The following is a 72,089-nucleotide window of genomic DNA, read 5'->3' on the forward strand; positions in this document are numbered from 1 at the left end:
TCTAAGGTCTGTAGAGTAGTTATCCCAAGAATTCTTTGTTCAGGAATTATAGGCACCGGTTCCGGGTTCGAATATGCTTCTCCCATCCCAATTCGGGATAAAGCGTCTGCCTTACCATTCTTACAACCTGGTCGATAAGTAATCACGAAATTGAATTCGGCAAGGAATAAGGCCCATCGAAGTTGACGCGATGATTGGGCCTTGGCTGTTTTTAAATACTGCAAGTTCCTGTGATCGGTGATTGCAGTAATGGTATGCCTGGCACCGAGAAGATAATGCCGCCAAGCCTTGAAGGCGGATTTGATAGCTAACAACTCTTTATCTGTAACCGCATAGTTTAATTCGGGGGCCGAGAATTTTCTGGACCAAAATGCTACTGGATGAAGTTGCCCGGTTTCCGGATCCTTCTGGGACAGGACAGCCTCCATGGCTAAACTGGATGCATCGGTTTCAACTATGTATGGGAGGTCGGGCATGGATGCTTTAAGACAGGTGCCGACGTGAATTTCAATTTCAGTTCTTGGAAGGCTTTTTCAGCCTCTTCGGTCCACAAGAAGTGTTTGTTTTTTCGCAAAAGTGCTGTGATGGGGTGTACAACATATGAGAAGTCAGGAATAATTCTGCGGTAGAAATTAGCAAATCCAAGCATGCTTTGCACCCCTTTAACTGAACTGGGTGATGGCCACTTGAGAATTGCGTCCACCTTTCGAGAGTCCATTCGGACTCCTTTTGGAGTCAGGATAAATCCAAGGAATTCAACTTCTGTAGCATGAAAAACACATTTTTCCAATTTTGCATATAACTTGTGGTGGCGTAGTTTCTCAAGGACTGCACGAACGTGCTTAACATGGTTTGATTCTGAGGAGGAGTACACTAGAATATCGTCTATGTATACGACAACACAGACGTCAATGAGTTCACAAAGGACATTGTTCATAAAATACTGGAAGGCTGCTGGTGCATTGCACAACCCGAAGGGCATCACTTGATATTCAAATAATCCGTACTTGGTGCAAAAAGCGGTCTTCCATTCGTCGCCCTTCTTTAGACGTACCAGAAGATATGCCCCTCGAAGATCTAATTTAGTGTAGATGCAAGCATCCTTTACTTGGTCTAGTAGTTAGGGGATCAGAGGCAATGGATATCGGTTCTTCACCGTGATCTGGTTTAATGTGCGGTAGTCTATGCACGTTCTGAGGTCACCTTCCTTTTTGGGCACGAAGAATAAAGCTGAAGATGCGGGGGACTTAGATGGACGAATGAAGCCATTAGCAAGGTATTGATCCAAGTATTGTCGTAGGTGACGGTTTTTGGGTTCCGTTAGGGCGTAGATCCTACTGCATGGAGGTTGTGCACCGGGTATGAGGTCGATTTGACAATCGTATGATCTATGAGGTGGTAAGGTTGCCTGTTCTTTTTGGAAAATATCCTGGAATTCTTGATATTCCTGAGGCAACTGCATGACTGGATTAGAGACTGTGGCCAGGCTTTTGTTCAAGGTTTTTTCCGGGTAACAGGTGTGTGCACACTCCGGGAAGGTTACTCTCTTCTCTCGCCAATCAATACAAGGATTATGTGCTTCCAACCAAGGTATCCCCGGTATTATTTGGAACTGCAGGTCTTTGATTAAGTCAAACACAATAGTCTATCGATGCCCATCTTGACCCAACAGTGTCATCTCTGTGGTGGAATGAGTTACAGGCCCAGAGGCAATTTCAATTCCATCGACTGTGGTGATAACATCCAAAGTGGTCTTTTTGCAGAGAGGTAGATTCATCCTAGAAGCCAATTCGTGGTCCACATAGTTTGCTACGGCCCCGCTATCAATGTATGCCCTAACTGCGTGCATACGTGATGGCTGCCTTGGATCAATAAGGACCATTGGTATGATTAGGTGCGAGGTCTGAGTGTCCTTCTTTAAGCTTGGCCAGCAGACCTCTACACTTGTCTGGCATGGTCGTTTCCCGAGTCAGCCTCTGTTTGATTCCTATCAGCAACTCCGACTACTTTCTTGAATGGTTTTATAGGGCAATCCCGTAGAAAATGCCCTGAGGCCCCACAGTACAGACACAACTGCATCTGTCGTCTCCTTTCTCTTTCTTTTTGAGTTAAGGGTCCCTTAACCCCCCCGATCTGCATTGGTTCTGATGCATCTGTTCCTTTGGGAGTAACATTGGGTTTAACCAATACCCGATTCTCGAATTTAGCTTGATGAGCTTTTCTATTCTGAAGTCGGTGGTCTAGCTGGACCACTAAGTCTATATATTCTGCGCAATCCTGAGGTGGGTTCACAACTTGGGCCAAAACATCTTTGAGTTCACCCCGAAGTACACGATGAAATAATGTAATTCGCTTTACCTCTGGCCATCCGGTTTCCACCACCAACCTATTGAAGGTTGTGATATAAGTTAGCAGGTCCTGGTTTCCTTGTCGTAGGGATAGAAGTTTGTTATCCAGGGCCTGTCCCTGTGAATGTCTGGCGAATAGTCTTTCCATGCTCAATTGAAAACCCTGAAAATCCCAAAGAAGAGAGTCATCCTGGTTGACTAATGGAATTGACCAATCCGCTGCGCTGCCACTAAGGTATGACAGTACAAAGGCTACTTTGGCTTGGTCGTTTGGAAAAGCTACTGGTCTGCATAAAAAGTGCAAGCGGCATTGGTTCATAAATACGGCAAACCTTTTCGGGTCCCCAGCAAAGCGTTCGGGTGGAGCTAAAGGAATGCTCCCTGGTAGAACCACTTGCACAGGGGTGCTCGATGAAACGGGGGTTGAATTCCCCCCAAGTCCAGGTAGTGGTGTTTGCCCGGCTTGGTTTTGCAGCAGTCCTCTGGCAAGATCATCAGTGCGCTCCTTTGACACAATCAGTTCTCTGCTGAGGGCATTAGTTTCTTGGCGCGCGGAGTGCACTTCTGCCCTAAGTTCTCCTAACAATTGGGCTAGTTGGTCGGTTTCTGAGGTCTCCATTACACCCGGGTGGGGATTTGTAGATAGGCTTTGTGTTCTGTTACGCTCACGTGGTTCCCACAGGGGCGTCGATCGGACCCGGACAGCTGTGGTCTCCACCAACTTCATGCGTAGTGAAGAGATGACAGTCTGGACTGGCCCGCCTAATCTTGTCTGCTGGACTCGTAGAAGTATTCTCCTGCAAGTGGAGAAAGGGATTTAGCCACCCGTGGACTTTATTGATGGCCCCCCCAACTGTTCTCGTTCTCCCCACTAATCACCTCCGATATCCCCTCTTGGTAACCTCACCTTATGTTTTTAAATGATGAGCTCTCCATCCTGCATGGCATGCAGGAGAGCGTAGATACCAATTACTTCACTGGTTTGAAGGTACTGGAGGAGCTCCGGAGGAATATTGACTCCAGTGTCTATAAAGTTCAAAGAGTTCAATATGTCCGATGTTCACTCTTGTTCCATTCCCTCGTTAGGTTGCAGCTGGGTCCAAAACAATATTGCCTGGAGGCAGCTGATGGCGTTCATGTAAGAGTCTGTATTACCAAACACTGTCTGGTAAAAGTTACATGAGTTTAACTTGCTGTTTTCTCTCCCTTCATAGGTGCGCCATAGAAAGATGCAGCGAATTAAAGGATAATACCTCCGGTGGTAAAGCAGGTAAGCCTATGGTGGAAAAGAGATTGTCTTTGTCGGTTTTCTCGACTCACCTTGTTATTCCTTTTGTTTTCCCCCAGGTGCTGGGTTTCGATGAAGAAAATGATGGAGGGAGCGCCGAGTTGAAAGATGCGGTGGACTGATGAGTATAACGCTGCGCTGCTGCTGGCGAAGCAACGCGTGCTGAAATAATGTCCTTTCCAGGCTCGGAGATGTGCTGGGTCCGGAATCAGGTAAAGAATCAAATAATGTCCATGATCTAACCTCTTCTCCTTTCTTTTCCTTTTGTCTAGGAGCTCCGGATTCGAGGCGGGCATGGCAGAAGACTGGATGCTGACTTGCAGACACGGTGAGCGTTACGCTGCTGGATGCAGAATAACACGAAGCATGAGCTGCTGTTCGGGCATGGTTTAAATAGCCTGCAAAGTAGTCCCAGGTAAGAAGATCCCCAGAACCACACCCGAGTAAAAAATAGTCCCTGTAATAAAATAGTCCCATTAAGGCCTCACGTTGGCTTGGACTCATTTGCAGCATGGTCTGCATAAGATAAGTAAAGTCTATGAGCCTGGCGCCTATGGCGCCAGGACTGATTTCTATGATGAGCCTGGCGCCTAAGGCGCCAGGGCTGAATCCAAACAGCCCCAAGCCGGGGCTGTTGGGGTTTTAATGAGTATCTGGATGCCTGCTCCCAGGGCTGATGGACTCGATCCGGATGCCCGGGGGTAGGCATCATGACACTATCCACTTCATTTGACATACTAAGATAGTACTTGCAGCCAATGCACAAACTTTTTAATGCATGCCCTCTCCACCCAATACTCGACTAACTACCCAAAACCACTCCATCAGAGCATAATAAAATACCCAATAGTGCGGTCAGTGGCTGGTATGTCCGCGGACAACTGCAGTGACCTCGGACACCGCAATCACATCACGGCCTTCTTCCACCTAAACAAATGCAGTATTTGACCCATCTCTTACTCCCCCACTCTCTCCAGCCACGCTTACACACCAACACACTCCCCAAAATTAGATTTCCGCTCTGTTCCACTCTGCGCTGTCTGTGGATATCCGCGGATCCAACATGGCGGGGGCATCGGGAAAATGCGACGCACCTCATGCTTCACTACAACCAATCAGCAGACTCGTTGCTTGTCCGTGGACATGACGTAAGCCCATTGACCAATCGGTGTCCTGTCCGCAGAGCGAACAGGGAAGTGTGTCCGCGGAGCGGACCCAGATATCGCTAATTGTTTTACACCTACTTTTTGGTCATTTTAAAAAAAACTACTGGACGGATTTACACCAAATGTACAAAAGCACACTTTCGAGATCAAGCCGCCACTCCTGCTGCAAATTTGGTGAAAATCTGTCCCGCGGTTTCAGCTGTAGGCATGAGCAAAGTTTTCTCCATTCAGTGTATGGGAAAATAAAAAAAATTGGGACCTTCCCTATAACTTTGCACCCCTAAACCAAACCTCACCAGACTTTGCAAAAAGAATTCTGAGCGGGCCATATACTTTTTCTGCAAAGTTTGGTGAGGATTCGTCCAGGGCAAGCAAAGCTATAAGCCGGCCAAAAAGTGATCTTCCTATGAGATGAGCAACTTAACCATAACTACACGGCCTCTATTGTGGGCCGTGTAATATAGTCTGCATATGTTATGTAAATGAGGCAGACTGATTAACAGGCCATGGTGATTAGCATTCATTGCAGTAACACGCGTGTCTTTCACAGCATTTGAAGTGTGAACTCTGGCTGCCATCCTTCCCGGTTCAATGCCCTTTAACTTCGCATGGCAGCTTTAGGAAGTAGATTTAGTGCCCCCTGGCTTTCCTCCGCAAATGAATAAAAACAAAAACAAAAAAAACAGAAGCAAACAGTAAGCACCTTTGAACGGACGGTGCCTTTCTTAGGTTCGGCAGATTGATAGCTGCCTGATTGCTCCTCTTTTAAACAAGCGAACGATACTTTTTGTTGGTCTCATCCCTTTCCCACCCCCCACACGTTCGATATAAATGCACTCGTATGAAATATAGTTAACGCCTCCCATTTGCAGTGTCGATTTTATCACTGACTACGACTGTCTGCTTCATGGGAAACTGCTGTGTGCATCACAGAATGTCACCTCGAGGCAAACATTCCTTGATTTTAGTAGGCGCACGGGGAAATGACTGCACTGTTAGGAACATGACCACATGGTTCGTTTAATGCTTTAGCAACATAGCGCTTTGTGGCGAATTCTTGCCACTCCAAAGCGCTAATATAATCACCCCGTTTAATGGAGCTCCATCTCTCGGCATCTGAAAGAGGAAGGGATTCAAACCCTCGAAGTGCATGCCGGCCCCGGTGCCAGCGGCGCGTGACCCACCCCGCTGTAAACTCATCAGTCTTAACATGCTTATGACAGCTGTCAGAGAGGCTGGTTACAGGCATGTTAGAGAGCGAATACAACCGCATGGCCTGATGTTTGTTTGGCGCATACTAAAACACATGGGTCATTTATTTATTACTCTAAACAGCACTGGTTTTTGCACAAATCGATATGATTCAGTATAAAGATGCACGTTATCGACACAGAAAGAGGAAAGGTGGAGACACCACCACGTGTTTTCCAACTGGCACTCATATTTGGGCAACAGGCGCTGAACTCACTAAGCTATATGAACAGTTCTCGCCCTAGTGGGAGGTCTGGTGATGGACTGGCTGCAGGGTTAGTGTATTATCCTTAACTGTAGGCACGCCTAGTGTGCATGGAACTCCCTTGTTCTGCAACACACGCTCCAAACAGGAGGATCAAGGATCGCTGTCTCCTTGTATGTGACTCTGTATGCGTTCTTCATGATATTTAATAGCCGTGTCCACAAGAAATGACACTGTTTCTTCTTCTCTCTTTTCTGTCATAATGAAGTGTACACTTCTTGAGAAGATACACTGGATTGAAGATCAGAGGTAAAGTCAGGTTTAACGACATGGCGGAGGTTCATTCCATGCCACAAGCTGGCGTGCGCCTCAATCTCTTCAAAGATGATCCTCAAGCGGGGGCCAACCTGCAAAGAGTGATGCAGAAACCTACTGGTCCCAGGAAGGGACTTCAATGCCCATGGATCCAAAGGTATGATATCATATGATAAGTCATTTATAACGCGCCTGTATACAAGTGTTTCGAAGAGCGACAAGACAAGGGAGGGAAGACAGAGGGAGGACAATACAAAAGATCTTACTAGGCCTTCAGATCGTACAAGTGCCACAGCGCCAGAGACCAGGGGGCAGGGAGAGGGGGAAGTGCCAGGGAGAGGGAGCAGAAGTGCGATCAGGGCAAAAACGCTCTGAGTGTAAGTGCATCAGGTATGTCAGGAATTCAGCCAGTTCGTGGTCTCTCTGGCAACAATGGCGCAGAAGTCACCCTCACAATGTTTTTTTCCTGTTCAAGATGGTGGCAGATAAGGTCAATATGCAGTAACAGTGGCAGCATTTCAGCCTATTCCCAAGATGCCGCCCAAGATCACTCTGGTGCGGTGGACGCAGTGCACCACGGAAGGCCGCATATAATGCAGCACTAAGGTGAGCTTTCTGTGTTGCTTCATTCCTTCTAAGCAATTGACGCTGTGTTCTTCTCTGCTTTCCTTTCCTGTTCCTTCTTTGTTACCTTCCCACTTCTGCTTTTCCCTGCTCTGCCTCTCGGGTGCTACTGCCAACTTCTGTTCTGACCCCCCCCCCTTGTTTCCTCGTTCTTATTCCTGTTTTGGTCTACTTACCTTGCCGGCAGGATTCTTTGTTTGCTATGGATATCTACCATGCTCCTCATCCTCTATTTCTCGTCATTTTGTCAAAGCACCCAATTCCAGACCGGAGCAAAACAAGACACTTACTCCACATGATTCCTGAGTACAAGAGGAAGGGTTTTTTCCCTATGGGTTTTTTTTTTCCTTTGGGCTTAGCCCATAGAGCACCTTCTGTTGCCCTGTTCCCTATTAGGGCACAGAGGAGGCTTTCTGGGATCAGTTCTGCAGCTTCGGCAATCAGTTGTCATTCAGACACTTCCTTGCTTGTTCACAGGTTAGTTTACCAAGTTGTAGTAAGGGCAGCATGGATCTGGGTAAGTGCAAGGAGGCAGGAGACTGAAGGGTAACAGTTACAACCCCTAAGTGCATGGTGGCCTAGAGGCAGTGCAGGGGAGACTGATCATGGATGAGCCTGCCCATTATTCTCAGAGGGTAGCCAGGCAGCCAGTCAGTATGGCAGACAGGTAGGTCAGCAGGGGAGGGAGAGAGAGAAAGCAGAGGAGAATATGAAGGTCTTGAGCTGCTTCCGGAATTTCAGCTGGTCCAGCTCAAGTTTGAGAGGGGCAGGGAGACCGTTTCAGAAGGAAGCACCTACATAAGAGAGAGATCTACCCCCTATTCTCTAGCTAGTGAAGCGTCTGACCCTCTGAGAGTTCGAGATAGTTGAGCAAAGGGCTAGAGAATGAAGGTGTTTTGGAAGAGCGAGTTGGGTGTAGTGCAGGCCCTGGCCCCAGAAAGCCTCGTGGGTGATGCAGAGGGTCTTGAACTTGATCCTTGCAGGCACAGTGGAGCCAGGAGTGTGAGTTCAATGTTGGAGAGACACGGTCCCTGGGCTTGAGGCCAAGGATAAGTCTCACAGTCCTGTTCTGGATTTGTTGCAGAGGACGGAGAGTAGAGGAAAACAGATTGAGAAAGAGGATGTTGCAGTAGTCCAGCCTAGAAAGAACCAGGGCTCTGGAAACAGTGAGATTCTGGGGCAAGATGAGAAAAGGAAGAATGCCTCTGAGGAGGTGCAGCTGGTAGTGGGACTTCTTGGTGAGGTCCAAGATGTGAGGAGAGAAGGAGAGAGTGGAGCCGAAGATGACACCAGTGTTTGCTGCCTCACAGGCAAGTGAAGGAAGAGGGCCCAAAGAGGGTGGCCAGAGTGAGAGGGGGGAAGCGGGACCAGGGGTCCCAATCAGAAGTATCTCTGTCTTATGGGCATCAAGGCAGTGATTGTTGGAGGTGCACCTAGCCTGGATGGTGGATAGACAGCCGGGAATGAGCAAGAGAGTGGAGGAGGCAGAGGGGAGCCTGAAAGAGAGCTGGGTGTCATCCACATATTACTGAAAGTGAGAGGAGAAAGCAGAGATGAGATGGCCAAAGGGGCCAAGCAGACATTAAAGAACCATGGAGAGAGGTTAGAGGCCAGGGGGACACAACATTTGGAGAGGGAGGTGGTGGAGAGAAAAGACCCAAGTTGGACATAGGAGGGCTGGTCTGAGAGGAAGGAGGTCAATCTCTCCAAGGCCTAATCCGTGATGCCCAGGTTCTCACAGAATTGATTGATCAGTATGGCGTGATTGACCATGTCAAAGGCAGTGAAAAGGTCAAGAAGGATAAGGACAGAAGAAGGATGGAGTCAAGTTTAGAGAGCAGATCTTAACGGGTGTTCAGGAGAGCATTTTCCATGCCTCTGGTTGTTCTGAAGCCATACTGATGGTCACAGAGACAACCAGCAGATTCCGTATGGAGAGTAAGCTGGGAGATGGCTGTGTGATGGTTGGATGGAGACCACTGCATGTGATGTGCCAGGCCACATCACATGGTCTTCATCAGCAGTACAAACCAGAACACGTTTAATTGCTAGCCATGTCTCATCACGGCAAAGACACTGTGAAACCAGCCTTACCGTGACAAGTTCACACAGACCATGAAGAAATCCAAACCATGACTACACACTCAACCCGAGAGGGTGGAGTATGAGGCTCAAGCCTCAGTATCCAATAATCACTGCTGATGGATAAAATTTGTCAGCAAGAGGAAGAAAGGCTCTACAGGTCTGTCACACATTGTTTCTAACAATCTTTCTTGGAAAAAACTCCATTGTCTCTGCTCCATCTTCAAGATGTTTACATTTCTGAAGGCAATGCAGGACCGGATTTTGGCCCAAAGTCAAGGTCAGATGCAAGTATATAGAGAAACCCACCCCTCCAAAATTGTGCGAACCTCAGCCACTGCTAAGTGGAATATTAAGCAGTGGCCAACCTCCAAAGAGCGATGGAGACAACACCTGGTCACAGGCAGGGATGACGATGTGATGTGGTGTGGATATAAACCACATGGCCACTACCAATGATACAACTCAGAAAGATTTGCAAGCACACATGCCAGATCTGTGGGGGAGGGGTGTAAGATCAAAGATCAAAGAGTTAGGTGGGATTTCAACCTCTTTAAATGACTTATCCAACTGTGCATTGAATGCACTGCTTCTCAAGTCTGCATCTGTCCGGGATGTATTAACGATGATCATATGTATCCTTAATATCAGTGTGTTGTAAGTGATTTCAATCCGGCACACACCCAAGTCAAGGCCCAGCATATAGTGCACAGCTGAAACCCTTATTTATTTTTGTCTATAAGTTCAATATTTTGAACGATATAGCATTCATATCACACCCTTCTCCTGAGACCCCCCCCCCGGTCACACTGAACCAGGAATCAGGCTAGTTTGCAAAGTTAACTATTTAGTTATGTATTTAAAGTTTAATCACAATATGTTTGAATAGATAAACAACAATTACCAATGGGGTGAAAGAACACTGAATATCTTCCATACACTATGAATCAAGTAATGAGCACCAAAAACATATGCAGCATAGAAAATAATACTTTGGTGCTGGTTCAGATCAGATAGCACGATGGCTAGAGGTTCCCACTGCAACACCCCTCAAACCACCAATAGGCAATTAAATAGATGTGAGGAGAGGGCAGGTATTCAGGAATAGCACAGATCAAACAGAATATCAGTCCCACTTTCCCTCATAAAACACAAGAGAAAAACGGAATGGACTTTTCAGCTGTCAGCATGGCTTTAAAATTGCTTTTTAAAATTGACTGGGCAAAAACACCTATGGGAGCCGCTTTGAACAGTTGCACACAAGCATAAGCAATGATTTAGTCAGCAGAAAATGTTTGAAATCTTAAAGTCCAAGTCGGAAGCAGTTCAAAGCTATTCTACACATGTAAACCTTTCAGATTTTTCAAATCGCTGCAAAAACATTTCCTTGCGCGATTTTCGCTATAATGGGATTTGGGTTCTATGGATAGCTATGGATGCTAGGTACAAGTGGGAGTTGGAATTTCATTTCTATCACAACAACTGAGGGAGTTATAGAAGTTTTAGTAAAGGTCATTTTTGTAAAATAGGCGCGAGAATGGAAAACAGAAGTGCACTTTTGAAATGACAAATGGATTTGCTTACACTAGAGGATGACTATGAAAAAGCGAATACCACAGAAGAATCTTACAGTTACGTAATCAGTGTAACCCGTCTACTGAGGAAACTCGACTTCTTCAGATGAGAAAAGAGTCAGCGCAAAGATGGTTCTAACAATACTAGTTCTGAATGAAAAATAGGATGGGTTTGAGATAGGGATAAGACAATGCAAAGATACTCCTAACAATACCGGTTCTGAATGAAAGATAGGATGCGTTTGAGATAGGGATAAGAAAATGCAAAGATACTCCTAACAATATTGGTTCTGAATGAAAGATAGGATGGGTTTGAGATAGGGATAAGACAACGCAAAGATACTCCTAACAATGCTGGTTCTGAATGAAAGATAGGATGGGTTTGAGATAGGGATGAGACAATGCTGGTATACTAAGGGCCACAGTTCTTCCTATTAATACTCACAGGATAAGTTATTAATTGGACCGTCCGCTCTGGTCATAGGATTGGGTCTGGTCTAGGAACGACAGCACATCAGGCACGGTATGGATCAGCTAGGCTGGTCACCGGATTTGCACAGGATCTGGCCTCCTAGTCTGTGGGTATTTTAATCAGCTGGATAGCGAGTTCCTCAGGCAAGCCTAGTGGTGGCAAGCCAGAAGATTTCAGGATACTGGTTCAAAAGGCCTTCCCACACCACACAGTGCTTTACTGGGTGGAGAGAATACATTTGAGGATTTGGGCCTTGCTGGAAATCAGTAGTTCTCTATTGCTGGCAAGAGATTTGGCCTCTGGATCTGGAAGAATATTAAAGCTGGATGTAGAATGCTGGATCAGAGTACTTCGACGGAATCAGGAAAGTGAATGGATCTATGAGTCTCTATGTGTTGTCAGCTGTCTCTATTTATGCATTAAAATAACATCACAAAGAAGGTGTATGGGCCGGCTTAGCTAAACTTGCCCCTGTGAGCTGGGATAGGACCACACTTCATCTCCGCCTTGCAATTTGAGTGATTGAATCAAGGTCAGATGATGTCAGATTTTATGGTTTGCTTTACAATCTTTAGCAACCTCCCTTTAGCCACTGATCTCAAAATCGGATTTGATACTAAATGTACATTTCTACATTGGTCACCTTTATACAAATCACACACAAAGATGCCATATTTTATGTAGAAGCTATTCCTCAAAACCCCGCAGTGGTGGGATCTTGTCTCAACTTTCTACAGAATTTTGTCCTTTTTGCTATGAAGACAATTTCCAAATTTTATGCAATTTTCCACAAATGTGTGTGTTTAGCATAGGGATGTGTGTGTAAATTTTCACAATTCTAACATTCATACATTTTGCATACAACCACATATATTGCCATTCCTGTCCAGAACATGTCACACAGTTCTACCACCTCTTCACACGTGCAGCCAAACATTAATTTAACTATGTCCTTTTTATATTTTTCCCCACTTTGAATAGCAAGTTATGAGTCTTTTAAAATTGTTCTTTGTTCATGTTTAGCAACAGATGGTCCACCCCTTTTTGTCTCCATGCAGTCCAGGAGCATCCCCCTCCTTGTTTGCAGTCCAGGGGCATCCCCCTCCTTTTTTGTTCCTTCGAGGAGGCATTTACGTACCCTTCACACCTCCAGTTTCCTGGGTTGAAGCTCTGTCATTGTTCCTTCTCTTTCCATAGACAAAAGTCTGGGCTAACCAGCAATTAGCACCTCCATGTGTGTTTCTGCTGAGAGGAAGGCCCTCCTGCTGGGAGAAACCTGCTTTTCCAGTTTTTGTAGCTCAGCCAGAACTTCTTAAATCCAGCAAAAACCAAATGTATTGCATCAAACATAAATACATTTCTTTCTTAGCCTAAAGATCTGTGGGATCAAAAACACAACTAAATCTGTATTCCTTTTTGGCAACAATCCTATTTATGTCTGCTAATCCAGCAGACTTTTGGTTTTAGGTCTTTTTAAAGTTTCATCAGTAACTCATCTGACAGCTGTCATTCAGGTGGCCCCGGTACTGCACCCAGATTTTGGCATAGGCTGTCAGTTTTCAGACTTTGTATGTTTCACAATGCTTCATTAGATACATGAATTTTAGCCCCAGGCAAGATTTTGAATGTTGAGAAGTGTTGTGTTATAGGCATTTTGGAGTTTTTAGCAACAAATCAGATGTCATTTGTAGGCCCATTTTGGGGGTTTCACTTGCAAAGTGCTGCTTCTCTCTCTCTGCACTCTGTTTGCTGGTCATGGAGCCCACTGGCACATTTTCTGCAGGGGGTGCTGTATTCCACCGCACATGCGCCATGGGTGGCAAGTTGTGCATCCCTCTTTTTGTGTGCTGAAGCACATGGTTTTTGTAGGTTTTTGGCGCGCACAAGGGTTTTGCCGTCATTCTTGCCGTTTATTTCACCATAACTGGTAGGGTGATGCAGCATAGCATAGCAGAGTGGGTCAATACATTCCACAGTGTATAGGCCCATATTACCAAATTACTGTGAATGCAAGCAGACATATAAGGCCAAATGATAATGATGTGTTTATTTAGCACTTATGCATAAGCACTTTAGTTTATATAGAAAAAACACACATACAATATCACCCAACCTCTGTTGGTACTCATTTTTCAACTTCACAAGGATGAAAGGCTGAGTTGGTCTCATCTGGATTCGAACCTGCAACCTGCAGATCACACACACATAGCAGCAGCAAGCATTCAACCCACTGAGCCATTTTACCGGCTATGGTAAAATGAGCAATTACATGTCTGAATGTTCTCAAAGTCAGAAAGCAAATTACACTCTGTAGTGGATACCATTAAACTGGTAACTGAGATTTAACAGCAGTCCAGTTCATCTGCAGGTCTGGAGCAAAGTTGGCCACATGTCAAGTCTGCGTGGATCTACTTGACAGGCTTCAGAGGTTGGTAAAATACATACCATTGCAAGGGTTCATAACTGTGTATTAAAGAATTTAGAGTAGCGCAGGGAAAGGAGCACACTCACATAGCATCCCGTAGTCTGGGAACACGTTACCTCATACATATAAACAAACATTGTGATCAGCATGCCAGGGAAGACAGACAAATTACAATAACGCATTTATTGTGGCACAATGAAATCAAGGGCCACTTTGTGTGCTATGGTGAAACATTTGTACATTGTATACAAGGTTTTAGGCACACAGATTTTGTCAAGTGACCGATGACATCGAGATGGAATGTCTTGTGATGATCGTAACAGGGAAAACGGCAGAAAAAAACATGCTAAAATTGCAACTTGTGAAAAGCAAAATACATAGTCCGAAATGGATGCTTATTCTACTCTAAATGCTTTTTGGAAGTTTTTGTCTACCTTATGACTTTGAGGTGTTCAAGAACAGACTAAATAAGTGACTCACCTCCTGAAGTGTGCTTGAAATAAACCTTTAATGAGTCTTGCAATTATTGTATAGAATTCCAGATAGACAAATAATTTGTTATTCCTATTCTTTCTTATTTAGGGTCAGTGGTACCCTTTTGGAAGCCCCCGAGTTTTATTTTCTTTAAAGAGGCCCGAACAAGAGAGCCAGACACTTGAGAAACAAAGCCACATGCCACTGGTCACAACCCAGGAGCTTCAATTAAAAAATAAAATATATTTTTTTAATTTGTTTAAAAAAAAAATTAGGGGTAGGAAGGGAGACCACAGGAGTAGCAAGGAAGATCTCAGGGGTCACAGTTGCAACCGCTGGCAACCTCCAAATGATGTCCCTGACTACTGTTCCTGCTCCTTCTCTCTGAGCCTTGTCCTTCCTCCATTCTTATTCTAGAGTGCGGATTATAACTTTCTGGTTGTTATCATGCATCCGTGTAGGGCCTGTTCATCACAGTTTTATTTACTTATTGAACTGGTTCTGGCATTCACCAGTTTAATGACCTAGGTGACATTTGAGCAGTTAGAGTAGGGGAAGTGGTCTGAACTTTTTGGACATAGCATGGTTTATCCACTGGAACAGTATTCAGTCGCCTATGCAAAGGGACATTATCCTTTGATGTTTCACATGGACCATCTGCATAAAGCACTAATATACTTAATCAAATTATAATAAGAGTAGTGTTCAGGCCTGTGTACCACAGGCCACAGTGCAGGTTTTCATTCACACAGTAGGACCACTATATATCCGAAGCCTACAGCTCCCTTAAGTGGTGACAACAGGGGAAGCTATGTGAATTGGACCACTTTTAGGCAACAGCTCCCTCTGGCAGAGAATTCTGTGTGTTTGGGCAGCCTCTACTGTGCATGACGGCATTGGACAAACATACATCTTAGATGATGCAAGTACAATTCCAACATATTGAAATGCCTAGTAAATGGTCTAGATGTTGTGGTTGGATGACAAAACCTGGCCATTTGTGTAAATACCTGGCAATGATATGAGTTCCTTACTTTTGGATGAAAATACCTGTAATAGGTTTTATATACGTACACCATAAACCCAATGTTGCACTATTGCACTATGTGGGCGTTTGCATATGTTAGTTGCACTATGTCACTTTAGATCAGTTTTTTGCACTGAGTCACTTTAGTAGTGGGTTGATTGCTATGGTGCACTGTGTTGCATCGTTTATGACCCATATTTAGAGTTATTTAATGTATATTTTGTGTTTTGTATCAGGGTAATTCATGGAATTAATGTGCACTGAAAAGGGGAGCGCAAGTGTGAAAATCACAGCGTACGCGTGCTAAAGCCGCGCATGCAGCCATTTGTCGATTCATGGAATGCGCTGCGTGTGTTTTCCCCGGGATGTGTGCCAAATCCGCGGGTGGCACACACGGGCGCACACGTCACTAAACGCTGTGCACGACGCACAAAGCGAAAGCGCACACCGTGTAGCGCACACAACAAAAGGGGTCGGAACACGGGGTGGAACATGCGGAATGAGGAACAACGCATGAAAATGTGGGCATTACAGGGGAAGTACCGCAGATAAATCTGTGCAATGCCCACACGCACGCTAACAACACGTATTCATGGAATCGAACAGGGGAAACCCGTGCGCCGCAAAAGACGCGCTAATCCGGAAACACGTACACCAGCAGGAAGCAGGCGTAAGCGCCCCGCTCAGCATAAAAGTGCGCACAAAGAACAAACAAGCTCATACGCTACGATTAATATACCGTTCCACGCAGCAGTGGTCGTGGGACACCGCAGGAGGAGGAGGATAGCCAGGCCCCACATTTTTTTACCCAGGGCCAGCATTTTTGGGATGCCTGGTGACCAGGTCTATAGGAGGTACAGGTTTCCACCACAAATGATCCTAGAACTGTTTGCTGAGTGGGAGGATGACCTCACATCACCCACCCTGGGCTCCCAAGCACTGAGTCCCTTGGAAAAGGTGCCAAATGTACTGCATTTCATGGCTACTGGGTCATTTCAGCTGACAAGTGCCATAGTTGGGGACGTCTCATAGGCCACACAGTCACTCTGCCTACACTAGGTGTTGGTGATCATGACTGCACGCCCCTCAGTCCGCAGGCACATATACATGCCCAGAACACCTGCAGAAAGGCAGGCCATGGTCCAGGACTTTTAAGGGGTGGCACACTTCCCCAAAGTGCTAGGTGCCATTGATTGCACTCATGTAGCTCTATTCCCTCCCAGGGCCACTGAGCACACCTATCGAAACCACAAGCACTGGCATTCCATCAACGTGCAGGTTGTATGTGATGCAAAGGGAATCATCACCTCAGTATATGCCAACTGCCCGGGGACCAGCCATGATAGTTTCATATTCAGAATATCACCCCTAAACTGGGACCTGGAAGCTGGGAGGCATGGCGACACATGGCTCATTGGTGAGTAAAAATGCCTCTGCAAATGCATGCATGTCAGACACCGAGAAAGGGGAAAACCCAACTAATGATAACCATTATCACCTCCCCAGGGGACAGTGCCTACCCTCTGAGCACCTACATGATGACGCCAATACGGAACCCCACCACACCACCCTAGGTAATATACAACACAGCCCATATTGCAACCCGGGGTGTAGTGGAGCGCACATTTGGAGTGCTGAAGTCATGTTTTCGTTCTGGTGGCCAGCTGCTATATGCGCCCCCAGTAGTGTGCAGGATCATAATGGCAGCATGTGTCCTGCACAACGTTGCAACCTGGCGGGAGGTGCCGGTGGACATGGTGGTGCCCCCACATCCCCAACCACATGCACGGCCACTGCGCATGGGAGTGGAAAGGGCACGTGGTGAGGCAGCCCGTACCCAGATTGTAGCAAATTTCTTCACCGAAAATCCCACCCTTGCGGAGTGCACACAGGCCTGGCACGTACCAGCTGACAATTGATGATGATGATGACAAAAGGGGCAGTCAACTGTCACAACCATACCAACCTGAGATTGTTTTCCTGAAAGTGCCACATTGTGTGCATCCCTAGCTACTTAAACAGACACAATGCTGTGTCAGTAAAAGGCACACATTCATGCAGCATGAAGGACGCCCCCTTGCAAAATAGTACACTCAAATAGTGTCAAGTCACCCAACCCCTCCCTAACCCTATCTCAAATACCCAACACACCAGGGTATGGCATGCTATGTGAAATCAACCAAATTAATGCACAACACATGACACAAGTGTCACAAAGTGCACCGTCCCAAATGGAAAGATGCCAGAGACAATCCCTCTCAGTAATGAAAAAGAAACAGCACACATGAACAAATACTTACCAGCAAGGCAATACATTAGTACAGGACCCAACAGTGCAAAGTATGACAGTAAAAAATGAAAGTAGTGCAAGTGTCACAACCTGACAAGGGCAGCACATCGACCCCTTCCATCTCCAGTGTGTTGCTGGTAGGCAAATGTGGCAGTGTACTGCATACAACATGAACTGCATCTGCAATGGAGACTGTCTCGTTAAGACATGAAGAAGCTACATGCATATATGAAAAATGTCCTGTATGTAATATAATATACAAATCAACCATGCAGTGGAGAAATCATCACCAATCCCCACTAAGGGTGTATACACAGTTTGGACTACAGACTGCCCACACAACTAATGGGAGCCCAATGCCTCTGTGTAAGTCACTGTCAGTTGGTCATACCCTTGCAAGCCCATGGAAAGGGGGAGCAGGAGTGGCATGTGTGTCAGGAACCCTAGTTTCTACCCCAAACACAGGACAAGCCTGCATGTGCCCAGCTGGAACATACAGTGGATGCCTACGGGAGCCACACAAAGCAACACACTGTACCATGAATTTACAATCTGAAAGAAAATAGTTATCAATAAAAAAGGAAATGCAAATTAAAAAAAAACAAATTCAAAATAAGAAAAAAATGAAAATGAAAAGTAAACAAAATAAATCAAATAAAAAAAATACTATTTAAATAAAAAAAGAAAAACAAAACAAAAAGAAAATGAAAAAATCAAATGAAACATGAAATGAAAATGAAAATAATAAACTGAAAAAATAAAAATAAAAAATAAAAATCCAAAAATGAAATTCTAATTCTAATTTTCAATTCGTAATCAAATATGAAAAACCAAAAATAAAAATAAAAAATGTCAAAAAGAAAAATCAAAATAAAATTTAAAAAATGGCCATGTATCGACCATGGGGGGGGAGGCCACCCAGGAGGGAGGAGGTACAGGGTGCACCCCAACACCCACATGCGTAGAAGTTGAGAAAAAAAATCCCTCCATGGCTCATGGCCTGCACGGCTACCCTATAGTGGTAGAATTGCCGTTGCTGTCATCACCCTCTGCTGGTACATTAGACGGTGTGTGTGGTATGGGAGGCAGACCACCCAAAGCCCTGGCATGCTCCTCCATGGCAGCAGGCATGCGGGTCTGAAAGGTTTGGTTCTGCAGGATGATGGTACATAAATCCCCATGCAGCACCTCACGGGTAGCATGGATTTCTGCCTGAAAGGCCTCACGTGACGTGCCCGGATGTCCTTGCGGTTTGCCTGGAGCTCAGCTGAGATTGTGCGTGTTAGCTGCTCCAGCTGCTGTTCTGACCTTCTACTCTGGGACACCTCAAGTGCACCCAGAGTATCTCTGAGGGACCTGTGTTCTAACCTCAGAGCATCCCTGTGGGCTTGTGACTCTGCAGATATGGCTGTGCACAGCTTCTCCAGTCCAGCCCGTCGGTCCCTCTTGGACGCCAACATGTCCTCCCTGTGTGAGCGGCACATGGACTCTGTTGCCTGCTGCTGGAGCTCCACCTGCCTTTCAAGAGGGAGAAGGGAAGTGGCCACCCTATCCACGGCATGAGCCATCATCTCACATGAAGACCCCTGTTGTGCTGCAATAGTATACATGGAGTTCTCCCACACAGTATTGCCTGGTGGCGCACGGCCACCGCGTTGGCGGGCACCACACCTGTTTGGGGCAAGGTGATGTGCACCTTGCTGTGCTGGCACTGTCTGAGGCTGTAGGACTGCATTCCTCCTTTGATCTGCTGGCCCAGGAACAGGAGCAAATATAGTGGAGTGTGACCCTGCATCCGTAACCGCCACAGGTGGACATTCCAACACTGAATGCCCCATAGAGGGGTCTACCCCCAGTGCAGGTAGGTTGGACAGAACAGCATCCCTGTCAGAAACACTCACCTGTGACGGGACATTTGTCTTCATGTCATATTCAGGACCTGAGGCATAGAGGTCTTCTGAGGTGTACCCAGAGACACCCGTGGACAGGATGGTCTATAGGACTAATGGATTTTCACCCACCACCACCCCATGTCCTCCACCGGTGCCTGGTTGGGGCTGTGAGTACTCCTTCCCCTGTGCCATCTCCTCCTCCTCAACAGCATTTAGTGCCTCATCACCTGCACAAACATAAACGAAAAGTAATGAAGACAGGCATGAGCAGCATAGCCGACACACATAGGCATCACAATCTACACATCGAATACATAAATGATACATGTCACACATGACACTAACTCTGGCATGCATGCACTGGCAATAAAGTGGAAGGGGACCCTAAAAGCAGAGACTGAGGACTCCAAGATGGAAAATGAACACATGTGCTGCATGCTGCATAGCACCTGCACACACATTAGCCTGTAAGTGGCATGGACAATCCACATACATGACACATGCAGCACACAGATGGCACGTAGCATAGCCATGGCAGATTTGACAAGGACACCCATATGGTAGGAAATCAGTACTGTCCCCCATCCATGTGAGATGGACATCATGAAATAGAACATGCATAAGAGTGTGACAAAACACACATGTGTGACACGCTGCAACAAAACCAGTGTTTACTAATACAGTGATGGCAGACACATGGAAATATCAATGGTTGGTCACTTGGACATGACAGAAGTCAATTGTCATGTTGAACATTCAAACAGGGCCCCAAAGTGATCGTGTGCAGAGCATGTGTAGGTGCACAAAAGTCAATCAGCCTGATGGATGAAATCATTTCCATAATAAGTAAAGAAATGTGGGGCATTGAGGGGTGAAATCTATGTCTGAAGTATGGTGAATTTGGGGCAGAACGGCACAAAAATGTGTGTTTATCATGCATCCATTAATCAGGCAGAATGGACAGGAAAACAGTATCAACAATGTTGTGGCATTATGGCAGTTGAAGGGCAAGTGCAGTAATCAGGTGCAAAGTGTAAACTGCGGTCAGAAGGGATACTGTGAAACCCAAACCCAAGGGCGGGGTATGGTTTGGAGGCACCACATGGGTGACCTATAGCAGTCATGACTACACAGCCTCACCTGGCACTCAATCAGAACACATCACCCAAGCAACATATACATGGTTTGCACACACATTCATGGCCACTCACCGGACATTGCCTCAAGATCTGGTAGGTCTCCCATGCCTTGGATCTGATCCTCTGTGATGAAGCCTCCAGCGATTGACTCATGTTATGTGAGTACTTCCTTCTCTGGTGGAGACCCATTGCCAGTCACCAGAGTAGAGGCATGATTGGAAGCCAGCTTGTTTGTTGCTCTGTGTTTGAGGTCATTCCACCGCTTTGAGCAATCATCAGCTGTGCGTCTCACGGATCCAAGGGAACTAATCTGGTCCGTGATGCACTGCCAGTGGGCCCTACGTTGAGCAGTCATAGTCTTGCACCCTGCAGTCACCAGCATTTAGCGGCCATGGGCCGACACGATGCCCACAAGTGCATCTAGTTCCACATCATTGAAACTCTGCTTCCTTGATGTGCTGGAGGGGTGAGCCGTATCTGGGGTCCCAGCCTGTTCTGCAAGAGCACGCTTCTTCCTCTTGAGAGGTGGTGTGGACCCTGAGTGGCTTACGCCACACTGGTCGGTAGGGGCTGAAGCGCAGGTGGACTGGGCACTGGAAGTAGGCAAAGGCACGATGATCAAAGGTCTCACTTCAGGCATTGGCTGCTGGGTGTTGTTGCCAGGACCAACCTTGGTGTGATGGTCTGGGACCAACACTGTCCTGGCTGGGTGACTCAGAGCTGGGGTGGATTGAGCTGCAGCTGCCCCTGCAGCCTCCTCACCCTGGCTACTTGGGGCAGCAGATAACATTGCTGCCCCAGATCCACGTGGCCTGGTGACAGCAACTTTCACCACCACACGTGGCTTTGACTTCATGACACGGAAGTCGGCCTGTGAGTCATCCCGTGCCAGTTCGGTGAACAATATGGGCCGGGTTAACAGGGCCTGAGCTGGGATGGTGTCAGCTGCATCTCCCCCACTCATTGGGGGGGTATAGGTGTCCCTGATTGGTCCTCCACACACTGGCCTCTGGGCCACACTGCACATCCAGGCCACGTCCCCTACCGCAAACACCTCTTGGAGGTCGGCCACTTTTGCCTCCCTTACCACTTGGTTGCCTCCCAACAATGGCACTGATGTTCTTGTGTGAATGGGAGGTGCAATAAACAATTGTCCTGGGCAATTGGGGTGAAGGGGGCAGGGTACTAAATGAATATGAAGTTGAAAAATACGTGCGCGACTCACTGTCTGCCTGGCAAAAGAACTTGAAAAAGACGCATGTGGGCGCATTGGAAACACCCCCGCCAAAAGAAGAATCGAACGCTGTGTGAGTAAACAAGGAGTACGAACTTCAACCGTTGTGAAGTAATCGTGTGTGAACCGACAAGAAGTACAAGAATCAACCGCCCGTTCTCCACAAAAAGCACGTACAAGAAAATGGCATCCTACGTGTGCCTTTTAACCCTGCCCACATGTGCCACATCACTTATGCGCTTACGCGCTAAGGGCCTTTCCTCCAATTACACGCAGTGACACCCAGACGTGCAGTTTTTGCATGTGTGGAATCACTGTGCACCCGTGTGTAAGGAAACACCCGTCTGCGTTACATCACAGACTCGCTTACGCGCTAAGGGCCTTTCCTCCAATTACACACTGACGTGCTGTTTTTTCACGTGCCAAATCACTCTGTATCAAGGCCACGTGACAACACATGGAAGACCACGCTCCTGTCCAGAAGGCCATTTTACTGCGCCCCAGAGCCCGAGGCGGCTCCCACCAGCAATCTGCTGCTGCCTACCTGATGGCCATGTGCCCTACTTTTTGGTGCCTGCATGTCAGCCATCTGCAGGGGTTCAGTTGCTGTGACCACCCCTGGTGGAACAGAAGACTCCCGACTGAAGTTCCATCGCTCCACAGCCCAGCACCAGGACCCAGTTGCCCACCCACACCTGCCTCGGGGGTTGCCATGTTGGGGGAAACACCATCAGAGACCACTTGCAACCCCCAGCCAGAGAGGCAGAGGGCTACCAGCTTCAGTGCCACAGAAGTTGGTATCCTGGTGGAGCAACTCCTGGTGCATTATGATGCCCTCTACGGAAGACCACGCGCCGACAATGAAGGACGGAAGAGGATCTGGAAGGACATCGTGGCTGTCATCAACGTGGAGGGGCTGGCAGCCCACAACATAGCACACATCCGGAAGCGCTGGGAGGACTTGAGGTCCAGGACCCTCAGGAAGGCCCGGTGCGTCTTGGAGGCAGCGCATGCAGAGGGGTGCCGGGTCTGCCTTACCGACAACCAGATGAGGGTCCTGGAACGTATACGCCCAGTGCTCCACCTCCAGGTCCTTCAGAGGCAGACGTGTCTGGAGTCGAGCAGTAAGTGTCCATGTGTACGGATTGGACGGAGTGCATGTTGAGGTGTGCCAGGTGTGTGCAGCTTGGACATTTGTCTGGAAAGGCCCATGTATGGATGTGTATGCGCACGGACATGAGCCTGCCGCATGTGAGTCCAGTCATGTGTGAGGCACATCAATAGTGTATGTGTTCAAATGCATGATGGCCAAATGGATGTGGGGATGCACACATGTTAGCATTTCTGTGAATATACTATGGCATGATTGGGGTGTGTCACACGGATGCTGGTTCCACCTTCATGTACGTGCACAGTGTACATGTGCGTTTGTGTGTATTTGACATGTGTGCAACTGTGATACACCATCGATGCATGTGACACCGACATGTAGGAGGCTGATTGGCAGATGTGACATAGTTGCCGATGATTGCACTGTGACAGGTGGTGGAGATGTACGGATGCATGATGTCTTTTGGTGTGTGTGCATGTGTTCGGCACTCCCCATGTTGCATGTGATGTCAGGCTTGTGTATGGATGCTGCTGCCTTCTGCAACATTCCTGTTCTTTTGCGCATGTGTGTGGGTTCAAATGATATGTGTGTTGGGGAGTGTGATGCCATCTGTGAAGTTTGACACTGCCACTCATGTGCAAATGTCATGTGTGTATCAGTCCATTGTACAGTGCCCTGGTGCCTGTGTTCTGTCTCTCCCTGTCTGCAGCATCAACTGATGAAGAGGGCAGAGATGGTGCTGTGGAGCACAGCGGCAGGGATCCTACCACCAGCCGGAGATGCAAGGCCCAGCTCCCCTCCCAGGTTGTCATCTCTTTGGGGAGTGAGGAGTCTGGTGCCACGTCCGCGGCCGCAGCTGCTGAGGGAAGGTCCAACAGGCGGATGTCGGAGGTGGACTCCTCGGCAGCAGAAGGGGCAGCTGAACCCCCACAGGGGGCTATGGAGGTAGATGGCACGGAGTCATCCAGGTTGGTGGGGGGTTTGGTTGAGGAGGAGGCTGTGGAAGGCCCATGCACGGGGCCTGGAGGGGGGATTCCACTGGTGCTAGTGGTGCAGTCCAGGAGGCAGCACAGGCCGCTGTGGAGGTGCCTGTGTGTAATCCTGTCCCCGATCCTGTGACGTTGTCTGAAGTAAGGACAGGGAAACCCTCTTTTTTGGTGGGGGCCTGACTCCATAGGGTTAGGGAAAATATATCGAAAGAAAATGGAGACAAAAGCTACCCTTGTCAATGACGCTATGGTGGTTTGCTAAAATAGGCAGTGGAGATTCAGATAACGTATATCGGTTTGCTCTTCCAGAAAATAAGAGAAAGGAGATAGCGAAGTGAATTCATTGAATTCTGCAATTTATTTGTTCACATATGAAAAAGTATTTAAAAACCAAATGACATATGCCTTCCTAGGCACATTGAAAAACAACAATATTGCATATAGATCACAATACTTTGTACATTTTTCAGTGGGTTAGTACAATCAGAGTGACTGTGATTTTATGTATTGCTAGTAATGAGGCAGTACATAAGCATGGTCGACACACAAACAATTCAGGTGTTTCTGGTTCGGTGGATGGGTGAAGAATACAGTGGTTGGAGTGGTCGAAACCTGCTGCTAAAGGCACTGCACTGTCGTCAGGACTGAAGGGTATTGGAACACAATGGTGCCAGAAGGGGATTGTCAAGCACCTGCAAATGGTAAGACACAGGGAGCGGTGTTAGATTTGGAAATCATTAAAAAGGCAAAAATAGAATTGCACAAAAAGGGGACACTGCATCAGAAAAACAACCTACCTAAGGTAGTGAAAGCGTCATGACTAATTGTTGTTTATGTTGCCAGCAGTTGAATGTATCTCGGGCGTTGTTACTGAAGTCCGCAAAAGTGGGCTGGTGAACTCTGTAGGTACTCTAGAGGTCAAAATATATATATATACATATATATTATATTTTTGATTTAATTGTAGGGGATGTTACAATGTGATATCGAAGAGAGGATTAAAAATCAAGGCATAGATTACCTTGCAAGTTCGGTCTTGAATCCAGTTCGAGACCGGTGGTGGGAACCGTTATTTGTAGATTTGTCCGGTTGCTATGAATGTCCTGTTAAAAAGGACACAGTTATATGTAATTGCGTATTACAGAGGTGAGTTTGTGCAACAAAAGTTCTTATGTGCAGACCATGTTGCCCAGGTGAAAAAGTGGTGAAAAAATGGAAGGGGGAGCCGTGGTAGATCTCGTAACTTAGTGCAGAGATGGATAACATATAATATTGATTTTCAAACTTTTTTACTTCTTTTCCTTTTTAGCGCAGTAAAAACATGTGACCCATAACAGCGGCATGTGGATGGACCAGAGACGTCTTATTCTCATGCGTGTGTCATGGCAAAAGGTGGGGCTAGAATCATGCATTTGTTTAGAAACAGAACGCTGAATGCGTTCGTGACTCGTTTGTGCATTTAGGTTGAGATCGTGATGGGCCAAGTTGGAAATATAACGAGATAATGAAGTGCGCGAGGTCTCGTTAGAAAAGCAGTTGGTTAAAGCTAAAAAGTCCCGTAAGTACAGGGGGACAAGTAGAAACGGGATTCACGGGCGGTGCTCCGGCTTACCTCTGGGCGAGCTGTATTGTTGTCTGTCAGTGTTGTCTGGGTCGAGCACATGCGTATTGGCTTATTTATGGGATCGCTAAAGGAAAAAGGGCTCATTGCGCATGTCCGGGAGCGTAGCGTACCGGTGTGGAGCATGGTTGGTGCTACTATGGTTCTGACACCACAGGTCGTGATCTGAGCGTCACAGAGAGTCGCGTCCATTCAGATAGAGGCATATGATGGAGGGTGAACAAAACAGTCTAAGTGTTATTGCGCACGGAAGGAGATAAAGCCGTGTGTTTTATGGAAAAAAACACGGTTCCGTTGTTGCTGAAAAAAGGATCTCATAAAAATATTATTAATATTATTTATGGATAATGATTACTCGTGTGGATAATCGTGTAAAGTGCAACAAGTTTCACATGGATTCATACATATTGCTACTATGAAAGAACACACATTGCAGATGTATAGAGAATAAATGCAAAACCACAATGATGGGCATACATTAATCACAGAGACAATTGAACAAAACTCCTTCAGTGAAGACTTATAGGGAGTTTGTTAAACCCTATCATATAGATGATAATAACATATAAATGATAATAACATAGATCTTATGGTGTATGACTAAGGAGTGGAAAAAATGAAATGAAGTTCCACTGAGGTATTTTGCTAAAGATGCCCATATTCGTGTTGGTATGTTTACTGACTAGTGAGCATATTACAGAGAAACCAGCAGGAGTGCTAAATCATTTGTTGAAAAACAAATTCCACTCAATGGATATAGTGAGGCCGTTAATTACAGAGTCCAGACGGTAGATCAATTTTTGTTCCAGTTTCCATAGTGCAAGGTCTCTATTGCCTCCACAGAACGGGTTGTTGACAGTTTGTAGAACTACCCAGAAAATCTCATTATAACTATGTTTTTTCAACTTGTAGTGGGCCACTAGGGGCTTGTCATCGACTAGATTTTTTAGACAGGAACGATGTTCATAAATTCGTTGTTTGATTTCTCTCTTGCATTTTCCATGTTCCAATATCCTTCAGTCCTGACGACAATGCGGTGCCTTTAGCAGCAGGTTTCAACCACTCCAACCGCTGTATTCTTCACCCACCCACCGCACCAGAAACACCTGAAATGTTTGTGTGTCAACCATGCTTATGTACTGCCTCATTACTAGCAATACATAAAATCATAGTCACTCTGATTGTACTAACCCACTGAAAAATGTACAAAGTATTGTGATCTATATGCAATATTGTTGTTTTTCAATGTGCCCAGGACGGCATATGTCATTTGGTTTTTAAATACTTTTTCATATGTGAACTAATACATTGCAGAATTCAATTAATTCACTTCACTATCCCCTTTCTCTTATTTTCTGGAAGAGCAAACCAATATACGTTATCTGAAGCTCCACTGCCTATTTTAGCAAACCACCATAGCGTCATGACAAGGGTAGCTTTTGACTCCATTTTCTTTCGATATATTTGCCTGATCCTGTGACTGCATCATCCCGCACCAGCAGGGATGCCTTCGTCCAGACCTGTTCTCTGGGAGGTGATTTGCGAACAACAACTGGCCTGCCTCTCCCTGCGGACGTGGCAATCCATGACCAGGTTGAGCCTGTCCTAGCAGGGGTGGCGTTTCGTCAACGTGGTGTTCACGATTACATGCATACTTCTCGCGAGGAGAATGCAAGTCATTTTGAATAACTTATTGACCGCGTCGACCTACTAGGACAGGTCACCGGCGCTGGGTTCCTCCATGTGCTGGATCTTCTACCGACCCCTTCCTCAACTGCACCTCCTATGTGCCAGTCGTCCTCTGTGCCATCTACCTGCCCAAGAATCACCTCGGCACCCTGTGGAGCTGCCCCTGACCCAGCGGCCAGGCTGGTGGAGGGCACATCTCTGCCACCCCAACAACTGGACCCCAGCAGGAGGAGGACGTGCAGGGATTGACAGGCAGGGCACATGCACGGCAGCGGCAGGCTCAAGGTGGAAGCGATGATGGTTCAGGGCCATCAACATCACAGGGGAAGGAATCGGCCATAATGCAGGAGGTCCCTGGATTGGGAATGTGTTCCGTGTGGCAGCGGTTGGGCCAGCGGATTGATGCGGAGCGCGGTAGGGGGAGGAGGCACGGCTCACTATGGTCAGGGTGGAGAACTCCATGCGCAGGGCATTGAGGTGGGCTGAGTGCCTCGAGGCAACTCGCAGGGAATTGAAGGCCGCCATGACTGCATCCCTGCAAGACCTTGCGGTCCGGCAAGAGGCCTGCCTCCTGGACGTTGAAAAGGAGTTTGATGATGCCCTGGCCCAGAACATCAAAGAGTGAGCCGTAGGACTTGCCTGCCGCCTTTGTACATAGTTCTTTAGTGTTAGGTTTCATTTGTTTTTTTTGTTTTTTTGAGTTAATGGACTTTGCTCCACTTCATGTATATAATTATTTTTTCCTAGGACATTTTGGTAGGTTTCATTTATTTTGGGGATCATGGACCCTTTGGACTTGGTTTGTATATAGTTGAAGACTTGTACATACTTTCTTTATGGACAATTCTCATGGATCAATAGTTTTATTTTTTGGGGATTTCTTTTTTTCATTTTGACATTGGCGATGGACCACTTTCCTTTTTTCATGCTGTGGATTTTTGTTTTTCATTGGATTTTCATTACTTTTGTTCATATCTTTCATTGTTTATTGATTTTCAAGTTTGATTTTCTTTATGTAATTTCATTGGGTTTTTAATGCATTCATTCTGAGTTCATGATTGGTGTTGTGTAATATCATTGGTTTTGTGCATGTCTCAATGAACATTGCCTCAGTCATGCGTTGCCACTGTGTGGCTCTGTTGTGCATTTATGCATGGGCATGGTGGTTCTTTTAAGAGTGTCATGCCATGAGTGGGTGCTGTGGATGGTTGCATGCTTGTACTGGGGGGCAAGGGGGATTTGGGTTGGCATTAGGTCCATGGGTCTGTTTTGTTAGGACATGTTGTTTGGTGGGCCATGTGTTGGGGCCTGCTGGAAGGTGCCCATCAGTAGGGGTTGGTGTGGGTTGGGGGGACATAAGTCGGGGCCTGCTGGCAGGTGCCCATCAATTGGGGTGAGTGAGGGGACATGAGTCGGGGCCTGCTGGCAGGTGGCCGTCAATGGGGGTGGGTGGGGGGTGGGAAGACATGAGTCGGGGCCTGCTGGTAGGTGCCCGTCAATGGGGGGTGGGGTGGGGTGGGTGACGGACATGAGTTGGGGCTCCCATGTGCATGGTGCCATGTGGGCCGCCTGCAGGGCATGGGCAGGGGTGATGGGCTGCCTGTGGGGCATGCCCAGGGGTGATGGGCTGCCTGCGGGGCATGCTATGGTGTGGGCTGGTCCCCTGTGGTGTGGGATGCCAGCGGGGCATGGGGGGCACACCTGGGAGGGCACACACTGGCAGATCGCGTGTGAAAATCCCAGTGCACCCCAAAATACATGTACCCCACTCGCGCCAGGCCTCTCGCGTGTGAAACACCACGTGCACCACGACATACATGTACCCCGCTCGTGCCAGGCCTATAAAGTCTGAATCTGAAACTCCAGGCACACCCCCGAAATACATATACCCCGCTTGCGCCAGCCCTATCACGTGTGAAACTCCAGGCACACCCCCGAAATAAACGTACCCCACTCGCGCCAGGCCTATCGTGTGTGAAACTACACGCACACCACCGAAATACATGTACCCTGCTCGTGCCAGGCCTATCGCGTGTAAAACTCCCTGTGTGCCCAGAAATACACATACCACACTCGCACCAGGCCTATCACGTGTGAAACTCCAGGCACACCCCCGAAATACATGTACCCCGCTCGCGCCAGCCCTATCACGTGTGAAACTCCAGGTGAACCCCCGAAATACATGTACCCTGCTCGTGCCAGGCCTATTGCGTGTAAAACTCCTCGTGTACCCCCGAAATACACGTACCCCACTCGCGCCAGCCCTATCGCGTGTGGAACTCCACGCAAACCCCCGAAATACACGTACCCCACTCGCGCCAGGCCTATTTCATGTAAAACTCCCCCCGTACCCCTGAAATACACGTACCCCGCTCGCGCCAGCCCTATTGCGTGTGAAACTCCATGCACACCCCCGAAATACATGTACCCCACTCGCGCCAGGCCTATTTCATGTAAAACTCCCCGCGTACCCACGAAATACACGTACCCCGCTCGCGCCAGCCCTATCGTGTGTGGAACTCTACGCGCACACCCCGAAATACACGTACTCCGGTCGCGCCAGGCCTATCGCGTGTAAAACTCCCTGCGTCCCCCTGAAATACACGTACGCCGCTCACGCCAGCCCTATCGCGTGTGAAACTCCATGCACAGCCCCGAAATACACGTACCCCGCTTGTGCCAAGCCTATTGTGTGTAAAACTCCCAGCGCACCCCGAAATACACATACCCCGCTCGCGCCAGGCCTATCACGTGTGAAACTCCAGGCACAGCCCTGAAATACATGTCTCCTGCTCACGCCAGCCCTGTCACATGTGAAACTCCAGGCGCACCCCCGCAATACATGTACCCCGCTCGCGCCAGGCCTATCGCGTGTGAAACTCCACGCGTACCCCCAAAATACATGTACCCCGCTCGCGCCAGCCCTATCGCGTGTGAAACTCCATGCACACCCCCGAAATACACGTACCCCGCTCGCGCCAGGCCTATCGCATGTAAAACTCCCCGCGTACCCCCGGAATACACGTACCCCGCTCGCACCAGGCCTATAACGTGTGAAACTCCAGGCGCACCCCCGAAGTACACGTACCTCACTTGCGCCAGCCCTATTGCATGTGAAACTCCAGGCGCACCTCCGAAATACACGTACCCCGCTCGCGCCAGGCCTATCGCATGTGAAACACCCTGCGTACTCCCGGAATACACGCAGGCAGCCCATCCACCCTGGGCATGCCCCACAGGATGCCCATTCACCCTCCCCATGCCGCACAGGAAGCCCATCCACCCTGGTCATGCCCCACAGGCCGGCCACACCACAGGGGGGACTTTTTACACGCCATTTACCTGGCGCGAGCGGGGTACGTGTATTCCGGGGGTGCGCCTGGAGTTTTGCATGCAATTTCGCTAGCGCAAGCGTGGTACATGAATTCCGGGGGTGCGCCTGGAGTTTTACACGCAATTTCACTAGCGTGAACAGGGTACGTGTATTCTGGGGGTGTGTGGGGAGTTTTACACGTGATTTCTCTGCACGAGCGGGGTACCCATATTCCGAAGGGGTGCGCGAGTACATTTTCATGTGTTTTGGCTGCGGTGTGCGGGGTACGCGTAGTATTTTCACATGATTACAGTGTAGCAGCCCTGTGAGCTGGTCCAGGGTTAGCGTGGCCCTTTGCGCCGTATTGGGGTTTTCGATGGCTTTTCCTTGCGCAAGGGGCGTTCTTGGGGGTGTAACTGGCGCTGCGGGATGTTCGCTGCTCCAGGGCTCAAAATGACTTAGAAAATCCATGAATACGCAGTGCGCCAGAATGCTGTTTAGCGCACACGGCTGGTGCATGCTGGCGCACGTGCCCTCTTGACGCTGCTCACATGCGCTGCCTCTACGCTGAAATCTATGAATTACCCCCTATGTCTTTTTAAACATGATTTTATTGAAATGCTGAATATCTTTTCAGAAATGTATGTTGTAGAGGTGATTGCCTAGTTCTAAATGTATTGTATCCCACATGCTATTAGAATGTGGAAACACATCTGATGTTGCAAATTTTATTGTTAATGTAATTATTGAACTATGGTTTGTACATTATGTTATCCCTGTATAATGTGACACCTTAGGTATTTGGTGTATTTACATTTAAAAGCCGGCAGGGACGACCCGATGTATGAAAAACCCTGCAGTTTCCCTATTGTGTAAGAGAGTTTTTTTTTTGTTAACATATCCTGGCAATACCTATCAAATGATGGTAACTTGCACATGAAATTGTAACACTAGGCAAACCGTGAACATATTGGGGCATGTGATCTCAAATGCTTACAGTAGCGAGAAAAAAAAACATGTTCACTTCACACGTGTCGAAACTGTTGTCAATGTCATTAATTGTTGCTACAATGATTGTTTTCTACCTTAACATTTTCTCACAGAAAACACGCCTCATTACGACCCTGGCGGTAATCCGCCGTCATTACCGCCATGGCGTAATGAACGTTAACGCCGTGGGACGATGGCGTAAAGTGCGCCATATTAGGACCCATCGCGCACGAGCATTACGCCATGGCGGTAATGTAAACAGCGCCATGGCGGTAATGCCCCCAAAACGGCACCTACCGGCATCGTATGCGGCGCAAGGTGCACCACCGCCACCGCCGTACATAGCGGTGACCGTAGTTAGCGGTCACCGCAATTAGCGGTGACCGTAGATAAGCGGAACCGGAAGTAGCGTCACCGCGGCGGAACGGGAAAGAGCACGGCGGCCATCTTTAAAAACACAATCCATTGCCATCCTCCGAAACCACTGGACATCCGAGCCTGAGACCCCGCCAATACCGGCTTCAACCTTCTACCTGCAGGAAGATGCCCAAAGTTTTGAAAAAAGCCTGTGACCGCCAGCGGCAAGACCGCTTCTCCAGAGAGGAGCTTACCATTCTAGCGGAGACCCTCCAGGAGAACGCTGCAGTGGTATTTTCCAACCAACTGACAAGACCGGCCATATCCAAGAAGAAGGCCATATGGGCACTGGTAGCTCAGCGGGTCAGTGCCGTGGGAACAACACCCCGCAATGTCAAACAGTGCCGCAAGCGGTGGGACGATCTCCGGCTCAGAGTCAGGAGCATACTCTCAGCCAACATGAACCTGGCAATGGCAACTGGGGGAGGATCGGAGTCCCCTATAAAATTGCAGCCATGGGAGGAAATCTGTGCCTCCACAATCGGAATGCAGAGCATTGAAGGAGTAGGAGGAATGGAGAGAGGAGCCCCGACATCGGGCGATGCAGGTAGGTGGCTCAAATCAAGGCATGCATATCTCACCTAAGTCCATTCATGTGAAGTACAATGTTGGCCCATAGTGTGAATGCAACACATCAGCAGGAGACTGCCCACAGATACATCCGATCTGCACCCTGTACACATGCAGCACGCACACCCTAACTGCAGGCACCCACATACCTCCATGCTACTTCCACACAAAAGGGAGACAACTTTTTTCCCCTGCATGAAATGTGCCACATGTACTAACTGATGAGATGCCAGTCGCCACAATGCCCGGCCAATGTCCGCAGACCCATCAATAACACTCTCCCTCCTCTGTCCCACCACAGGCTCAAATTCCGACCTTGAGGAAGAGGACACCACAGCCTCCACACCCACCAAGAGGGCCAGGCCAACTGTGCCAACGCCACAACCCTCCACCTCTGTCGTCCCGAGGAAAACACCACAGCAGGCAAAATCCATGCAAGGGAAACAGGACAGGGCACAGACAGCCACCCCAGCAGGCAGTACAGCAGCAGCAGCAGCAGCAGACATCACACCAATCATGCCCACAGAAGCCACAGCCTCTGCTGCAAGCAGCACAATTGGGGAGACTGCTGCCATTGCTGCCTCCTCCGATAGCGAAGCAGGGATCTTTGAGGAGAGTGATGTCAGAAGCCCCACAGGCCACCCTCATTCCCCCTACCTGTCCCTAAGCAGCCCGCATGCGGATGCCACACAGGGTCAGCCAGAGGATGACGATTGGCCAGCCACTCCATCCCCGCTGCAGGGGCAGATCAGCCCAATGGGAATACCACTGCCATTAGCCATGGGCCAGAATTCCAACCATTCTCTGGAGGCGATTGCCACCCGGCAGCAGCAACTTTCCTCGCTGCTCGAAGAACATGTTGCTGAATGTGGGGGGTCAAGTGCAGCAATGGAGAAATGTGCTGAGACTGTGAAGGCAGCTATAGAGTCGTCCACAAAGGACATCTGCGCGGAACTAGCTGCTGTGCGGCACGCCATCACTGACCTTGTGCAGACAATACGGGCCATGCGTCCAAATGAGCAGGCAGGATCCTCCTCGGTTGCCAGCTCGACACCGAGCAGCCCCATCCGCCGATCGGGGAGGAACCTCCGCAGCACAGGCAGGGGTGCCCCGGGGGCCAGTGGAGGGGGCTGCCAATAGTGGCCGGACAGTGTAGGAATCCTACTACTGACACTGCTGCACAGACCAACTCACACCTTTGTTGGGATTCCAGGGGGGGGGGGAGGGTGGAGGGGGGAGTGGGTGTGTTGGGGTGTGCAGGGGGGTGGCGGGGTGGTGTGTTGGGGAGTTAAGGGGGGAGTTTGGGGGGGTGTGTGTGCAGGGGGGAGGTGGGAGGTGGGAGGGGGTGTGTTGGGGTGTGCAGGGGGGAGGTGGGAGGTGGGAGGGGGTGTGACACGACAGTTCATAGTTCAAATACACTTTTTTCGTTTAAAAAAAGGAAATGTGTGGACATTTTCATTGCGTATGTGTGCTTTATTGGTGTCCAGTCCTCAGTGTGCATGCCCCAGAGTCACACAGTGCCCCAAGTGCAGTCTCCATGCGATGAACACCAGCCGTGTGTGCTAGAAGCAGTGGTTGATGATACTTTGGCGCATGGCACGCCCCTCCTGTGCATCGCCTCCTCCATGTGGTGGCGCCCCTTCTGCACCCTCCTCATCCTCATCCTCATCGTCAGGTGGTTGCAGTTCTGCGTCAGGGGGCAGGGGCACATTCCGTCTGACGCACATATTGTGCAGCATGACACATGCCATGACGATCTTTGCCACCTTCTCATGGCCATACAGGAGTGCCCCACCAGACCTGCTGAGGCTTCGGAACCGTGCCTTCAGGAGGCCGAATGTCTGCTCTATGACCACACGAGTACGTGTATGTGCACGGTTGTAGTCCTCCTCGTGCTGGTTCTGCGGGTTCCGGACTGGCGTGAGGAGCCACCTCTTCAGGGGGTAGGCTGCATCACCTGTATGTAGGCGAGAATGTATGTGTCAGTCATGTTGTCTGATCAGGAACATGATGTCCCACCATGGCTGGCATGGAACTGTTACCTTTGCTCACTTCTACATGCACTAATTGATTCACACTATGCAACCAGTATATGCTCATTGCTGCCATGGCCTGTTTTGCATGCCATCACCCTATGTATGCAGAGGGGTTTTGTGCATTGTGAGTGGCCTTCCTCTGTATCCGTTCTCTGTGTTACTCACAGCCAGGTGGAGTATGCATCATCCCCCCCCCCTTTCAGCCAGGTGGAGTATGCATCATCCCCCCCCCCCTTTCAGCCAGGTGGAGTATGCATCATCCCCCCCCCCCCTTTCAGCCAGGTGGAGTATGCACTGGTACGTCATTCCCATGCCCACTTCCATGACATCGCACTCACCGAGTAGCCAGGATCTTGGGCCTGCATGTCGCTCCATGTAGCGTGGTATTGTGGAGTTCCTCAGGACCATGGAATCATGGGTTGATCCGGGGAATCGGGCACAACAATGTGTGATGATCTTGTTGGAGTCACAGACCATTTGCACGTTGACAGAGTGGAACTGTTTCCGGTTGCGGTACGGTACCTCCATGGCACGTGGAACCACCAATTCCACATGGGTGCAGTCGATGGCACCAATGCAACCGGGTATGCTGGCTAGTGCATGGAAACCCACTTTGGTGTTTGCAATCTCCTGGGCAGTCCGTGGTAATGAGATGTGGTCGTCTGTGTGCTTGAGGAGGGCATCGAGCACTTGGATGAGTGTTCGTGAGAATAATGGTTGTGAAATGCCATGCAGGTGCCCCACTGTGTGCTGGTAGGTGCCTGTGGCCAGGAAGTGGAGTACAGCCACTACCTTCAGTAGGGGGGGGATGGCGGTTGGACTTTCTATCATGCTGACGATGTCGTTGTGTGTCATGTCTACGATGGCGGTGATGGTGTCCCTGTCCAAACGGTACAGGGTGTGGATCTGCTCAGCAGTGAGGTTGTTTGGATTGGCTCTGATGCGTGGGATTGGGGGCTGCCTGCGTGGTGGCACTGGCTGTGCTGGTGGGGCTTGCTGGGCCTGCCTTGCCCTCCTTCTCCTCCTGCGTCTCCTCTGTGCTGCCTGTTGTTGTTGTTGTTGCTGTTGCTGTTGTAGTAGCACATGCATTGCTATCAGGTCCTCCAGCCCCAACATTGCTAGTCGTATTGGCATCATTGTGGAGTGTGACTGGGTGTGGGTAGGGGTGGGGTGTGCTCTTTTTATACTCCCCTGAGTCTGTATTGCCTTCACCTGTGCTGTTTCTGTGCACCTGTGGCAGCTGCATTCACTTGAATTGGCCCTTTACGGTTGGTTCGCGATGGCGTTATTTGCACCATGGCGGTAAGGTACTTAGCGGCCTCATTGATGGCGTTAGGTGCATGTCCGCTTGGGTCGGCATTTGCGTGCCTTTCCGCCATGGCGCTAAGTACGGTGTGGGCGGTCGCGTGCGCGCACCCTTAGCGCAGTTTGCGGCAGCGTTAACTACGATGCCGCTATTGGCATCGTAGTTAACGGTCACGGGTCATGATCGGACCTGGCGGAAAACGATGGCGGTAAGCATTTACCGCCATCGTTTTTCGCTTAGCGCCAGGGTCGTAATGAGGCCCACACACTTCCAAACACAGGAAGCAATTCCCTTAAGCGCTATCCCCTCAGCCTCTAAACTTCAATTTTCCCAACTCCAGGCCCCTTTGCTAAGATGTAAAGGGCAGTAAAAACATAATGGGTATTCCTTTCCCCGTGACTTAATCTGACTTCTTTTGCCTCCAAGTAAAAAGTGTACATGGCAACTCCATGGCACCTGAGCACTGGCTCCCATTCCTGGGCTTTCATGTAACAGATCAATGCGTTCTGGGAGTTGTAGTCTTCTGTTTCAACTGCAGAAAACAATGATTTTCCCAAAAAAGCCTTGTGGTGTTCAAATGACATGGAGTCACTGATTTGATTGGCCTAAAACATCCCACTAAAAACAAGAAAACTAGCCTAGACACCTGCAAAAATACCATACATATCTGCCAATTTCTCCCCTCTTCGTATTACTCATTCCTTTAGCCATTAGTTTTGGTTTCCCACTCCTGCTGCACAAACCCATACTCTTGCAGGCTATCCCTGGTGCTTCTGATTGTCAGCAAAATAAATAAACAAATAAATACATAAATAAGCCCTTTCAGTCCACCATAAAAGCCCAGCCCTCCATTCTAGCATGTCAGTGCTATGCACAAATGATCACACTGAGGTTGTGGGGCAATTTGATTTTGTTCATTTTCACAAAGAAATGCTAATTTGAGAGGTGGGAGCCTTCTTAAAAAAACCTCTTGGCAGAACATTAAGCCATTTGCTGTATCATGGCAGGTAGATGGTTATGAATATTTGTGGGTGACACACCAAGCACACCTTATCATGGAGTAGTTAAAAAATAATAAGGTAAAGGATAAGTTCTGGTAAAGTTAAATATTTTATTCAAAATGTTTTTAGGTCCAGGGGAGAAGGAAAACAGCCTTGGTATCTAGGCTGGGGGAAAAAGTCAGACAAAAAAGACTTCCCTATTTAGGGAACCCACGTCCCCTGCACACTATCTGTGGCCAAAGCCTTAGGACATTAAAAAAAAGGTCTAATACCCGCCCTCACAGATAGTGTGTGGCTAAGATCTTTTTGGGGGGGTATTAATCGTAGTTTAGTTTACTTTTTATAGTGTAGTTTGTGTTCAAGAAAAAAAGACATTCTAATTGACAATGTAGTTTCAAAGATAAACATAATGTTTTGTGCAATTCCAGAAGAAGGTCAAATCCTTTTAGAATTGTACAATAGATTTTGTTTATCTTTGAAAATACATTGTCAATTACAATGTCTTTTTTCTTGAACACAAACTACACTATAAAAAGTAAACTAAACTACGATTAATACCCCCCAAAAAAAGGTATTAGCCACACACTCTCTATCTGTGAGGGAGGGGATTAGACCTTTTTTGAATACCCTAAAACAGGTAGATGGATATGGGCAGGGCATTTCTGTGCAATGCTTAACAGTGTTAAATGTGAAGGCTACATCAGTGTCCACTCTCTCCCCCCACCCCCTTTCGCTCCAGCTCCGACACCAACCTCACCTACCGAAGTGAACTGCATCCTATTTAAGGCTCGATCCGTAGCAAAAAACAGACACAGCATCTTTGACCTCCTCGCCTCTGACAAACCAGACCTGGTTTTCATCACCGAAACGTGGTTCTCTGACGACTTCGCCCCAATCGCCAATGAAGCTTTCCCCCCTGACTACTCCCTCATCCTACTGAACCGTTCCTCTAGAGGTGGGGGAATAGCATTCGTCTTCAAGTCTCACTTCCACGCCTCAATCATCAACAATCAACCTTCCATTCCTTCCTGCGAATCACTCCTCGTTAAACTATCCATCTCCCTGTCGTTCTCACACAGCTTCCTAATAATCTACAGACCCCCTGGCTACCATAGACACTTATCAAACAACCTCTGCGACTCTATTGCCACCCTTCAACTAAACCATCCCAACCTCACCCTTCTTGGAGATTTCAACATATGGCTCGACATCCCCACCAACCCTATGACACACTCTCTGGTGGATGGTCTAGATGCAATTAACCTCCAACCCCACATAAACGGCCCGACTCACTATAAAGGACACACTCTTGATGCCATCTTTAGCTCCCACAACCGGATACATCTAAACCCCCTATCCCTATCATCTGGTCCAATCACTTCATTGTTTCTTTCGCCATTCGCTCACCCGATCCCTTCCCGTACTCGAATCTGAACCTCCGAATCTACGCAAATGCTGGAAAAAAACTAATAATCATTCCTGACCTAGCCGACATACTCCTCCAGTCTCCACCACCTACCTGCCAACTCAATAAACAACTAACCCTCATTGACTCATGGCTCAACACCTCACTAATGCGGCTCACACCCTCTTGCAAACCATCAGCCCGCCGTGGCATGTTCCTTAGATGGTTCACAGCTGATTTGAAGACCACTAAACAACTATATAAATACCTAGAACACAAATGGCAGAAAGACAAAACCCAAGAGAGCAGAGCCCGACACCTTCATCAGTACAAGGCCGAAATCCGGAAAGCAAAAAAAGCCCACTACAACTCCCGAATCCTAAACTGCAAAAACCCCCAAGCAAAGAACTTCACAAAATCATCTCCGAATTCACCAAACCGGCATGCACTACGACCGTCCCGACTCCCTCACAATCACTGTGCGACTCACTCTCTCTCCACTTTTACACCACTGCTCTCAAAAGAACAAATGCCCTAACCACCAAACTGGCTCGCTTACATCCACCAGGCAACGCTCCCCCCATACCGGCCAACCCACTGCCTGCGACCACTACGCAACCAACATTCGATTCCTTTAGTCCAATATCACCCGACCAATTTCTCAAACTTCTCTCTGCCCGCAAACCATCCAGCTCTCCACTAGATCCTTGCCCAGCCACAACTCTCAAAGAAATGTTCACTTCTACCTGTGCAGGAGAACACACAAGATCCATCATAAATGACTCCCTTTCCTTGGGTATTTTTCCCGACGCATTCAAAACGGTTCATGTCAAACCTCTAATAAAAAAACCTTCCCTTGACCCGCTTGAGCCCAAAAACTACCGCCCCATCTAAAACACCAGGTACCTTGCCAAACTCATTGACCAAACTGCCTACTCCAAAATAAATGCCTTTGTCGAAGCCAACAATCTCCTAGACCCCGCACAATCAGGTTTCAGAGCCCATCACGGAACTGAAACCACCCTAACTTCAATCTGGGATGACCTTAAAATCACGGCAGACTACGCGGGTTGCGCTGCATTATTCCTTCTTGACCTATATGCCGCCTTCGACACAATCAATCACTCAATCCTCCTTGACCGCCTCCACTCCCTAGGAATTCATGGAACCACTCTCAAATGGATAGCTTCATTCCTCAAAGATATGTTCCAAATAACGCTACTCTCCACCTATTCCTCCCAAGCCCGACCAGCCGACACGGGAGTCCCATAAGGAGCATGCCTATCTGCCCTCCTGTTCAATCTCTACTTGATCACCCTCCCACCAATAATTCGTTTCACACAACATCCTGTGTTACAACTACGCTGATAACACTCAACTAATTCTAAAACTCCTGAACTCAAAACCCAACTGCCGACCTGACCTTGCCTCCTGCATCCTTGACATAGAGCTCTGGATGACCCAAAGCCACCTCTCGTTAAACCCCTCTAAAACTGAAATCATGGTATGTGGCAACTCCGAACTTCTTCCACACCCACTACCCTGGCCAGCCGCCATGGGCAACTCACCTACTCCCTCTAACTCAGAAAAAAACCTTGAATGCACCCTTGACTCTGACCTAACACTCTCGCGCCAAGTCAACAACGTCTCAAAGTCCTGCCACTACCACCTTAAAACTCTTAGGTGCATCTTTCAATATCTCTCCTTTCCCAACAGAATCTCCATGGTCCAATCAATTGTTATATCAAGACTGGACTACGCAAACCCCCTCTACCTCGGAGTCCACGCTTACCAACTGAATAAACTTCAAAGGGCACAAAATGCTGCAGCCAAACTGCTACTTGCGCTCGGCCCGAGAGACCAAATCTCCCAGCCCTTAAGACTCTGCACTGGCTTCCAGTGGCCCGAAGGGTGACTTTCAAAACCTTATGCATTTCTCATCGAGCATTGCATAAAACCAGACCTCAACATCTTCAAGACAAGCTAAAAGCCTATCACCCTCCACGTACTCTAAGATCAAGCTCAGCCGGCCTCCTAGTCATATCTAAAACAAACACAGTCAGGTTAGGCAGATCATATATCTCAGCCTTGGCCCCCACGCTTGGCTCTTCCCCTAAAACCAACCCGTATGCAAACTAACCCAAACAGATTAACAGCATCTCAATGACACCAATCCAACAAACTACTAGATCTTGAATAACAATAAGACAAATAACAATACAACATCATGATGCATGCGAGAAATCAACAACTAATAACCGCTAATGTAAACTAAAAGGACAAACAGAATAGAACGAGTAAAGGAGATCAAAGCAGTGGATAAAAAGAATAAATCATACGAAAAGAGTAATGAGGTTTAAATTAATGAAATGGATGTAACGAGTGCAATGGACAAAATGAACAAAATGGGCGAAATGAATAAAGAGAAGAGGATGGAAAGATGAATACGAGAGACTGATGAGTACACAGACAGATGACTCCGACTGTATGAGTGCATGGCATAAATGGAAAGTACAGAATAGACGATTCAAGTACATGAAACGGGTATAGTGCATGAAATAGATAGAGAGCACGGAACAGATCCAGTGCGTATGAGAAGTGACATGGCCTGAATCGATAATGCATGATGAGTGAACGAAGTGAATAGAGCGGATGAAATCGTTAGAATGGAGGAAGCACGTGGAATGGATGAGTGCGCTAAGCGGATGAATGCGTTGAGCAGATGAGTGTGTAGATCGGATGACTGTATAGAACGGATGAGTATTTTTTTTATTTTATTTTTTTTAATTAATTTATTTACAGGCATTTACAAGTATTTACAACAGAAACTGAAAACTATACAAATCCAGAACAATATAAATACATGAGAAAACATGAGTATGTTGAGCGGATGAGTGTGTTGAGCGGATGAGTGTGTTGAGTGGATGAATGTGTAGAGCGGATGGGTGTGTAGAGCGGATGAGTGTGTAGAGCAGCTGAGTGCGTAAGTGCAGAGGAGTGTGTAGAACGCAGGAGTGCATAGAGCAGATGAATGTGCAGAGCGGATGAGTGTAGAACGAATGAGTGTGTAGAGCAGACAAGGGTGTAGAGCGGATGAGTGCAGAAGTGCAGAGGAGTGTGTAGAACGCAGGAGCAGGTGAATGTGCAGAGCGGATGAGTGTATAGAGCGGATGAGTGTATAGAGCGGATGAGCGTATAGAGTGGATGAGTGTATAGAGCGGATGAACGCGTATGAGCGAATGACTTTGTAGAGGTTATGAGCGCATATAGCGGATCAGTGCGTGCAAAGAACGAGTGCATAGAGCGAATGGGTACGCAGAGCGGATGGGTGCGCAGAGCGTGATGGAGTGTATAAGAACGAAGGAGTGTGTAAGAACAGAGGAGTGTGTAGAGTGGATGAATGAGTAGAACAGACTAGTGCGTAGAGCCGACGAGTGTATGGAACAGACAAGTGCGTAAGAGCGAATGACTGCGTAAGAGAGGAGAGGTGCGTAAGAGCAGGTGAGTGCGCAAGAGTGGGTGAGTGCGTAGACCGAGTGAGTGTGTAGAGCGAGTGAGTGTGTAGAATGGATGAGTGCATAGAGCGGGTGAGTGAGTAGAGCGGGTGAGGGCATAAAGCGGACGAGTGCCTAGAGCGGACGAGTGCCTGGAGCAGACGAGTCCCTAGAGCAGAGGAGTGCATAGGGCGGATGAATGCGTAGAGTGGATGAGTGCGTTGAGCGGATGAGTGCGTAGAGCGGATGAGTGCGTTGAGCGGATGAGTGCGGAGTGCATGTAGACCAGATTAGTGTCTAGAGCGAATGAGTGCGTAGAGCGGATGAGTGCGTAGAGCGGATGAGTACGTAGAGCCGCTGAGTGCGTAGAGCGGAAGGAACGGGTGAAGTATGTGGATGGAATCGGTGAAGTTTGTAGATAGAACGAGTGATGTATGTGAATAGAATGGATGACATATGTGGATGGAACAGGTGACGTATGTGGATGGAACGGGTGATGTATGTGGATGGAACGGGTGAAATATGTGGATGGAACGGATGAAGTATGTGGATGGTACGGGTGAAATACGTGGATGGAGTGCATAAAACAACCTAGAATAAACGGAACGGATCAGAGTACATGGAACAGATAGGAGTGTGTGGAATGGATTGGAGTGCGTGGAGCGGATTGGAATGTGTGGAGCGGACTGGTGTGCATGAAGCAGACTGGAGTGCATGGAGCGGACTGGAATGCGTGGAGCGGACTGGAGTTCATGGAGCGGACTGGAGTGCATGGAGCAGACTGGAGTGGATGGAATAGATTGGAGCGCATAGAACTGTGCGACTTACATGGAATGGCTTGGAGTGCATGGAACGTTTGAAAGACCATGTAGCCCATCATATCACTTCACCACGCTTACTCTCTTCTTTACACCACCGTTCAACTAGAAAACAGAGATACTATGACACCAATTTGTATAGCTGTTCACATACCAACATCTGCTTCATACTCCCCATCACTCTAACTAAACACTGCTGGTTACACACCCCCCAGGCAGGCGTTCTCCTCAGGCCTAACACAGCCACAATCGGTCTGGATAAATCCTGCCAGAACGAATTCATACTCTTGATCTCTCAACCACCACCAATACCGCTAAGAAGCAGCTATTACACAAATGCCACACCAGCTGCACACATATCCGGTGCTCACACACACTTTTGACTCTCTCTACTCTCTCTACTGACTTGAACTCCAGTTCCCAAGGGCGTTCAACCTACCAGCGCCTTCAGACCATACCAATGGTACATAAGGCGCTATATAAATGCAAAGTAACATAACATAACATAACCATTCACACATGGGAAAGATATTTTGTATCTGACACATTATATGCAAGCCAGTAAGCTATTATCATGCATTTGTCACACGGACATAATAGTGAACAATGCACCATTCATATGTAGGTAACATAGTTTCTATCTGCCACATTAAATGCAAGCCAGTAAGCTATTATCAGGCACACTAAGGAAGCATTGGAAATTGAGAAAAGAAGTTGTAGGGTTCACATTGTTTGTATAGATTGGACCTAAGGAGCTCTGTTGAATTTATTAACCAGCCCCGACAATGCATCACGGTTGCAGAACACTTGATTATATCTGGTGTTTTCTTGCCAGTGAAAGCTGGGATAAGCTGGATCGTGGAGTCCTGTGGAGAGTCCAGATGCTCTCCTTAAAGCCCCCTCTGAGTTCACAGCATTGTGTTTTCTTGCCGGTGAAAGTTGCGATAAACTGGATCACTACCCCTTTAAGAAATTACTTAAGGTGGAAAAGAAGCGTGGAGCACCGGCATGGGAGTCCGGTGGAGAGTACAGTTGCTCTCTAGTTGAACCAGAGTCGGATGGGAGTCAGAGGAGACTCCGATGCACTTACATGGAGTCGTGCAGTGGTCAGTCCAGATTGAGTGGCAGAAGGCCGACTGTTTCACATTGAGGCCTGCAGCGGACCGTTTTGGCCAAGGTAGTAGCAGATGATAATCCTGCTTCAAAGGGGAAAGAGAGAGACAGTAAAGCAAATTGCTTTGTGATTGAGCCTGAGGCTGTGACCATGCAAAATGTACTACCTGTAATGACTGCGCCGGCAACCGTACCACTGCCAGTTCAGCCTCCTCCTCTTTCCACCACGACCGCCATCCCAACAAGCTCTACTCAGTTGGAGGACCTGAATCCCTCGGGTTGCTGCCCAATGTTTAAAATACCTCCTAGACCCTTACCTGTATTAGCCGTATTAGCCATATTAGCAGAGGTTGGAAACATTGACTCTGATGATGATGTCATAACTGCAGTTGTGGTGCCTCCCAGGGAACACAAGGTGGAATACTCCCTTCTGAGTGTGAGCCTGGGTTCAAAGGGCTTTGCCCTTTGCCTCCAAGTACAGCAAGTACAGCAAAGAAGACGGCATAGAAGACACCAACGACGCAGGTGCAGGCTTCTTTAGAGGAGCAGGTTACGAATGGGATGGAGGCATTGGGGGAGGGGCTCCGGATGAAGGAGGCAGGGGACAGAAATTTCAACTTCGGATTCTCTCTAGGTTCCCTTCCTCCGGGAGAAAGCTAGTGCTACACCTTTGGTCAGCCTAATCATGAGAGTAGTTTGGACATAGCTATACTTCCTGTTTTGAATCAAGTCATTGTGAAAGCCTAATCTCACAAAGCCAATGGATCTCAAACTTGTGAAATCTACAAAAGCTGTAAAAAACTGAATTGGCCCTTTATCAAGCTGATGGGCAGTCCTTGGCTTTGAACTTACACCCACACTCAGCTGTCACTGATACAGTAAACACCATGGTTTAAAGTTTTAATACTAACTTAGTGGTGGACACTGATGACTTGCTTCCACCAAATTAGAGAGAAGAAAATGATGCTGCCCAATTAGGAGTGGCTGCAAACCTGGCTTTGGTGATGAGGGAACCTGTGAGGGGGTGTGTAACCTTTGACAACACAATCCCTGATGCAGGTCAAGTACCACCACCGGGCAGGTTGATAACTTATTTCCTCCCCAAAAAGATTTGAACTCTGAAAGATTAACCAGATGAGCTGGGTAATTTTACTGATAGGGACATTTTGGAAGGGGCTCCCAAATTAGAAATTCAGTCTCAGGACCAACTGCAGGCCCCCGCCTCGAATAAATCTCTAGCCTTGGAGAGTGCTCAAAGTAAGTGGGCTTATCTGGGCCCACCATCCATTTTTCCTACAAACCCTCAAGAATCCTCTCAAGTGACTAAAGGCTTTTATTAATGATCTTCACCAATGAGGAGGGATGGGGGGTGGTTAAGCAGCTTTCACATCATCAGACAATTACCCCTGATCAAGCAGTGTCTGCAGTGTTTAAACCAGTAAAGGAGGGAGATTAAGCTATGGAATGATCATTGAGAAGAGATATAGTAAGACTTGAGAAAATAATCGAGATGGTAGATGCCAGAAGATCTTCATCTTCAATAAGTCAAGTCGGTGCTCGCTGGCACCCTGCTGAGAAGGCAGGCCATGTGGGGCCAGTTGGGAAGAATGGCATAGCAGCAGTATATGACCAACTGAATTAAACACCAGGAGAGCTTGGACAAGACATTCCATCTACCTGGCATGAGGAGAAAGAACTTGTAACAGAGGTAACAGAGGTAACAAGTGATTCCAATCTTGTCTCGTTTGGCCCGCAAGAGCTAGTGGACCACACTCACTCAATAGAGGGGGCACAGAAATGTACCTGTACTATGGGAGCAGTGGAGTCTGGTAGAGAGCTGGTGGCAATGGACTTTAGTAGTGGAATGTCAATATTGCCTTTTGCTTTGGCTCTGTTCTTAAGGATGCACACGTCACTAAATGATAGTATTATGGATTGGGCGAATCTGCTCGCCATGATGCAGAGTATGGTCTTTTTCATCAAGGGATACATCACAGCCTCTAGGAGCCTAGATAACAAGGACGAAAAATCTTCCATAGGATCAAACAATGCATCAATTCCAGTAATAACAGTATATGGTGAGGCAAGCGGCCCATTTCGTGTCAGTGACTGTGAACAGCCTAGTAAGAAGGAAGCCTTAACTGTTGAATCTGTCAGTGATCGTGAACAGCCGAACACGAAGGAAGCCTCAAACTTTGAAAATTTTGATAAAGAAGCTGAGGAACCTGTTAGTGAACAACATCCGAAAGGAGTGCCATAAAAAATCAAAGATACCTCCATATTGAATGGTTATCAAGTAACAAATGATGTCCCAAATGCTTCCTCTGCTGAGATTCTTATGGAGGAGGCAATTCTGTTAGCAAAAGAATCAACAAAATAGTGCACCCATAAGATCAAACACTGCTAGGCATTGTTCAAAAACATCTCTACACCACCTGCAGAAATCAGCAGGGTTTGGGAATGAAAAAATCAAGCAAAGCTCAAAGACGCAGGGCTACCTGCTCGAACAAACGGAACTCGACATGAAGATAGGATGGAGGAAGAAACTGTCTGGAACGGTGAGGATCTAGATGTGATCCAAAACTGGTCAGTTTACTCTATGGACTCCGAGATGATCACTGAATGTTCCCCTCAAATAAATTAAGTGGACACTGAACCGCTGGAGTTGCCAATGGTTTTAGATTACCATGAGCCTGCAATTATTGACCTAAGACCCCAACCGTGGGATGGAAAATGTATAACAGCAAATAATGTTAATTTTGCATCTCCAAAAATTGAGGGAGCAGGTTCTATCTCTGAGTCACGAGTTGGGCTGCCCAAATTGTTGGGCCCATGGAGACCGGAAGTGGAGCCAAAATATATGAAAATGTTACCCCGGGGCTTGATAGAGCTTCTGGATAAAAACGTCCCAAAACCATCACGGCACCCAGATCCACCCCAGGGAGTTTGGCCAACAGAAAAGTCCTTTGAGGAAAATGTGTTGGCATAGAGGGGGGACTTGAAATGGACCCCTTATATTGGAGAGCGAGACTCACAAAGAAAAACACAAGGCCACTGAAAGATGAGTATTGGTGCTTGTGCCTGGAAGGATTAATAGGCCCTGAAGAGTGCTTAATATTAAACAGAACACAGAACAAAGTCTGCACCAAATACGTTCAGAAGATCTGCAGGCAATCAAGTTTGTGGATGAGGTTCACATGATGCTGTGTTTCTCCACATTTCGTCAGCTTTCGTGAAGCACACTTTGTTGGAGGAAAGCTGGGGCTTTCGTATGTTGGGATTCGACTTGACTACAGTGGTGAAAACAGAGCTGGTAAATCCGGTCCCTCTGAGCAATGCTCCCCTTTTCTCCCTAGATCATCCCTCTATCGAGAGAACATTTAGGGTGAAGCCCAGGCTTCATGGCAGCAATAATAGCCTCAGGTTTTGAGGGTTTGACCGTCTGAAGGGGCCCTTATTGCCGAGCGCTGCACAGTGTCCGTTGAAGAAGGATCCTAAAAACCTGCCCATTCTTGGTAAAGAACAGGTACCTGTGTTTCCTCGGACAAGCGTGCAATTAGAAATATGATAGCAGAGTGTGAAGGGACGTCCCAGCTTGTGGTCAATGGCCTCATGGAACACTAGGGGATTTTCTCACCTACTCAAAGAAGGTGTGATTAACTTGGTAAGTTTTGACCTAATCTGCCTACAGGAGACTTGGCTTCGCCGTAAGCCTACCTTGGATGGCTTTATTGGGGTATTGAATCCGGCAGGCAGTGGCCCAAAAGGAAGGCCAACATCATGCCTATTGATGGCAGTGAGAAATGTCAAGGGGTTAGAAGTAATAGGGGCAGCAAACCCAAATTCTCTAATGCAGAGGGTATCCTTATGATGGGAACTTTCAAGATCCAGATCTGTGGGGTAGGGGGGCAGTTGCTGTCTATAATAAATCTTTATTGGAACCCCAATGTCATGACCACTGAGGATTTTGTAGAACGGGCATCAACCCTCATAGATGAGGCGTGTAGTGAGGGTGGTTCTGTGATCATCTGTGGAGACCTGAACAATACTTGTATAGATAACAAAGGGGCAATTAACAGAGTGGATAGATCCAACCTAATGCAATTAGAGATAAGGGGTTGGTATGGACTAAATTGATGGACTTGAGGGACTTCCACCTCCTAAATGGCTGTTTTCCAGAAGATAATCCATGTAGGTCAACATGGAAGAGAGGCGTCTAGGACACAATATTTGACTATATATATATATATATATATATATATATATATATATATATATATATATATATATATATATATATATATATATACATATATATATATATATATATATATATATATATATATATATATATGTATGTATATATATATATATATATATATATATATATATATATATATATATATATATATATATATATGTATGTCTATCAGGATTTGTTGTTGTAGGTGAAGGTCTTTGAGGTGGTGGAAAGCCTAGTGATCATAATTTGTTGAAAGTGCAATGGTGGGAAGAGGTGAAAAAGGACGGGAAGAGGGTGCTTTTGGATATTAACTCTTTTAATGGCGGAGGCAGAGTCAGCATGTCTCACCAAAATTTGGAATCCCTTGTGAGACAATATTCGATAGTGAAAAACCTACCAAAGGGGCTTACGTTCCAGCCCTTGTTGGAATTCTTGCTGATTTTGCAGTCTTTCATGGTTAGGAAGTTTAGGTTAGGCAGTTTAGCCATCTAACAATCCAGGTAAAACATCTCCGTGTATATGACAAAACGGTGGTAGCGAAAAGAAGAGAAATACAAAAGGCCTTAATGAAAGTTCAAAGCTCAGGCTCAGATAAATCAGCTATAGAAGGACACTGTTTCAAAAACACCTATACAAATTGGCTGCGGGGACATAAATACATGAGGTTGCAGCAAAATGCAGAAGAGACGCTGAGGACTTTCAGCAAAAAGTATTAGTAATAGTTAAGCAGGTAACCTGAGCTTTGGGCACTTTTCCTGCGGACCGTATTTGGGAGGATTGAGTGAGATTGGGCAATCCCTCCATCACGGACATGAACAATTATTGTCCCAATATTTAAGAGTTGCAATAGGGACGATCGTGGTCATTAACACCCTATTGCCCCCTTGTACGTCATGGGCAAAATATATGGAAGCTGTCTGTTGAAAAGGCTGAATGAGTGGATAGATAGGGCGTGCCATCGGGATCCTTTCCAAACTGGTTTCATGAAGAGTTTAGGCACTGGCCCAAATATAACTCTGTTTTCCATCTTTAAAAGCAGGGCTCTAAATGTAAAAGGTAAGACTTCTGTGTTTTTTGTGGACCAGACTCAGGCCTTTGATAGTGTAAGTAGGCCGAGATTGTGGAATACATTTAAGACGTGGGGTTGTCCTGAGGATCTATTGGGACTACCTTGAGAGTGAGACAGAGATGGGCGGGTCTGTTAACTGAGGAGATTTCGACCTTTAGAGACCTTAAACAAGGGTGTCTGCTTGCACCTGCCCTGTTCAATCTCTACATCTCAGATTTGGGGTTGTCTCTAAATCAAGCAGTTGCATTCCCACTTAGATTAAATGGGACACCAGTAGACAATTTACTAGACGCCAATGACTTGGTGTTAATGGACCAGAAGCCATCCGACTCTAACATAAGATGGGTAAATTGGAAAAGTAAGTTGCAAACAACAAACTGGCCATTTACACCACTAAAACAAAGATTGTGGTCCTAGATAAACATAAATCGAGAGCAGGAGTACGGTCCCAATGGTACCTTGGTGCCTTAAGATTTGAACAAGTGGAGTCATTACAATAATTAAGGTGTTTGCATAAATGCTAGTATGATCGATGCAAAGTCAGTGGACCTACTAAGGAATAGGGCCCTAATGTTTGCATCCCCAGCTGGGATCCTCAGTAGACGGTTTTGCCACTTTTTGATTTATCCCTTGTTGGACTTTTATAAACTAAAGGTAACAGCAGTTCTAACTTATGGTTCAGAATCCTTGTTTTTCATCTGTGAAAAATTGTGACCTTTATTAGAAGGTCTGTTTTGGAAAAGAGTCTTGGACCTCCCGAAATCAACACCAATACAAGTGATTAGGAAAGAATGGGTCTTAAGTTCACTAAGGGATATAGTGGAGTGGAAGATCTTGTCACCATTTAGGAAGTGTACCATGGAAAAACCACCTTTGTTATTTCAATTAATCAAAGATGAAATGACACTGGGAAGGTCCAAGGATTTTCAGAGATGGAAACCCCACTGTGTAGGGCTCCTGGAAAAAGCATCTTCACTGTAGAAGATTTGAGAGCAAACCCAACAAAAGTCATGGAAAAATTGTAGAGAGCGGACTGGATTGAGACTTTGGAGGAGGCCAGCAGGTTTAAGTTATTCTATAACTTAAGATACAAGCTTAGGGCCACTGTCTCTCTCCCAAGATATCTCATTAAAATCCCAAATAACACATACAGAGCACAGTTTATGAGATGAAGGTTCAATCTGTATCCATCGGGTAAGGTTCTGGCGGTAAGGGCAGGCAAAGGACTTAAAACAGCAATATGTAAATGCTGTAAACATGAGGGAACAGTTGAATCGTTTGGTCACTTATTTCTGTTCTGTGGGTGTTTTACAGACATAAGAACCGGGCTGTTCTCTGACTTTTTAGAAAGAGCAAAAACCTTGTCACCGGAAGTATGGTGGAAGCTGTTGTTAAATGGGGAATCTTTTACATTGATCTTTGCAGCAATTCTTTTTAGAGAAGATTTATGAGGGTTCTTTGTTTTTTCATGAGGATTTTATTAGATGTTGAATGACCTTTCTTTTTTATCATTATTCTCTAGGAACATTGCGTATGATGTAATAGGATGTTTGCTTAATGTTGTTTTGTATTGTTAGTTTTGCTAAAAGGTTTGTAGAGCCAATAGTGCAAATAAAAAAAATTACAAAATCTATCAGATTTATTATTTTAGTGAACACAATGTTGCCAAGTGCCCTTCTTAAGTCTGATTGGACATTGAAGTTACCCTAGGAAATTGCATGGATAGAGCTGCCAGGGAGATGCAGACCAATGTTTTATTTAGAAGAAACTAGCTGATATGCCTGGTGTTTCCTGGCCTTTCGTGCCTTCATAGGTATAGGTATCTGTGCAAAGTGTGGTGCAGATTGGTGAAACGGTGTGGAATTATATAAAGAACACTTCACCAAGCCATAAACCCACAAACACATTTTGACTTTCGCTGGAATCCAGGGAAAGGGATGGGGGCCCAAGTGTAATGTATCCAGTAATGTCTGGGGAGTCCTAACAGGTGACTGTGCAGATTGGTGAAACAGTGTGGAATTGTGAAATCCAGGGAAAGGGGTGGGGTGTACAAATGTAATTAGTCAGTAATGTCTGGAGGGTCCTAACAGGTGACTGTGCATAATTTGGTGCATATTGGTGAAACGGTGTAGAATTGTATAGGGAACATATGCAAAGCCATAAACCCTCAAACCCACACCTACATTTTGACTTTGGCTGAAAACCGTGCAAAGGGGTGGGATTTCCAGATGTCATATAGTCAGTAATGTTCGGAGGGTACTAACAGGTGACTGTGCAAAATTTGGTTCATATTGGTGAAATGGTGTGGAATTGTAGAGGAAACATGTGCGAATTCACAAACCGATAAACGTTCACTTTGACATAGATTGATAAATGTTGGCTGCAACAATTAGATTTTAAGCATAGCTGCTAACATCTTTGGACTCCTTGAGGGGCAGATATACAAAAGTGCACACTTTTTCAAATTGTGTGTATCCTAATCTTTCATTTCAATCTGATGTGCTTATAGTTTAAAAAGAAGCAACTATTTGACCTTTCAGGGTCCCAGTTTGCGATTGCTGGTGCCTTATTTTGTGAACACATTAAGTGCAACAGTTTTTCATGAACAATGTGTGCCTTCTTGATGCGTGACCCTCAGCACCGCTAAAATTGTGATTCGGTTTCAATGCGTACCATTCTTGTTGTCATTCCGATCCTAGGCCTGTATTCCAAACATACTCTTTCTTCACCCAATGAGGTTTAAGGTGAAATGTCTAATTATATGTTTTTATTGTATTTTTTATTTAATTTTTATAGCGCCAGGTTTGGGCACAGTGTTTTTGAGCAATAGCACAGTAATGTTGGCATAAGGTTGGAAAAAGTCGGATTTGGTTGTGCGGGAGGTACTGATGTAAGAGCGGTGGTGGGAGATTTGTGAACGTGCACTAGGATAGAGATTCAGAGGGGATTGAGAGGTAGGATAAGAACTGTTTGCAGATCTTTTCTTTGCAGGCTAGATTTGTCTCCAGCCTTTTTGACGGCTTTACTGCGGGAAGCAGTTTAGCCTCCAGGTATGTTGGTGTGCAATTCAAGACTGCTTTGTAGATGGTGCAGGACATGTTGAATATGATCGTGTTGCAGGGAGGGGGGAGGCAGTGTAGCTCATGCAGGGAGGGAAGGATGTGGTTGGATTTGCGGGCACCGGTAATGAGGCATGTTGCAGCATAGTAGACAGTCTTGATGGGACCAGTTGTATGACTAGGAGCCCAGTTATGAGGGTCTTTACCCTGTCAAAGTGGGAGATCACAAGAGCGTGAACCATAGTGAGGATGTCGTACTGGGCAATAGCAGATTTTATTTTGTAGAGAGTAGCAGTCTGTGGCCAGGCCTTTTGGTCTTTCTTGGCTATGAGCTTTTGGAAGGAGAGACTGCTGACGATAATGAAGTCTAGGGATTTGGCTGAGTCTAACAGCTGCGGGTTAAGTCCTTCCACTTGCATATCATCAATCCACTTCTGTACTTACTGGTGTTTGGCAGGGGACCAACAAGGATAAATTTGGTCTTGGTGGGGTTAAGCATAAGGTAGGCGTTTGAAATCCAGGTTTGGAAGGTAGCCACGCTCTCACAGAGGCTGGTGATGTTCTGGTGACCACAGCATATTGGTGAATGGCTATGTTAGGGTATTTTAGGAAAAATTCCCAGAGGTTCCATATAGCAATTCAAGATGTTTGGGGAGATTATAAAACCATGGTCGATCCCATATTTGGCTGGGATTCGTTTGGATCCAAACTGACCCATTTGTATGGCTTGGTGTCTGCAGGGTAGGAAGGAAGCAAATGATTTTAGGATGGTGCCAAAGAAGCCCATCCTGTCAGTGAGGAGGGTGAGGAGTGTTTTAAGCTTGATGGTGTTGAATGGAGCCGAGAGTTCTAGGAGCTCTAAGAGGCATGAGTCAGCTTTGTCGATTAATTTCAGTAGCACTTAGATTATGGCAGTCTCAGAACTGGATTTGCGGGCAAAAACTGGGCTGGTACTAATGAAATGCAGGAGGCTGAGTTGTTCAATATTTAACACTTCGCTTGGATTCATCAACTTCTGCTATGCATTTCCCAATGAAGCAGAAGCTTGTGATCGGTCTGTAGTTAGCTAGGTCCTCCCGGTTGAGTGTGTTCTTTTTAGCAGAGGTCATATGAGACCTGTATTCAATGCATTTGGGAATGAGCACTTGCTGAGGGACAAATTCGCAATGCAGAGGAAGTCATTGGGAACTGGCCGGTGAACTCTTTGATGAGGGAAGCCAGGACTACAGATCTGTGTAAGTGATGGACTTGAAAGAAGCAAATGTATGTGATAAATCTTTTTTGGTGGGAGAAGAAGTTGATTCAAGGATTGAGAATGTTGGAGGGGATGAAAAGCAAACATTTGTCAAACTTGGAGGTGTTGTTGAGAGATCTAATTTTGTCAGTTTTGTTTATGAAGAAGGTATAGATTCTGGCGCATTTTACTTGTGAAGTTGACTACTCAAGGTCGGGAGTGGGCTTAGCACAGTGCTTGGCTACTTTAAATAAGGTTTTGCTCCTGTTTGAGGCTGCCTCTATTGTGGAGGCGTAGTCAGCATTCTTAGCCTTTGAGATTGTATGTCTACATTGAGAGTGCAGTGATTTGAGGGATGTGAGACACTGCGAGCTGCGTTTTTAGCACCATTGTTTTTCCAATGACCTGATTAAGCATTTATTCGAGGCCAACTCCAGTGTGTACTTAGGGACAGATGGCTTGGCTTTGTTGTGGCTACTCTTTCGGGCATGTTGGCACCTCCTTTGCAGAGTGACTGAATTATTTCAAAAGGGACTGTGATGGAGAATGTCAAAAAGGTTGCCTCTATGGAGTCTATTGGGAAGTTCTTGAAAAAGCAGCGTTCAATCACTGGCCATTATGTGGCAATGTTAGGTGTGATAGGAGCAGAGGGATTGTGACATTGTCGATCGAGTCAAGAGGGAGTGGGTCCATACATGAAATGAGCATGCAGGAAATGACAAAGTTGAGTGTGTGGTTTTTGACATGTTTGGAGGAGAGTATGATTTGTTTGAAGTCCATGAAAACAAATTGTTTGAGGCCCATGAGAATGCACTGTCCAATGTGTGTTTTTTTGCTACTTAGTTATTACATCTGACTACCATAGGATGAAGAAGTCTATAGGACGTCAGAAGCTAAAGCATTGGACCATCTCAGAATAATATATGTAGGATTGGATAAAAGGATAGAAAAAGGCTGGAGTAGCCTATAAACAAACAGATAAACAAAAGGAAAGGTGCAGGTAGATAAAATGGAAGGTGTATGTTTGTGGTTGCAGCGGTGCATGTGTAATCCTTGGTAGTGGAATATTGATCAGAATAAAAGGGAGCAAAACTTGCTCTTAATGCTTAACAATTTTCTGTGAGGGCTGCATTGTAGTACAGTGATTTCATGTACAAGAATAAGTTAGCACGTGGTTGTGGGATGGACCCAAGATTTGATCGAGCATGGGCTTTAAGTGTGGAGGCTTCTTCACCAGAAACATTTAGAACATTTATCCTGCTAAACCAGGAAGATAATCTGGGGGAGTCACGTTGAAAGACAGAAAGGCCAAAACCATGATTAATCTGATAAATTCAGAGAAAATAAAGCCTCAAATGCTGCGATAATGGCTAGCAAAAATAAGTACGGTGTAGCAATGAATCCAAGAGATAAAGACACTTCCCCTGCGTCTTTCAAATACTTGTGAACGACAAAAGATTTCTTGATTTCTAAAAGTGCCTTCCCTTACTCTTTGTACAAATAATGCACTTAATATATTTCAGGAGTATGAAAATTTTTTATTTTTGCATTCCTTGTGACTTGTCTAGCGAATTAAGCCTAGATTTTTTAACAAACATGATCTTTTCTAACAACATGAGCCTATACGTGTTTTGATGAATCTATGTAAAGGTGAATGTGGGGAACACAAAAGGTGAAAGGAGGGGGGAAGAGGGAGCAATCTTGATCCTCAAATATTCATGCCAGTTTAGCAACCTAATGAAGGTTGAGATTTACTGACCAAGATTAGATGCTGTGATGTACCTTACATGGAAATAGGCTATGAATTTACAGAAACACATACTCATCTGTAGTGAGAAATATATCTTAGCTCCCTATCCGGGCTGTGTTCAATAGACTCTGAAGGAAAATAGGGATGTGCGACAAACAGAATAAGTGGGACGATATGCCTGATATTTGTCCTTCTGTATGGAGTGACAGTCTACCGCTTCTTTCTGTTAAATGTACTAAGGATGTGAGTATGTCTTTGGCTCATGGGTAGTCAGTCTTTTAACCTTTCCACAATGCCAGATTGTCATTGTGAGAATGGATGTCTTGAAACCTTACACAAGAGAACAGGTGAACACATCCCCTTCCACCTAATCCCAAGTCCAAAAACGTCCACATATGGCCAAATACTAGAGATACGAAAGCTGGGAGGATGGACTTATGGGCACTTTTAAATGAGAGTGGGCTTTGAAATGTGGCCCCTATGGGAGTAGAGCCCTGGACAGAGTTCTTGGTATTCCTGTTAGTATTTTAGGCCTTCTGGGAAGCCTATGGTCAAGGTTGTGTGTTGGGGAGGGGGGCACCCTTCTCTTGCATCAAGGCTGGGTGCTTCTGGGAGTTATCCTGAATGATTCAGCCTTTTCTACCTTTCTCAACCTGGTTGCAGTTACCTTGTCCTGTTAAAAGAGGGCAGCATGGAGATCCTAAGTATAAAATGGCCTTATAGCCGACTCACCATCTTACATTTGCAGGTCTCCTTTGGGCGTTGCAGCCCCTGTCATGAACTGAGTGCTGTATGTGGAAGGTCCCCTGAAGACAGGACCAGGGCACACTGTCGCAAATTAATTGCAAACTAATTTGAATCAATTACACAGTTTTGATTGTGCCTATCACAATTTATGGTTACATACAATGAGTACAATGGAGAGAGATCAACAAATGAATAAACATGAATCAAATAAAATTTATGTAGTTAACAAGGACATTTTCACAACATTTGTTAAGAACTAGAAATATGTCAGTGTCTGCACAAATTAGACAGCTTCTGCAGGACAACGGATGGAAATTTCCCTTTGTGGCCAGTTGTGTAAGTACATTACATACAGGTGTACAAAAACATGTTATGAAACATAATCAAAGAACATTCATTAACACAGATATTAACGTGAGGAGGAGTTCTTGTCTAGGGTGATATAATATGTCTCTGCGAGTTGCCTCCTATTTATTCACAACGTGTTTCGGGTATATGGAAGCCCTTCATCAGGTAAGTAATATCTGTGATTTAAGTGTTTCTCATAAAAGTAAAAAGTAATATTGTGTAAGTAAGGCTCTTAAATCAATTCTCTACAGCATCTAAGGCTTGACGTTTTTGTCCTGTGTTCTTGGATAACTGACCTGGGAGGATATTGGATGAATTTTCACTGCCAGAGTGTGGGGTGGAATAAAAAAATCCCTCACTGTATCTGTTGGAAAAGGAGGGTTGTCGTCAGCAATGAGGCAAAAAGGGGTTCTATGGTGCTTTTGAACGTGGGGCCAGTCGCTTGGGGAAATCACTGTGTCCCTCATAACAGCTGCCCATATTGCCAAGTATGACATCAGAAGTGATATAAACTCACCTAGATTGCTTTGTATCTGGGGGCAGACTCAGTGTTCAATATTTCACTATGTCTTCATTGGGCAGCAGACAATTTTCGCTTCTGTGTGATGACAGAACATCAGCGTGTCTGTTGACAGAAAGATATCATATTTAGAAGATATACGTAGATTCTCAAGGGGCGATCAAACATGGGACCAGTCGCTTCATGAAAAGCGCTGGGTCCCCCCACGTCAGTGACTGCCATTCAGAAACTTTCACAAATATGCATAATGTGGGTGAAGGTGAGGGGTACTCACCCTTAGTTGTAGGATGTCCGTATTTCTAACTGTGTTTATCTCTTCAGCCCACTGGCTGACCGCAATTAGTTTCCTGTGGAAATGAGGGGGAGCCATTAATGGTTGACGTGTGTAGTTGTACTTGAAATGAACTCGATTAATATGTCTAACGGGACCGTGGGGCATTAACTGCCTGAAACATGTTGATAAAACATAGCAATGCCAGTGCAGTATTCGAAAGGCAAGCTGAGGAGAGTAGACTTGCTGTCAGCCAATGAGGCATCCGGTCTCTAAGCTACAAGGACGCATGCGTGTGGGATAATTGTAGTAACTGGAGCCAAAACTGCTAGTAATAGCAGCGCACCATTTTCTAAATATGTACTTTCCAGGACAGAGGTCCTGTAAACTGTTGAAATTGTGAAACACAGATGACTGCAAGAAAAGTATTTCAAATGATGTCCCAATGTTTAAAGAATCAACTGTAGGCTGTATGGTAACAATCTGATGGTTACAATTAGAACAAATCATCGTGTGATGCTCCTCAACCTGGTGCTGAGTGCTGCTCATGTCTATTGTTTCATTACTTGAGGTTTCTGTGGAGTTCAGCCTGTCACCTTCTGACTACTTCAAAGCCCTTGATGACCTTCTACAGACCAAACATGGTTTCCTCTTGCTGGAGTGTAGTTACTGAGATTTATTCTGCTCGATTTGATATTGTGTGAACTACTGAGTCCATAATTCTGTGTGGTGACTGCTGGATGTGGAAAATGCCATTTGAACTGCACGGGTGCTGATAAAAAGCACTTCAGGATGCTTATGCAGCATTTTCTCTTGCTGGAGTGTTACTACTGAGATTTATTCTACTCGATTTGATATTGTGTGAACTACTGAGTCCAGAATTCTGCATGGTGATTGCTGGGTGAGGAAAACGCCCTTTGAGCCTCACAAGTGTTGATAAAAGCACTTTAGGATGCTGAAACGGTGTGTCAGCAGCATGACAGCAATGTGCAAAGTGCGTCACTGTCATGCCGTCAAATGGCAACATGAAAGACGGTGGTGTGTGTGAGAGTCTTCCGGCAAAGACTAATACTATGGAGGAAGATAATATGGATGGAGTGCTGCTGGAACAAGAGGTGAGTGACACTACTCTCGTGGGAGCCACAACGTATGGTCACACTTATGAGTTGAGAAATACTGTTAAACAATCAATGTTATTATGGCCACCTATATTGGATAAATCCAAGCACACCTTGCAGACCCAGAAAATTACAAGCTACTTTACAAATAATATCCTGAGGGTCTAAAGAAGAATTGGTGAGCAACTAAGTGTTTCTCTGGCTTGTTTCAGCTCTAAACTAACTGAATCCATTATACCATCATTAAATGTGGAGATTGGAGATCATGTTAGAGTTGTGGGAATACCATCTGTTCTGGTAATTTCCTTTTTGAGGGAAATTCTCTCCACCTGTGAGTTCCCCAGCACTTTTTTCTGGACTCTTGGTTTTGTATCTAATTATCCCTAGTGAGCATGCACTCTAACCTTGAGAACCCATTTGACCTCTTTTGTTGCAGCACACAGCACTTTCTGTGCAGTGTTGCTGGAAGCTCCTCGAACTTGCCTTTTTTTTACCTGTGTTAACACAGTTTACCAGAGCAGGGTGATACCCTTTTGTCCCTCCTGTATTTTATTTTGTAAGATCAGCACACCCCACCTTATATGGAGTGTTGAGGGGGACATTGTATCCTTTTTCTCACTGTTCCAGGAACTTTTAGTTACTGTTACATGTTCATCTGACAGGCTGGTGGCAGTGTACCTTTTTGCATGACTTTTGGTGGAACTTTGTCGCAGGATGCCTTCTCAGCTGCGACAGAAGACACTAGGGTCACCATTTGCCTAAAATGTTGGCTTTACTTTTTTAATCCCTGTTCATGATAACTTGTTCTTACTTAAGCTTTCTACTACCTGCCTGGGTGGGAGAGGTCTTGATGGGTATTTTGTCTTAGGGGGGCTTCATTTGGAAATCCCGCCAAGGCTCTCTGAATACCTGAAGGGACAGGAAGTAGGGGAAATACCCACAACTCTCCTGTTTTTTGTTCTCCAGTGGGCCTGTTTGGAATCAGTTTGAACTGGGAAGCTGGCTGCCCCCTTAAACAGCCACCACCCCAGATTTGTATGAAAGGCTACTCTGCTGATTAGTGGATTCGGCCAGTGTTCTTGCATAAAAGGCAAGTGTCCTGGAGCTGAACCTCAGAGTGGACCACTGGACTGAAGATCCAAAGAGGAATTTGTAGAAGGAAATCCCAGCAACTTCCTAGTGACCACCAGAGCCATTGGGTGACCGCTGCAGACCTAACCCTGAATTTTGAGAAACAGGGAAGATCTCATGAAGATTACTTCCTCCCACGGACTGGTGGGCCTAACCAGACTCAATTCCATCTGTATTTTGCACCATCCCATGAAGAGTTGTGACCTTCCCGGGCTGCAAATTCCCAATACCCTGGGAAATGTGCCATTCTGCAGTCCAACATCTTGTGAAGCACGGTTTTGGCTGGAACCTTGTGGTCATCCTTCTGGGCCTGCAGTGACATTTTTCCGCTCCTAGACGTCTCCTCAGCTGAGATGTGGACTTAGAACCAAAGAGAAGTCTTCCATTTGACAAACATCGCTGACCTGAAGTTTGTGAAGGGCTCCTACACACCAGTGCTGCAACAATCCACTGCTGGGTGTTCCACTGCTCCTGTGCATCTGTCTGTTCCCTTTAGATTTCCTTCTTCAGCCAGCCAGGCCAAGAAATCCAAACCGGGGACAACTGTTGCCTCAACTTGGGGACCATCCTGCTGCACCAAGTTCTTCATTGCAAAGGTACTGTGCAGAGCATAGGTACTTACCACGGTCCCAGCCCCATCATTCTTGTGTTATTGGAGGACTGCAGCAGGGTTCTAATTCAGTTACTCTGTTACTTGTACCACCCTCCAGGGCACCCTGAGTCCCATTGGGGTGAACCACCCATTGGGTTCTACCCTGATAAACTGTAACTTACCTGCAAATCCGAGGAACGCTTCATAAACTCGACTCTGTCTGCTGCTTACCTGATTCTTTCCTCCTCATCCCTTTGTCGCTGGATCCCCAGGGCCCCCCTTGACTCTGTGTGAATCACTAATACTGTATAAAAGATTGAGATATGCTTGGAAGCTACTCAATGCAGAAGAAAATACGTTACTGAACCGGCTACTCTTAGAAGCTACTAAGATGACACATTCATCCTAAAAACGTGATTACTGAGATAAAGCATATCTGAGCCAAGGTTGAAAAAGATCTTGAAGGAAGAGATAAATCAGCTCGATAGGAATCAGAACATAATACATTTGGCAACTAAAGGTAGTTGTTGTAATTATGTATTTAAAGAATTCCCCTTGGAAGCTATCCCCTTTTATCTTAATGCATTCACAAACTCCCTCCTGTGATCTGAACACATGAGGGGAAAATTGAAGGTGGATCCTACCTTTGAAGTATGGGGTGTTAGCATGTGAAGTTCTTGTTTTGAGCGGGTGTGCAGATTCAGCAATGAGCCGCAGATAGAATCTATTAAACATCTTTAAATGCATTGCACTAACTTTGAAGAATGTAGAAAAAGGAAGCTTGTGTCAACAGGAATTGCCACAAATGAGCATCTAGAGTGAGATACAATATGGTCTCAATTTATAAAGCAGGGGTGACATCCCGCTGATTTACGCGCGTGTGTGTGTCTGTGTGTGTGTATGGTGATTCAAGAAAGATTGGAAGCTGTAAATAAGGGAGCAACTCTTATAGAGTCTGGGATGCCTTGCTAAACCTAAGAGGGTGGACATTGTAGGTGTCATCTTCACCCTTCTCTTCTCTCCTTTTCCTTCAATGACGAGACTGTGGTTTGTTGAGATAATTGGCCTTTTACATTTTAACAAAAGATTAGGTGGATTATATTAGCTGGTAATTTTGTTGTTAATTTTAACCGATCGATGATTTGATGATGTATAATTGAGTTTTTTAAGAAAAGCATTGTTTGGCAGATATATAACATCAAGAAAAAAAGAAATGTGAAAATACATAACAAAACATGACATAATGTAATCTGACGTAACGCAACATCACAAAAAAATGTAGTTCGGTAAAAATAAATTAGCAAATAAATAAAAAAGAAACATAATGAAAACTACCTAAAAAGCAAACAAATAAATTCAGTCACGTGTTTGAATTTTGAAAAGTGGAATAAAGGATGAAAAACACAAGGGTGGTGCATGGTTAGATACAGATGCATTGAGGGAGGAAGTGGAACACGTGTTCATGTATGTGATTGATTGATTGTTTATATCGCGCTCATACACAGGTGTTCCAGAGCACGACATGTGGAGAGGATATCGCCCACCCAAACGCAAAAGCAAAGTGCATATCAAAAACAATATTACTCCTTGGTGTGTAAAACACTATGCAGAAACACTGCCAAGAAACACTGTGCAAGGCGTATATTGATTGCGAGAGGACTTCTTACAGAAATGGCATTGACCAGCAATGTGGGTTGAACAGCTCCTTGGTGGGCAAGTGCAAGACTGATTCGCAGATGACCAGTGCCTTTCTGTAACAACACAGACCGACTAAAACAATCGAATGGAACGTTCCATATGATGGGACCGATTTTAAGTTTTTCATACATCCCGTTTTGGTGTTTGTGTAATCACAATAAAGTAAAAGTGAAGACAATTGGGTCTACATTATCCCTGTAAGGCTAGTGCAATCACTTGCTCGGCCAATGCACCTGGAGAAAGAGGATCATGGGGCCTCATTACAAGTTGTGCGGAATGGTGCCGGCGCTGTTAAATGCATTCCGCACTATTACGAGGTCCCCTCGCGGGACCCGCTCTGGACGTCTGGTTTATCCAGACGTCCAGAGCGGGTATCGCGAGGGCACCAGGGAGCTAACAACGGGCCCTCTTGTAATGGGCCCGTTGTTAGCTCCATCTCCATTTCCATTGAGCACTATGGGGGCTCGAATGGGAATGGAGAAGGTCCGGATCCGGGTTCCCTGAATGGGGAAATACCAGGCCCTCCATGCTCGGGATGGCCCGATATTTCCCCATTCAGGGAGCCCAGACACGGTTTTGGAGGCAGCCATGCGCCAATAGCATCATGGCTACCTCCAAAGTCGTAATGAGGCCCATGGTGTCATTATCTTAGTTGTTGATGTATGCGCACATGAATCCACTACATAAATGCGCGAAGCATTCCTCCTGGAATGCACTTCATATGGCTGCCTATTGTTTTAGAAAAAGTGGGTCAAGTTTCATTTCTCCAAATATGTATTGGTGAAGAATCACAAAGGCGGTTTTGCAGCGAAAAGTGGTACTTTATAGTTAGGAATGGGAGATGAGTTTCGGAAGAACGCTTTGCGGGTAGTATGTAAAATGGCGAATAAGGCCTTTTAGCATCTTCCTCAATGTGCACATGCTATTGCTTAATTCTGCTGCATGCTCACCCCAATAAAAGTACCTAGAGCTCCTGCGCGTGAGCTAATAGATGCCCACTATGTAAAAAAAGTCAAACACCATTAAGAACGTCTTCAATAATTATATATTTAGCAGAGGAGCCACACTGAGTGCAGGAGCTCAAGGACAGAGCTGAGCCTCAAAACGAGAAACAAACCTGGTCTACTGAAACCACAGACGTATGAAAACTAACCTCCAGTCATGTATTTTGTGGATTTGAAAAATAATTGGGGGGCCAATTAAGGTCTGTGATGAATTGATGTCTGTCCTGCAGGAGTACAAGGGTGAGTAGAGTCTAAAACGCCCACTCAGCCCTCATGCTTCTACAAAACAAGAGCCTAAACAAACATAAAGGTAAAATAGGCACAGTTATAGAAATACCTCATTTGCCTTTTGTGGTAATGTTTGCCAAGGGAAGGCTATACTTTTAAGAGGGGTGTGACGGTGGTTCAGCAGCAGCCCAAATAGTGAAGTATAACAGTCCCAGATAAAGAAATAACCAATCAAGGTTCTATACAAATATGTACTTTAATCAAACACGCCATGTAAAATGATACATAACTACAAAATATGGTAAAAACCCACCCCTGTAAAAAGGACACAATATGCAAACATATAATAGATGCCTCACTCTGGGCATCGATACAGGGCGCGAAAAGGCAAGTAAGACCACAATGTTTAAAGGATATGTTCTTGTGGTTGCAAAAAGGGATTAAAATGACCTATCCAGTCTCTAGTGCCCAAAGATGGTCAATAAAACCTTTGCAAAGATCTTGGTGGTTCAAAGGCATTGAACCATATTTCTTGGCATTATCCACAGTGTCGGCTCGGGTCATGGATGCAGCAGTCGTGGTGGTCCAGCAGCAAGCTGGCATTGAGTTGGGGTCAAACAGAACAGTGCTGCAGACCCAAAGTGTCTATTCGAGCTGTGCGTATCAGGCATTTGCCAGGTTCAGGTTCGGTGGTCGAGAATCAATGGTTGACGAGAATAAACGGCAACACAGCTGGTACCAAGACATGCAAGCGAGACAGTTTGATGCAGAGACTCAAAGGTTGCTGTTCGGGGAACATCAGGGTCAGGTCGACTACTCGCAGGAGCAGCGATGAAGAAGTTGGTGTTTTGGATGGTGATTCAAGCAAGGCAAGGCAGTAGTACTTTGTAATTCGAGCCGGGGCAACAACACACTTCAGCTGGTGTGGTGGCAAATGGGGTCAAATTGTGGACAGAGGTTTGGATAACAATAGACGCCAAAGGGTGGCATTGAAGGGTCTTGCTAGATTGCTTGGCATTGATCGTACTAGAATCATGGCTCAGAGCGGATCATAGTAGACAACAGGGGCCTTGGCTCTTCTGGCTTCCAGGTGCCGTGAGGCCCACTCCAGGGTCTCATTGGCCAATTGTACTCCTTTTACTAGGATCCCAAAGAAGGGGGAGGCTTGCACACACCTTCAGGGAACCTTCAACATGGTCAGGTCCTAGGCAATAGGATAGCTGGCAGAGAGGCAGGTTTATGGTCCAGCAGCAGTCGTTACCCCAAAGGTCGCGGGGAATAGATGACGGAAAGCGCTTGTCTCTGCCTTGAACACCTGCCTCACAACTATAGAACATTAGAAAGGACTGCTCTCCCAACAGGGTCCAACTGAATCTTCTTCTGAATGTAAGTCTCAAGGATGGTTCAAAGAAGTGTTGGGAAACCTCTTCTTTTATAGGCAAAGGTCTCTAAGTGATTGGACTAACGCTAGCCTGCTTTAAGGTTCAATCCCCGCTCTTGAAATGTGTGGACCTTGCCCTTCTGATATCACAACCAAAGTGCTTTGCTCCAGAGGGGGTGGAGGGGACAGGAAATAGAAAGAGAGGCAGTGATTCAAGATAGTGGCAGTGTACTTTCAGTCAGCAGAGTTTCCCTGACTGCTCGAATTCCTGCCCAATTCCATTCCATCTATGAACAATGGCCTTTAGAATGGCAGCCCCCTGGTGTGAGGCCTGTCTGTCTGTGAATGGGTGTACCCCTTGGTATCTGTTCCCAGGCTAGATTCCTTTGGCATGCCTGTCCCTGGGGAAAGGGTGGTACCTACCTTTACAAAAGAACAAAGAGCAATCCCCTAAGGCCACAGTCCTGCCATTGGGCAAGGGTGGGACTTTTCTGAGAGGACCCCACATAATCCTTTCAGAGTTGAACTGGGCCTACATGGGTGACATGTGTGATATCAATTTAATGTGGTTGGGATAACTCTGAGAGATGCTGGCCACCGTACTCTAAGGTATGGCTTATTTTACAGTTTACCTCCATGCCTCCAGGACAGGATCTTGAGAGATAGGCATATTTTAAATGCAGCCCCAGCGCTGCAGAGACTTGGATGTCATTGCAGCTGTGAAGACGGCACCTGTGACCTCTGAACCTGCTCTGTGCCACTGGTAGAGCAGGTGCTGCGAATCAGGATACTGATGCAGCAAGGCACAGGTGCACTCTATGATTTTGGCATGGAGTTTAGGAGAGGGGACTCTGATTAGCAGATGTCCCTTTCAGAGATGAAATTACCTGAATACTTGTATCATTTTATAGAAATCAAACAAGCCAGGCCAATTCCTCACAAGGTCCAATTGCATGAGGCCTACAGTTAGGTGCAGCCATGAATTTAGCAGTGTATTTTATTTTTCTGGGGGAGCACTGAGCTTTCTTTTACCTGCTCTGCCCTTGCTTGTTTTTCATTCTTCTGCTTGAATTTGCATTTCTTTAAATTTTCTTTGGAAAACACTCAAAATGCTGTGCAGATTTCAGAAATCACGCGCAGATGTTGAAACGTTTGGACATTTTCCACATATTATCTCTTTGTGGCTATCACATTCCCTGCTCTGCCTACACTTCTAGGCTTCAAGAAAGCCTAAGTGGTTATAAAGGAAGGTTAATGAGTGAAGGTTGGAATTCTGAGGTCAGCAGAAGCTATCAACATAAGATAGCAAATAGCATGTCATTTCTAAACATTCAGACTTTCTGACTGCATATCTATATTGTGTTTGCTGCTGGTGAAGCTTGTTTCTTTATTGTTAGTGTTACACTGAGAAATAGTAATGACCATGTTCACTTTTGTTTCCATGTATTTTCAGATTTCCCTCAAGATTTCATCTTTAAACTCTAATGTCCTCCTGCTCAGCAAACCGAAATACTGCTTGTGTCTAATCCTTAACCTTCCTCTCTACCTTACCTCTTCCACCCTCTAGTCACAATGTTCGTTGCTCACACTCTCTACAACCTATCCAGATCCTCCCACTTATACCTACTGACACCATGCTGGCTGACTGGCCATACACAACCGCTACTTTCTCAAGTTCCTTCTCCTTTTCTGCAAAGTTATCCCTGGTCTTTCTCCTCAATAGCTAGTTTACTAGATATCTATCTATTCACTAGCTTGTTATCTCTGCTCCTTCTCTGCCCTCAACCTTCATGTCTTATGCCCCCCGCCCCCTGTGCCTCCACTCACTTTCGGTCTTTTCCCTGTGGCCTCGTTCCATTGGGACCTGCTCCCCATCACAATCAAGGCCAACCAGACTGTGGATCTCTTCTAACCTTGGATTAAACTTCACCTACATGCCAGTGAGTCTGCTGCACCCATCCTCCCTAACTGAACTCACCACTTCCTCCAGTGCCACATAATAGTGTAATTGGGTCTACTTCTGCAGTACTCTTCTTTAGTTTGGAACACTTGCCCTATGTCAATATCGCCTTTGTAAGGGGCGTGTGTTAGTTATTATTATGACCTCCTTTGTCCTCGATCTATACCCCACTTTGTTTGCACCCTTATAAACTGGCTTACAACTTCTTCTCGCCTTTGTGCTGCTGTACAGGCACCCTTCAGGAGCATTCTTCTGCCATCCGTAAAGGTGCTAATGTAAGTCATTTCTGATCAACACTGACATCCCCCGTTCTTCAAATAACTACAAATAAAATACAAATAGTTTGGTCCAGCAAGAAATATGAAAAATATTTTTGCAGATTTTCGTGTATTTTCTGCAGATTTTGATTGCATCTACCTATGTGATCTTAGATCCAGCAGCCAATCTAATGAATGCATCTACCATGCAAGTTGTCATATTTTACCTTGAAACAACAAGCTGCATTTAACTGTCCTGGCCTTATTATAGCTGCTTCATGTAATGCACTGTTAGCTCTAAATCGCAGTTAATTGTTGGATACATTTGAAAAAACGCTATTTTTTCAACCTGAATTGTAAAGCATATTTCAATGGGATTGTCCCATTCAAAACAGTTTTTGTAAATCAGGCACGGAATGTGCAAGTGTAAAGAACACAGAGGAAGTTGGGGTTCTGTGATGGTGTGAGGGGGGGTCAGAAATCCAATACATCACAGTAAGCTGACAGGTTTATGAGCCACCGAGACCTTTATAAAAACAAACATGTTGCATGCAAAGTTTGGCAACTACACTAAATCACACAACTAAGACACCAGGACACAAAGCAGAGAAAATTATTCTGGGTTCTTATCAATTACAATTGTGCACGTTCTTACGACTGCTGTTTGATTGGTCCACTGTAGCAACACGTTTGTTTTATCTATCAGATAAACGCACCGCTTCCCTTCCTGTTTTCTCTGCTTGAAATGCATACGAACTAGGAATCTATTCGCCAACGCACACACCTCTCTCTACTTGATTAAAGAAAGCAGTATGCTACACTGATGTGTTTTTTCCCTTTTGTGCAGAATATCGAAAACTGCAGTCATGCAGTTTGCCTACCAGCAAACATAACAAACTTAAAGAGAATTATCTGCGTGACACAGCTATGCTGTACAGATGTTCTTTAGGTTTTCTAAAAAAAACACGATGTCACCCGGACACCCGTTTTCAGACCTGCTTTGCTTCAAACTATCTACCACTTTCGGGGCGTTGGGGTCATCTTTAATATTTTGATATATTGCAAAGGTTGTCTTATAAATGGCAATCAGAGTAGGTTCAGCTGGAAACTCGTATGATCGCCTATCGAGGCCGAGTAGTTACAGGTGTTATTTTTCAAAAGGTGAACAAGTTAAAAATAAACACTTATATTTCGCAATTATAATTTTACACATTAAACACAAGCCATTGTTCTCTGTTAACTTTTCATTATGTGGAATTCATTATTTAAATAGAGTAACTTGTGTTAATCAAAATAAAAAGGAATTCAAGATACATGGGACCAGCCTAGACTTTGCAAGTTAAAATTCCATGGCAGGGACAACTCAGCCTTTTATCCTTCTAAGGTCGATACAATGAGCATCATTAAGTAGGGCAGTAACCTGTTTTTGCAGTGTTTAGAAGCAGCAGGAAACTACCAAGAAGCACTAGATAAAATACACATTATTATTAACATTGTTATCTGTTGTGGGTGTCCCATGACCCCCACTCGCGATGCCGTAAACCCCCAAGCACATACAGACAGACAGAGACATCCATACTGCTCGGGCTTCCCAGTCGCACTAACGCGGCCGGGAACGCCCCCTTTATTTATACTGCACGCGGCAGCATGCAATGTCATGCCGCCGTGTGCGCGTCCCTTATAGGGGCAGCACCACATTCCTCCTTTTTTACGGGAGGACAAACAACAATTCTTTAATACTAAACATCATAAACCGAACAACATGTCAAAACAACACATCAAACAGTTTCCCCACAACACCCCTTTATTGACATCCACCCGGGTCCCCTTAATTACCCTTCCAGGCCATCGGGCCACTTATGACATGTGTCCCAACACGTAATCGTTGAGGTAAGCGGGTTTCCCTCGCCCAGACCTTTGGGAGTACCTCCCGCTTACCTCCGGCAGGGGCAGTCCATCCGATGGCACTCCCCGGGCGGGGGACGCAGGTGTGGAGGTTTGGCCTCCTCCGTCATTGGGCACCTCCATTAAGTCTGGTTCAATGGGAGGCTCAGTTCTAGTGTCCCCTAACTTCTTGAAGAAGCTCACATTGTGGGTGACAGCCGACCTCGCGCCCGAGGCTGGCCCCATGGACCCCTTGACAGCCACTATGTCCAGTGGCTCCGGTTCGTAGGGGAGTGAAAGCTTTCCATGGGGGTGTCTGTTCCTGATGAGCACCTCATCTCCCGGCTCTAGTCGCTGCCGGCGGAGCCCTCTCCTCGTGTTCTCCTGCTCAATTCTCAGCTGCCTGTCCATCTCCACCTGTTGATCGTCAATCACCCCAGGCCCCTTCTCACCTACCTCGGGCAACAGACCTCGGGGGCATCGCCTAAACAGCGCTTCAGCCAGTGCCACCCCTGTGGAGGCATGCAGGGTGGTGCGGTACACCCGCAGGAACTGGTAGAGGGCCCTCTGCAGACACTGTCCCTGGCCTTGGGCAATCCTGAAGGTCTTGTTTATGGTCCTCATCAGCCTCTCGGCCTCGCCATTTGCTCGTGGCCATAAGGGGGCGATCTTCCGGTGCTGTACCCCGTATCCCTCCATCAGTTCCGAGAAACCCTCTGGAACGGTGCCCCGTTGTCAGAGCACAACGTATGGGGAAATCCATGGGCCGCAAACACCTTCACCACGGCCACCACCACCTGCTCAAAAGCCACTGAGGCCACGACCTCAACCTCTGGATACCTAGAGTATTCAACCACGACCACTAGGAAGTGGGTACCCAGCATCGTAGATCCAAAGTCCGCGTGTACCACCTCCCAGGGCCGCGCCTCCCGAGGCATCGCCTCTATGGCCGGTTCTCTTTGCAAAGGGGACGCCGACTGACACCAGACACAGGCCGCCACGAAGTCGTCCACTTTCCGTTCTAACTCAGGGAACTACACCTTTAGCCTAGGCCGGGCCTTGGTCTTCGCAGTGCCCTGGTGTCAAGGCAGGATCGAAGAACGCCATGGTATCTTCAGCTGCAAGTGCGCCCTTAATGTCCTCGAACGCCGCCTGCTCGAGGGGGCCCCAGTGCCAGGTGGACTACTTCTTGGTCAGGGCCCTTAGTGGTTCAGATCTAGAGGCGAGGTTCTGGATGAAACGTCCGCAATAAGTAACCATGCCGAGGAAACTACTCACATCGGATACCGACTCGGGTGGTTGGGCCTTCTTGATGTCCTGGACCTTCCTCGGATCCGGCGACACATCTCCTTCTTTGAAAACAAAGCCAACAAACTCAATGGACGGGTGCAGAAATTCACATTTCTCCCTGTGAAGGGTGAGGCCCAGCGACTGCAGTCTCTCAAATGTCTTTGCCAGCCTCCGCAGGTGGACCACCTCAGTTCTGGCGAACACCAAGATATCATCACTAATGTTCAAAACGCCCTCCAGGTCTGTGAGGGCGCCCCGAATGATATTTTGGAATACCTCCGCTGCCGTGGACACACTGAAACTAAGCCTCTTATAGCGATAGAGTCCACGGTGAGTGGTGAACATCGTGATGTACCTTGATTCAGGGTGTAAGACCACCTGATGGTAGCCCATCTGAAGGTCCAGCTTGGAGAAAAACCGAGCACCCTGCACCTCTGTAATGATGTCGACAATCATTGGGGTAATATGTCTCTCCCTTTTAATGGCTTTGTTGGGCAGCCTCATATCGACACAGATGCGGACAGAGTCAGGTTGCTTAGGTTTCCTTGCCACAACGGTCGGGGACACCCAGGGAGTCGGACCCTCCACCTTCTCAATGATGTCAAGATTAACAAGGTTGTCCAGCTCTTTATCCACCTGCTCTCGAAGATGAAATGGTACACTGCGATGTTTCAGGGCAATGGGCTGCACGGATTCGTCTATGTGCAGCCTCACCGGATCACCAGCCATCTGTCCAATACAATTGAACAGAGCGGAGTACTTGTCAAGTAGGTCACTCATGTCCTCAAGATATACGGAATAGGCGAAACGGACAATGCCGAGGGCCTCGTCCGCAGCTGAGCTCAGGAGAGTGTTCGTGCTTACCGGCGTCACATAGAAGCGTACAGTGATCTGTGAGCCATCATGCTCCACCTTTGCTACGAAGGCACCATCCAGCGGGATGGGTTCAAGACCTCCGAAGGCAAAGATACAGGATTTTGGTATAACCAGCTTTGGAGGCACGAGGACTGCGACTGGTGACTTGTTGACCTCCACCATTCACACCTCGGTTGTCGCCTGTTCTTTGACTTGAGGGCCCCCACACTGGAAACAAAGAAAATGTTCTCTTCCGCTTCTTCCACCGGGGCACCCTCCTCGCCCTGGTCCACCTGAGCTACGTTCGGTGGGCGATTCTGGCGAAGGAATCTGGACCAAACCGGGCCTCTTGGCACCATCACCGGCAGGCTGCCTTGCACACCCGGGAAAAATGATCCGGCAGACCACACCTTCCGCATGTTTTCCAGCCGCAGAACACTCAGCCGGGTGGGGCAGGTCGTACCAACACTTCTGGCATGACTCACCAGCTCTTCCAGCTCTATCACGGAGTCCAGAACCAGTTCTTCTGACGCCTCTTCCACCTCGCCACATGGCACACACCTCCTCGGTCTTGACCGGACGTGATCCAGCCTCCATCCTGGACGCTCGAGCTTCGGACACTTCATGGCAGCGTCCCAGCTCAAGGATGCGAGCCAATGTGGTGCCCGGTTCTCTTAGCACTTGCCGTCTCAGCTTGCCGGGATGAGCATAGTTTGTATCGTGTCCTCCGCATCGCCCCATGCACATGTCAGCGATAAGCGCCTGAGGCAGCCATAAAAAGTGTCTAAAGTCTCATCTTCCTTCTGCCTTGCAGACAGCATCACAAATCCTTCATAGTCCGCATTGGCGAGGGGCAGAAAATGAGCCTGGAGTGCTGTCTTTGCCGCTGCAAAAGAGCCATCTGCTGAGTGTAGTGACTCAAAGATCTCCTGCACTGCAGGTCCCGCGGCATATAGCATGGTGCCAACATGCTGTCATCGTCGGTCACCATTGCGGCCCTGAAATACATATCGAGGCGGTCCACCCACCTCTTCCATCTGGGCCCCAGGCTGGATGGTGGACCCGAGACGTCGAACTCAGGAATGGGTTGTAGAGCTGCAGGGGCCCGTGCTTGGGCTTTGACAGGAGGTGGTAGTTGAACGACTGGTTGCGCTGCTGGTGACGCCTGAGGTAGTGGAACCTGAACTCCTGCTAGGGCCTGAGGAGGCTGCTGTTGAGCTGCTGGCTGCCCACCATCCTGAGGAGGCTGCTGTTGAACTGCTGGCTGCCCACTGTCCTGGGGAGGATGCTGTTGAACAGCTGGCTGCCCACCGACTTGACCGTCCTGAGGGGGCTGCTGCTGGGCCGCTGGTTGTCCACCGTCTTGAACACCAGGCCTGTTCATGGACTTGAGCAGACAGGCACACCCAGCGTGGATATTGGGGGCCGCAACTCACTCCCACCACCACAGCACAGTTCCGACACATACACCGGCAATGCAAAGTCCAACCTGGCAGTGAAGATAATGATGATGGCAGAGGATCCACCCCCACAGACTGTCTCAAGCACAGACACAGCAGCACAACCTGATGATGAAGAGGATGAAGAATGCGGAAATCCCCAGCTACAGCAGCATGTTATGATGATGAAGAGGATGATGAAGATGTGAATCCTCAGCTGCAGTAGCGCGGTGATCAGGCACAGGTGTTCCAAAAAATTGAGCCAAGGAGATTTTGGGCTAAGCAGGCCCAGCCATTTTAGCCCTTCACCTCGCTTTCACTCGACGTAGGAA

This window comes from Ambystoma mexicanum, chromosome 4p (genome assembly GCF_040938575.1).
Source record: "Ambystoma mexicanum isolate Mex_15411 chromosome 4p, UKY_AmexF1_1, whole genome shotgun sequence".
In the NCBI taxonomy this organism is placed as follows: Eukaryota; Metazoa; Chordata; class Amphibia; order Caudata; family Ambystomatidae; genus Ambystoma; species Ambystoma mexicanum.